The sequence below is a fragment of the Hyperoodon ampullatus genome (genome assembly GCF_949752795.1).
Source record: "Hyperoodon ampullatus genome assembly, chromosome: 10".
NCBI classification, from domain to species: domain Eukaryota; kingdom Metazoa; phylum Chordata; class Mammalia; order Artiodactyla; family Ziphiidae; genus Hyperoodon; species Hyperoodon ampullatus.
The window spans coordinates 98,157,406-98,228,523 of NC_136923.1; the positions used below are offsets into that span (position 1 = coordinate 98,157,406).

The 71,118-nt window shown below is 48.9% G+C and overlaps 1 protein-coding gene and 1 long non-coding RNA gene across 3 annotated transcripts; one reads left to right on the forward strand and one right to left on the reverse strand.

Moving 5' to 3' along the window:
• Positions 1 to 10,891: 10,891 nt before the first annotated feature.
• Positions 10,892 to 11,838, reverse strand: LOC307059690. The gene is made up of 2 exons (XR_013811137.1): positions 11,729 to 11,838; positions 10,892 to 11,554 (listed from the first exon to the last, which is right to left on the reverse strand). It is a non-coding gene; the product is annotated as an uncharacterized lncRNA (long non-coding RNA).
• Positions 11,790 to 30,366, forward strand: TFAP2A (transcription factor AP-2 alpha; the record flags this gene model as incomplete). 2 transcript variants are annotated; one of them, XM_079713857.1, is made up of 7 exons in its annotated part: positions 11,790 to 11,840; positions 16,458 to 16,892; positions 19,977 to 20,028; positions 22,144 to 22,375; positions 24,174 to 24,292; positions 26,220 to 26,361; positions 28,268 to 30,366. In XM_079713857.1, 7 exons carry the CDS (start codon positions 11,790 to 11,792, stop codon positions 28,554 to 28,556), a joined length of 1,320 nt encoding a protein of 439 aa, XP_079569983.1. In that variant the 3' UTR covers positions 28,557 to 30,366. The 2 variants fall into 2 exon arrangements, with proteins under 2 accessions (XP_079569983.1, XP_079569982.1); XM_079713856.1 differs by lacking the exon at positions 11,790 to 11,840 and adding an exon at positions 14,014 to 14,193.
• Positions 30,367 to 71,118: the final 40,752 nt, after the last annotated feature.

A 71,118-nucleotide genomic window follows, 5' to 3' on the forward strand; every position in this document is an offset into this window, starting at 1 on the left:
TGAAAGTAAACGGAGCCTCGTCTGAGTCGATCCAAGACCCGGCACCGCTCCGGGCAGCGGGCGATGGGGCGAACTTGAAGGACCTGCACGAAGGGAACCGGGACTGAGCCCTCGCCGCTGCTCGGCTCTGCACGGCAGAAAGTTCGAGGCTCCGTTCCCAGACTTGTAGGAGACTTGCATCAGCTGAGGAGACTCTCTGTCTCCACCAGCCGCTAAATTCTGAGCGGGGATGAGCCCCATCGGCTCCCTGCCCCCGGCCCGCCCGGGTTTGGCGCCAGAGTGCCCTCCCGACCGAGGGCCGCGCGTCGCGGGGACTGTCCTGCCGGCCGGGCGCCCCTCGTCCCCGGACCTGGGAGCTCACCCGGGCGGCCGCGCGGAGGGGCGGCGGCGGCGGCGGCGGCGGCGTTGCGATCCTGAGCGCGCGGCTCGCCAGCGGCCACCGCGCGTCCCCTCGCGCCGCCCACCTGTTTGCCCAGATGTGTTTCCAAGAAAGGCCACTTGTATGTAGCCGGAAGGGTGACCAGGCCCCACCCGGGCACACACCCTCCTTGAGATGTCATGGCCCGAGGGACAGCTGCGGGTGAAGCCCCGAGGGCCGGGCGCGCTCGCCGGGATGCGAGCCTGCAGCCAGTACCGTCCGAAAGCCGCTCCCAGCCAGCTCGGCGCACTTTGGGTCCAACTACCGCGAACTTGCCCTCGGGGCAGCCGGGGGAGGCCCAAGGGCGCTGCGACGGAGTGCGCACGTGCTCGGTAAACTTAACCCGAAGAGTCTGGGGGTAGGAGGGAGCGAAGGGCGGAGATGTCCCTCCGCAGACGCAGGAAGAAGTCGGCGGCGACTGCAGGATTCGCGGTTTTCGGACTTGAGATTCACAGGACTCGCACGTGGCCTGAGCGAGTGAGACTGACACGCCAAGTAGGGTCCGAGGAGTTGGAAGCGGGGAGAGAAGGGCTGGACGAGGGAAGACTCGGGAAGAAGAGGAAGCCCAGAGCTCGGAGTCCCATCTGACCCCGAGAAACACCCAGGTGTGGTTCTAAACCTGTAACCCGCGGAAACAGCACACGCCAGCCGAGAGAGGCGGGGGAACGCTGTCTCGCAGGCTCTTGTGTAGCGGCGATGTTGAACTTGTTCTCAAGTTGGTGAATTCTGATGCAAGTTGCTTGAGAGATTTACCCCTCACCATACCTAGGACTGAGACACGCCCTGTTTTCCCGAAAACCGGACAGCTAAAGGTGGGGTCTCGAGTCCTTCACAAGGCCGAAGATGAAGGATGGCTGCAGATTGGAAAGTCAGCCCCCGAACTCTGCCTCTGATAGAGGCACACATTTCCCTAGGCCCGTAGTTCTCAAGTTTGAGCGTGCACGAGCATCGTTGGAAGCTACTGTGCTCCTGGCTGGGCCCCAACCCTCAGAGTTTTCAGTAGAGCTAAAGTGACGCCTGAGAATTTGCCTTTCTAGTAAGTTCCTAGGTGATGCTGATCTTGCTGGTCCCTGGACGGCACTTTGAGAGGCACTGCCTAAGCCATTGGCTCTCAAATTTGACTGCACAGTGCAATCACCTGGAATACTTTAAAAAATATTTATGCTTGGGTCCTACCCTCAAAAGTTCTGATTCAACTGATTTGGTTGCCACTTGGGCATCAGGATTTTAAAACTCTTCAGGTGATTCTAACATACAGCAAAGTTCGAACACTACTGCCTTAAATCATCCATCGCCCCATACAACTTTTGTGGGAGGAGAGGGGACAGGGACCTTCTCCCAGCCTGCTCTTGGTGACTTTGCTGGCTTTGGAGCTAGCTTCCCAGTCTTTGGAAAGGAAAAGCCTTTGCCTTACAGATGTTCTGCCACTGACACAAGCACGATGTTGACTGTCCGCTTTTATCAACCATACAGGAATTATAAAGCATGAAACAATTCTCCCCAAGGCCTTAAGGACACAATGATAGTGTAATATTGATAATTCTGCCTGCACTGTACGGAAGCTCCTTCAGCCACCGGGGCTCAGGATCTTCCATGAGAAGCCAGACAGGTCTCTCAGGGTTAGTGATGACAGACTTTTCAGTCTGGACCTATGGAGAATGAGAGTCTCAAATCCAGGCTGGATCATAGGCACTGCATCCAAACTGGCCAAACGTTTCCCTTGCCCCGTTGGCTGTGGGGAAATCTCACTGGCCTCTGGCTGGAAGAGTGGGAGTGAGTGGGCGTGGTATTGGGTGTCCAGGATCGCTCGTGCGCGAACCCAAACTCCGGCCATACTGTGTTGAGTTACTGATACCAGGACTGAAGGGTGGGGATGAGGGTGGGAAAGCGCGTTCTCTTCACCTTTCAGAAGGGCCACGCGAGAGACAGAGGCACGCGCACCCCAGAGGATCCCCCCAGAGGCACCCCGCTGTGAATGGGTTTGGCTGCCTGGAGGGTTTCTCACCTCATTCTAGACCAGCCAGGACAGGGATGGAGATAATAACCCAAGACACCGGGTCCACACAGAGATGATAACTTCCCAAGACTTCTGCCTTTCCTGGCCACTTGGCGGGTACTTAACCCTTCCCCCATCCAGAAGCAAGTGCACGGGGGGCACATGGGGGGTAAGGGGAGCAGAATCCTCCCCCGCTAGTCAGGAACTCGGGGAGACTATCCTTTGGGCCGTGCAGTCCCCTGTGGGAGAAAGAGATCAAAAGGGACCCTGGAGTTTCCCAGAACGCACTCTTTTCCCTTCCTGCCCGTCTGTGGCGGTGCTGGGGGCCGTTGCTTTGGAGCGTCTCGGAAGACACCAGGAAAGTAGACACTGGAGTGGAGGAGCTGCAGATGGGCGGATTCCACAGAGTCCAGAGGGCGATTCGGCGCTGGGCCGGGCGCAGTCCCAGCCTGGGCTCCCCTCACACCGCCGCGCCAGCGTGCGGACTACCCTCTGCGTCCCTGGCCTGGAGGGTCACGGCGTGTCCAAGCGATTTTCCCTGGAAAAGAGTTGGGAGAGCTCCCCTTTCCTTTGCGCACTCCCACCCCCGCTTTCCGCCCCCCTCCCCCGCGCGAACACACACACACACACACACACACACACACACACACGCACAAACTTCGCGCGCTTCTTCGCTGGGGTTTCCCTGCGGGCCAGATTACTTTATGACAGGGTGTGATAAGTGGTGATTTTGTTCCTCTTTTGATGGCAGGATTGCTTTGTAAACAGAAGCGCAAACTCGTTCCGATAGTGGTTCCGCACCAGTGCGCGGCGGCAGCCCTGGCGCAGCGGGCGGCGGGGGCCGCGGCTGCACCTGTCGCCTGGGTCCGGGAGGGACCCGGGCCGCGCTGGGCGGGGGAGCGCCGCGCGATCCTCTGGCCTCCAGGCCGTCTCGGTTTTCGGCCTCTGGGCCGCCGGGCTTGCAGTACATCCCAGGCCTGCTGTACCGACTGCTCCAGGAACTCCCAGCTGCAAGTGCGTGCCTGGAGGGGCCGCGGTGGGCGCACGGCAGCTCGCGGGACCGCCCTCTGCCCTCTCCCTGGCGCCTATGGTAAGAGGTTTGGCTTCTTTCTTCTGTGGTTACTGGTAACCTTATTCCTTTGCCCTAGTCCAACTGGAGGTTTGAGGGGGCTTTTGTGAGCTGGAGGGAGGAATCGCTCAAGGTGAAGGCCTCATGTCTTGGCGCGGCAGGACGCAGCTCAATTCCCCTCAAACTTTTCCCCTGAGTGGTCCAGCCCTCTCCTTCCCTGTTCAGCCTGGGTGCCAGTTTACCCTCGGAGGGTCCCAGGAAAGACCCCACGTTGACTCTTAGGCTCTCTCAGGCCCAACCGGCGTGCAAGGTGAGCCTCTGCAGGAGGAGAGGCGCTAGGCACAGCAGGTGGTCACTCATTCTTTCCCAGTAATCCCGACTCCTCTAAGGGGAAGGCGAAGCCGGCCACCGAAGGCCTGAACTTCCGAGTTAACCCATTGCTCAGGTCTAGATTTCCAAATCCCTTAAGGAGCCTCCAGTGGGGCCCTGGGGGTTTGGCGCTTGAATGAAAAGATGGGGAGATTCCTGGAGGTTCTGGGGTGGAGTGAATGCACCTCCAGCAGAGCTTTTGCCCTGAGGGAAAGATTGTTCCCGGTGCAACTTTGGGGGTGATGGAGCTGGGAGGGGGCTTTACGGGTACAGAACTAGATTCCAGCCAGCTATCCCGGGACACCAGGGGCCTCAGAAAACCTGAGCTCAGCATTATCTGAAGCCGGGAGCTCTCTGCAACCTGACACCAAGTCATGCCACTCCTTCCCGAAGCTCAGGGCGCCTGCACTGAGCAACGCACAAAAAGTTTTGAGATTGGGCTGAGAGAGTCCCAGGACCTGTTCGCTGCGGAACCTGCTCTGCGGTAGCAGCGCCGGGAGGGGGAAGGGCATTCCTTCTGATCTCCCTCCCCTAGCCCGGTTTAAAAAAAAAAAAAAAAAAAGGAGAGAGCGAGAGAGAGACGAAAGGCAAAGTTTTCCCTGATTTGCAAGAGGCCTGAGGCCGAAGTTCTGGAGACTGCTTGGGTGCTGCGACAGTCGCCCAGAGCAGTTAGTGGCCGTGGGCCTGCCCTGGCACTGGGCGCAGCTGGCACACTGGGGAGGCTGACTGGAGCCTGGGCGCTGGATGAATCTGTGAGGGGTCCCCTCCCTCTCCTTGCCCCCCAGGGCTCCTTCCTGGAGGCGGCAGGATCGAGGTTCGGAGCTACGGAGGAGGTCGAGGTGGAGAAAGGCCCCGCGGGGCGAAGCAGGTGTCGGTGGAGCAAGGGGGAGGGCGCACGGTCGGGAAGACGGGGGTTGCGAGGAGGCAGTCGCAGGAGGCGCCCTGAGCCACAGCGTCCGGCTGCGGTGCGAAAAGGGAAGCAGCGATGGCGTTGACACGAACTAGACGTGAACCGGTCTCGGGTGCCGGGTGCTCTGAGCGGGGCGACTGGAGCGGGGCAGCACGTCCCTGGGCAGGCTCCGCGGCCTCGGCGCACCACGCGCGGGCCGTGCTGAGCGCTTTGCGTCCATTCTCCCGGCCAAGTCTCACAACAAATTCCCCATTTTACAAGGGAGCCAACTGACGTTCAGACGACTTCAGTCACTCGCCCTAGATCACTCATCTGGTAAATGTCAACGACTCAGCTGAGTTTGGACCCCAAGTGGTCGTACTCCGGAGCCAGATTCTCGCTCCCGGCCGCTCCCGGATTCCTCGCGTCCCTCCCCGCTTCTCTCCCCTGCCGCCACCCTGGTCCCCGCGCCCGGCATCTGAGCGGACACCAGTGGCCCTCAGGCCCAAGGCCTGGGCTGCTTCGCTTCCAAGTCGTCCTGTCCACGTCCATGCAACCCTGCACAGCGGCGTGGCTTCGCACCTAAGCACACTAGCGGCTTTGCCTCCCCTCCCCCCTGAAAAAGTACCGAAGTTGGAGTTGGCACTCTTCTCGCCCCACCCCAGCCCTAGTACCAGCCCTCCGGTCCTTCCCGGGCAGGGCCTGGCCCAGCCAGCCGGGTCCCAGGTCCCTCCGGCTCTCGCACCCGTAAGAGGGAGAAGCCAGGCTGCCGGGGCCTGAAACCGCGCTCGTTTCTAAGGCAGCACAGCACCTCCCGCCGGAGTCTCGCAGAGCTACAGGCGGGTCCCACGCGTGTGTCCGGTGCTCTGGAGAACTCGGCTTCCCCCAAACTATTTCGACAGCTAGAAAAAGCCGGAGAAGTTAAATATAGGCAGGAATGGGTTAAAAACGCCATAATTTAAGGTATTTAAAATTCGCAAGGAACAAAAAAAAACAAAACAAAACACAACACCTGCAAACAAAACCCACACTTGTTGAGCAAGGTTCTAAGGCAGGTCCAAGAAAGTTTCCAATCAACCAGAAAATCGGCACGGGAACGAGAGTCCCACAGCCCAGGCACGATTAATATGCCTAGGCGACACGGGAACTCCGAGAGACACCACCACATCACCCCTGAAAAGGCCGGGAGGGTGCAAGGCCATCTGGGCCGGCCACCAGGGATAGAGGCTCTTGCACGAGATTAGACAGGGGAAGCTTTGGTGCAGGGACAAGTCTTCTCCACTCCTCAGCGTGGAGCTGGCCTTTTGCACACATTTGCCTGAGGAGTCAGAGAAGGTGATTTGAAACCGGTTCTTTGTTCCTCTCGCAGTGCCCGCGACGGCAGCCTGGCAGAGTAACTGGGCCCAACCCAGGAGTCCCTGGCCCAAGCCTGGGCTGGTGGCTGCCGGACTGGGGCTGGCGCAGTTGCAGCGCCAGCGGGGTCCGAGGCTGAGCTCCTGACCCTCGCCTCCCTCCTGGCCAGGTGTGGTTCCTACAGAGGTGAGCTCCTCGGGAGCCCCAAGTCCGGTGGCTTCTCGTAAAGCTCCCTTCCAATTAGAGCAGCGGTGAAATCATTGAGGTGATTTCATCTGTAATGGGAAAGCAACCCCCGCAGCCCAAACCTCAACTGACCATCCCAGAACCACCGATGCCCCTATCTCCCTTTAAAAAGTTTTAGTGGAAAAGATAAAGAGCCGGGAAGCCACGGAGGAATGGGGGCGGGGCGGGGAGTCGTGAAAGTGAGAAGAGAGGGCGGACCTCAAATAGAAGTGTGAGTGTATGCGTGTGCAAGTGTGTGTGCGCGTGTATGTGTGTGCGCGCGTGTTTGACTCTCTGCGGAGGGAGGAGACGAAACCTAAAAGTCAGACATGAAACAGAATCGTGAACGTCTTCACCTACTGAGAAACACTTTGATCTGAGATCCGACGCTGAAGCAGCCCTGGGGGTTGCAGACTCGAATCCGCGAGGTTGAACCTCGCAGGCCGGCGGGGAGGCCTGGACCGGGGATCTGGCTTCACCGCGTGCATCCAGGTGCGCGGCACCTATCGGTTCTGACCCAGTCTCCGGGCCTTGCCCTTCCCCCACCACCACCACCAGGGCTGGAGATTCTCCCAGCCCCAAAGTTCCGAAGGGGAAGAGAGCCAAGGGAAGAGCGTGTAGATGCCCCCATCGCTTGAGTGCGAAAACACACCAAGGCACACTCGCGTCGCTCCCAGCACACTCCAGCAGGCAGTCTGCCTGGGTTCTCCGGCCAGGGATTGACCGAGAAAGCGGGTTGGGGCTGCTGGGAAAAGCTGGAGCTGATGGCGAGATTGCCGCGGCTATAAATCCATCACTTCCCAGGTCAGCTCTGCGAGGCGCTGGGACTAGGGCTGGCGGAGTGAATTCCTGGGCTAGCGCGCATGCGTCGGCAGGTAGCAACCCAGCTCTTTATGACCAGGTGAGATGTTGGTGAGCAGGTAAAAAAGGAGGATTTGCCTAAGCGATTCCAGGGAGCGGGCCCGGCCGAGCCCTACAGCCCATGCCCGGCGGGGACCCGTCGCCAGGAGCGCCGAGCCGCGATGTCCATACTTGCCAAAATGGGCGACTGGCAGGTAAGGGGGTTTGCCTTGGCCGGGGCTGAGGTGGGCGGGGGTGGAGCGGGGGAGGGGGCCGGGCGGGGGGAGGCGGAGAGGAAGAGCTGCGGCCCAGGGCTGCAGCGTCGTAGGTGAGGCGCGCCTGGCAGCGCCCAGGAGCGTTCCCAGGAGAGAAAGAGGGCAGGAAAGCGGGCGCAGGAGGCGGCCGCGGCGCTGGGGGCCACGCGCGCCACCGGCCTGCCCGGTGCTGGGGAGAGTCCGGCGCACGCTCCACAGGTGGCCCCGGGGGTCACCGGTGCTTTGCGCTACGGACGCCACCCCCCGCCCGCCGCCAGTAGAAACTGGGGTAGATGACTAATTCAGGCGGGGGCAGGGCGCAGGCGGGCGTGCGGTGCGCCGCCAGGAAGGTTCCCTGCTCGCTACGCCTCCGATGTCGCCCTAGACCCCAGGGCGGCGCGTGTGATGGGGTTCCAGTGCACCTGTCTCTCTCCGCGTCTCTACGTTTGGGGGACCACAAGGGAGCGTGGAGAATAGAAAGGGGCCCGGCTGGACGGGTCGCGCCGGCGAGCACGTTCTTTTGGGGAACGCTCAAAAGAGTTTGCGCAAAGTTGAGCTTCTCGCTCCGTCTTCTTCCCGAAGCCACTTTTCACCGCTTGGGCTACGGGTTGGGGTGCCTGGGCGGGGGCGGTAAGTGGCGAGTGATGAGGCAGAAGGCCTAGAACTGGTCGAAACCAACGCCTCCCGAACTTGGCCCTGCTAGGCCGCGGGCACCGCAAGGCCAGCTAGGCTCCAGACCCTGCTCTCCCCTGAGCCCCGGGCCCGACCCCGGCCGAGGGAGCCTGCATCCAGCGCTCTCTCCTTTTACCTTCCAGACGTTTCCCCTAAGGGAACCAGGGCGGCTCTGGCCAGGTTGGTGAGGATAGCAGCCTCTCCCCTGTCGCCGATTTCATAATGGGAACCGCGGGGCCTTCTTTTCGCCTTAGCCAAGCGGAGGCCTGGTTAGGGCGAGAGTCTATGTGCCTAAAAGCCCGCGGGCCGATTTGAACCAAACCCCCGATCCTCTCAAAGAAAATTTGAAGCCCTGCTCTTTCCGGGGCGAGTTCTTTGGCTTGCTTCAGATTTCGGCCATCAGAAGTAAAGTTCAGAGAAGTCCCGTCTTCCCTACATTCTCTGGAGTTGGGGAAAGGAAGTCATCTTGCAGTATTTCTTTCTTTCATTGCACTTATTCTTTTAATCAGCCGTGAGCTCTTTTAGACCTCTCCTCCCAATTAAACCTAAATAAATGCAATTTCATCTCCAGAGTTAGACTTTGTGGTTTAAGGGTGCAAATCCCACACCAAACTCAAATCTGGGGCATCCACACCTTTCCCTCCCTTGCCCCTGTGGATCTCAGGGCCCTTCTTCATTCTCTTCTCTGGAAGGGAAGACTGGGGGACTCCTTGACGGAGTCAAGGTTTGGTTTTCCCCTCAAGCCGGGAGAACTTGGCTGCAGAATTCCTCAGCATGAGAAAACGCCCGCAGCACAGGCTCGGCCAGGGTCTGGGCCTCCAGTGGGTTCGACTGAGGTTCGGAAGCAGCAAGATTCCAGCCTGAAGGGGACAGGAGTGAAGCCTGGGCCTGGCTCCCGTGGGTTCACAGTTCGGCTAGCGGTGGGAAGCCGGGATCTCGGGTGGGGCACGCGAATTTGGGACCTGGAGAGGCCGGCTCCTCTGGCTTTGGCCTGTTGGGCTCCTGGGCCCACTGGGTGGCAACAGCTGGTGAAAATGGAGTCCTTCTCCTTCCCTCGTTGTCTCTTTGTCTCTCTCGGTGTCTCTGTCTCTCACACAGATACTCACTCTTCTCCCAACGCCCTCTCCACGCCCCCATATCAGGCCTGGACCCCAGACCCCTGCCCCCAGGCCTGGCGCTGCTGTCCTGGGGTCCCGCGAGGCCGGAGCATTGACATGCAATGAAGCGACTTGTCGTGGTAATGACGCTCACACAGTACCGCGGCTCCGCTGGCTCCAGGGGCGACCGGGGCGCTTGCTCGGGCCTTTCTTCAGCGCTCCTAACGCGGGCGGCGGCGCGGAGCCCGCAGGCCCCAATCTACACCTCAAAGGCGCCCTCGGCGGGAAAACAACAACAGTTTAGCAGCCCCGGCGGGTGTGGAGCCGGAGATCTGCGGGGCTCGGGTCAGCAAGGGGGGAAGGTGGAGAGGATGAAGTCCCTGAAATGCCTTCCCCGGCCCACAGATAGAAAGAAAGCGAAACCTAGATTTCCCCCAAGCACACTGTGGCGACGTCTGGGGGTGTAAGATCCCCCGCTCCCGGGCCTAGGCTTTGGCCTACAGATCGCGCTCTGCGGCTGCGGCCGCGGCTGGGAGGGTGTCGGTCTCCCGGGAGGCCCACCCCCCGACTTCCAGCCGCCACGTTGGGCGGCGGCCCCGGGCCAGCCCGCAGGGTGCGTGGCGCTGGCGCTGGCGCTGCAAGTTGACCATTTTTGCGGGCGGAGCGCGGCGCCGAGCCTGGAGCTGGGTTCAGCCAAGGACCTGTGCCGCCGTGCGCAGGCGGGGACCGGGCGTGCAGGGGAGCGCCCAGGGCGTCGGAGGGAGCCCCTCCGGCTCTCTACCCGCTTTGCGGCTCTGGTCTTCTCCCTAACTTTCGGGGGTGGGGGGCGGTTCTGGCCTACTCTGCCGGGCTTGGGGAATTGGCTGCGGTCGTCTGGAGGGAGAATTGCCCTTCGGCGGCTGGGGGCGGGGGGGAGCGGGTCCCCCTCCTCTCGCCTTCCTTCCACCTGTTAGGCAACGCTCGCATTCGCGACAGCCTCTACCCTCACGGCGAGGACGCACCGTGAGACCCGGGAGGCCGGGAGATTTGCAAGCAACAGGCCCAGATGGCATCAGAGGTCGTTCCTACAGCAACTCTGAGGCGAGACCTACTGTAGTTGGGGGATTTGCCGCATTCGAGAGGGAGAAAGGAGGTTTTGACCTAGGACAAACAAGGAAGCTCGGCCAGAGATATTAAGTACTCTGTATTTCCAAGGATCGCACCACGTCTTTTTTTGGGGTCTCTCTTTCCTTAAAAAAAAAAAACCACCTCTGTTTCACAGAAGAAAAAATTACAGAGCCCCGGTGGGGCGAGCAGGCCCCCGTGTGGACCGGGAGAGCCGAGACTGGCGGACCTGGACGACGGGGATGGCTCCCGGGCCTCCGGGTTCCGCGCCAGCCGGGCACTGAGCCGCGAAAGCGCCCGCGTTAGTAACAGCACCAAATCATGAAGGAACTCTCCCTGCTTTAATTAAAAAGGGGAATCTTGGGAAAACTGGAGCAGATTAGCACAGCGAAGGGTTGGTTCCCTGCGATTTATTTTGATGCATGCACGACACGGCGCACACATGTCGGTATTTCGGCTCAATTCCAGAAGCGACTGTGAGTGTCCACAGGAGTTCCGTATTCCTGTCCACACTGCACCCAGGAAGCCCGTAGCCCAAATACCACGCTGAATTATCAGTCGGCCCTAGCTTCATACAAATGAGAGGAAAATCATTTAACCCCTGGAGCTGTCAAGTAACCTCTTCAGGGTACACTTTTTATTTTACACGCGGCAATTAAAAGATCCCAAACCCCAGCCGAGCGACTGAAGCCGTCTGGCAAAATCTCCAACCTGGGGGGTGGGGTGGGCTGGGAAGCGCGAAGCCAGTAAAAGTCCCAAGGCGCCGCGGCCGGAGGTGTCAGCTGCCGGGGAGCGGAGGCGATCTCTTGTTGGGCAAAAATCCTGACGTGACTTCGCCGGTCTTCGTTTGGTGGTTACATCTGATAGCGAAAGGGATAGTAATTTCTAATAAGATTGGACGGGGCCGAAAGGACAGAGCCGCTGGTGGAGGCAGGGATGAGGGAGAGGTGCCGAAAGCTGGGCCCCGGCGCGGTCGCTCGGACCGGACCCTGCGCAGTGCCGGGCTTTGGCCGGGGCGTCTCCGGCGAGGAGGAGACGCAGAGCAGAGGAGAGGAGACAGGAGAAGAGTGGCGTGGGGGCGGGGGCGCCGGGGCAGGGCCGCGCGGCGGGGCTCAAGGGAGATTTCGTGGGCTCCCCGGCAGGAGCGCGCTCTAGGAGCAAGTTTGCGGCTTGGAGAGGCCTTTATACCTGGGTCGGAGCGGCCGGCGGCAGATTGTGGTGCTGGCGAGCAATTGGACTATTGTTGATATGCTAATGAGGCGATTAGGCTGTTGGTAAAGAGCAGGAAAAGGGAAAAGTTTCTACCATTAGAGGGAGATCTCCGAGCGCACACGGGAGCTCTCTCCCTTCTCGCCTCCTCCTCTTCGCCCTCCTCCTCCTCTTCCTCGCCCTCCTCCTCCTCCTCCGGCGCTCGCCGCCCGCAGCCGGCACTTTGCGCTTACCCAGAGAGTAGCTCCACTTGGGTGCGAGGCGGAGAGGGGGCAAATCCATTCACGCCGATCCATGAAAATGCTTTGGAAACTGACGGATAATATCAAGTACGAGGACTGCGAGGTAAGCGTGGCGCTAGCTCAGTCGTCCTCACGGCCGCAGGCTCGGAGCTGTACTTCCCGCGCCTCCTCCCCTCCTCGAGGCCAGCTGCGAGGTGCGGGTGAGACAAACTTTCCCCAGCGCAGCGCCCGCCTCTCCGATTCGCCCGAAGAGCGCAGGGGAGAGGCTGCAGAGGGAGGATGAGGACGTTCCCTTCTTTCATTTCCCTCCTTCGGAGCCCCTGTCCCACTTCCCCCCTTTTCCTCCTGACCGGTTTTGACTGTGCCTAAGAGTAGAGCGAAGAGAGACAAGCTGGGTTTTCGAAGCAATTGCTGGCAATTGGGCACGCGTCCGTGCACTCTGCGTGTCTCTCCAACGAGATTCTGAGGGCCCAAGTCACCAGGAAAAGAAAGGAAAGAGAAAACCCTTTCCCCTCTTTAACTTTGCCTCTGATCTTTAATATTCCTTCTTTATGTATTCATTCTTTCCTCCCTTCCTACCGTCCCCCCACTCGACTTTTCTCAAAACGCTCTTTTCTATTTGGAGAAGGCCCCCCCCCCCCGCGCACTTCGCTCCCAGCTGGGCTGCACCTCCCAGTGAGCGGGCTTAGTTTGGGAACACGCATCTCCCAGACTGCTGCGGGGCTCCTCCAGGTACACTATGTTATTCAGGAAGTTCTAGGCAGTTTCTCTCTCCGAGCTACTTGGTGGGCGCAGCCCTGGGGTGGGGATGGGAGGCGGCACCGCGCGGAGCCGGCTGGCCGCCGGCTCCCTGCACAGCCGCCGGGCACTCGGCTGCGTGACCGTGGGAATCCTGGCGGGGCTGCCGCAGCCTCCGGTGCGGGGAGCCCGCCCGGCCGGTAGAGCGCGCCGCACTGGAGCCCATTTTAAAAGCCACGATTCCCGGAGCTCGCCTTCTTGGGGCAGCCGGGGAAGCCCCAGGACTACCGGCCGGCCGGCGGGAGGCGCTGGGAAAGGGCCTGGCGGCCGCTGTCCCAACCCCCTTGCAACTCCCCGCTAAAAAGAGCCGATGAGTCACGGGAGGGGGAGGGGAGAGGGCCGCGACCGGAGAGATTACCTAAGTAAATAATAAGTGGCAGTCCCGGCTTTTGCTAGTTTTTCTTTCCCCTTTTCTTTCTTTCTTTCTTTTTGGCATGTGGAGCCATGGGAATGTCAAGCTGTCTGTGTGGGCGCAGCGGCGGGGTCTTCACTTGAAGTCAGAACCTGGGCTATGTGAACGATGTGTCACCCGTCCCCTTCCTCCTCTCCTTTCTGTAGACTATTTTAAATCTTTCCCGTTTCCCGGGTCCTCCTTTTTCCCCTCCCCCCTCCCCCGGGGCACGAGGTGACATCCCAAGGGGACGGGTGCTGCTTATCTGGGGACTCGTGTCGTGCGCGATGCGGGGCGCAGAGACTCCATGTCGGGCCAGTCGCTTTGTTTTCAGGGCTGGGGGGCCCTTTCCAAGCTGGTCGGGGTGACACTGAGCCCCTAAGCCTCCCAGGGTGGATTGTCGCATCCGGACTGTGGCCCGGGGCTCGGGCAATCACCTTCTCGGAGGCCGAAACCCGCGGCGGGCGGGGTCCGAAGCTCCGCGCGGCGCGAGCTGCCCGTGGGACCCAGGTGGGAGTCGATGCACTTGCACCCCCAGAGAGGGACCCTGTGGGGCCGCGTGTGCATGTGCGTGTGAGTGAGACAAAAACAGATGAGAAGCGAGAGGAGGGAGAGGAGGATAAATAGAGCGAAGGCTGTTTCAACAACTTTGCGGTGGGCGAGCGCCGGAGCAGGGATTTCGGGTTTCCGAGCCGGCTTGGGGCCGTCTAGTTATGTCGGGCTCTGCAGGGACACGCAGGAGGCGAGGTGCCGCTTGTTCCGACACCCCGGCGGGCAGACTGGCAGCGGCGGCTGGGGGAGAGCGAGCCGTGTCATCCGGGGGGGCGGGGGGCCTCGGGCGGGAGTGGCCCAGCCAGTCAGACGGGTTTGCGCCGGGAGCCGGGAGCCGGTGCCAGCGGCGCCCGGGCTGGGCCGCCTCGCGCCTCTGCGCGCCCCGGGCGGCGTCCCGGCTCCCCCTCCGCGAGCCCCGGCCCCCGGAGAGCCGAGGGCAGGGCGCCCGCCGCCGCGGAGTGTCCAGCCCCGGGAGTCCGCGGGAAGCTCGAGCGGCGGCCCGGGCGAGGGCCGGGCCCGGGCGGCGTGCCGGGCCATGGAGGAGCGGCGCGGGGGCGGGCGGCCGAATCCCGAGCCCCAGGCCCGGCTGCGGAGCGGAGAAGCCCGCGGCCGGAGGCGCCCGGGAAGCAGCTCGGGCGCCGAGAGCCAGACGAACGCCCGGACGCGGGCCCCGGCAGCTCCCGGCCGCGACGCGCGGCGCCCGCGGCATCCCGAGGTCTGCCCCAGCCTTTTAGGTCTGATTGTCCTCGCTCGCTTCCTCTCCCCTCCCCCTCCCCCGCGGCCTCCCCCTCCGCGCGCGCCGGCTCGGCCCCCTCCCCCTCCCCCTTCCCTTCCTCCTCTAGGGCTCTCCCTCCTTCCCGCCCTCCCCTCTCCCCACTCCGTGCTCCTCTCTCGCGCCCACACTTTCTTTCTCACACACGCACGCAGACACATTCTCCCTCTCTGCGCGCTCGCCCTCGGTCTCCCTCTCTCCCTCTTTCTCTTTCACTTTTGCTTGCCCTGCAACCTTTTAAAATGTTGCCCCTTCCCTGTGATTCGCCAGCCGCGGCGCCGCGGCCCCCCGCGCGCTCGCCCGCTCCCTCTCTCGCCCGCTTTTTGTCTCTCGCGCTCCCTCTCCCCTCCTCCGATTTGCTACACTGAGGCTCCCGTCAATGGACTGCATTGAGAGCCGGCTCCGGCGCGAGTTGCCTCTCCGCTTCACGCTCGATTTCCAGGCATTCTTCCCTTATTAAGTATTCGTGTAATATTAATAGTCATGAATATCTGCTATTAGCAGGCTCCAGGAACGCTGCCCAGCGCGGTTATTAGAAGCTCAAGCGAAGCCGCCGCTAAGAAAAGAGGGGGAGACACGGATTAAGGAACACGCGCGCGCGCGCACACACACACACACACACACACACACACACAGACACACACACACACTTGCTTTTTGCCTTTTTGGGGTTTTTCATTTTTTAAGGAACTTTGAATCCTACCCGCTCACGGCAGGATAGAGACCGTGGGTTCGACCAGCTGAAGGCGCCGCTCGAATCGGTGGTTCAAGTTCGGATGGACCAGAGCGGGGCTCCAGCGCTCGGGGGAGCGGCGGCGCCGTGACCGGAGTCCCGGGTGGCGCGGGGCTCTCGGCGCCTTTTGTGTGGGGCGCGCTCGGGCAGCGGGGCAGCCGGGCTCTCCGGGCTTGCTTGTTGTTTTCCACCCTGACTCGTTACCCCAGACTCTTCGCAGATGTTAGTTCACAGTTTTTCAGCTATGGTGAGTCCCATCCCCACCCCCATCCCTGTTTCCTTAGGAATTTTACTCTGGAAAACCTGGGGCTGCGGAGCGGCCCGTCCTCCTCGCCCGGCTTTCCTTCAGGGCACCCCTTTCCGTTTGCATTGCCCTCGCTCCTCGCATCTCTCCCTGTCTTCCATCCTTCAGCCGAATGCGGTACCCCCCATCCCCCGCTCGACCTCTCCCGGCGCGCAGCCCTACCTCGCCGCTACTTCCCAAGGCGTGTTTCTTGCCACGTTTGTCTTTATTTCCTCGCCTCTTCACGTGTTCCCGAGATGTTCGCAACATTTGATGCTTCATCCGGCTACAGGAAAAATGCCGCCCGGTGTGCGCCTTCTTCCCCTCGGGGTCCGGGGCTGAACCTCCGAGGGCTCGCATTGCCTGCAATCTACTCTGTTCGCTTGTTTTGCAAGAGAATTGCAATAGAGGAACCCAAGTCAGGCGTTTCTTCTGCCCTTTGGGGCTGGGGTGGAAGGGGCGGGGGCCTCCGCCCCGGGGTGCACCTCTCTCTTTTAAACCCAAGACAAGGCTGGATCTTTCCATTTTAAACCTTGGCTTGACGTCCCTCTCTCCCCGTCTCTATCACAAATCGACCCTGTCCAGAAAAAGGCTTCTAACTGAGGAAGCGGATAAGACAGACCCCCGTCCCGCCGTTAAGACCTTCTTTAAGCTGGTAACTTAAACGTGGGCTTTCCTTACAGCCCTCTGCGAAATATGCTTCTATTTAAATAGTCATGAAATGGTAATAGCCTTTGAATGGGTAGGACCGTTTTCCCCCACATAAATGGAACAGGGTAAACAATAACGCAGTGGCAGGCAGGTTCAAATGCAGGGACAGAGAAAAGGCCGCTTCTGCTGTTTAATATTTAGTAGGAATTTTAATTTTGCGTAAGGGAGGTTGCACTCCACAGCTTAACGGGCTGTGTTCCGGAAGGCCCTTTTTCGCCTTTTCCCCCCTTTGAAAGAAACGCCTAAGGAGAGTCTCTTATGGCCCCTCACTGGCACAGTCGAATTCCCTGCGTATGGGGAAGGGCCCTTTTCACTCCCGGAGTATTTTCTGAAAAGAACCGCCTAGGGCTCCTTTCTCGAGGCGGCCTGCGGACGGGGACGGGCCGTTTCCCACGCAGCCCTGAGCCGTGCACTCAGTGTGGCAGCTGTAACTCGACGCCCGATTTCTTGTTCTCTGCCCCTGCCCTCGCTCTCTTCCAGGACCGTCACGACGGCACCAGCAACGGGACGGCACGGTTGCCCCAGCTGGGCACTGTAGGTCAATCTCCCTACACGAGCGCCCCGCCGCTGTCCCACACCCCCAATGCCGACTTCCAGCCCCCCTACTTCCCCCCGCCCTACCAGCCTATCTACCCCCAGTCGCAAGACCCTTACTCCCACGTCAACGACCCCTACAGCCTGAACCCACTGCACGCCCAGCCGCAGCCGCAGCACCCGGGCTGGCCCGGCCAGAGGCAGAGCCAGGAGTCTGGGCTCCTGCACGCGCACCGGGGGCTGCCCCACCAGCTGTCGGGCCTGGATCCCCGCAGGGACTACCGGCGGCACGAGGACCTCCTGCACGGCCCCCATGGGCTTGGCTCAGGACTCGGAGACCTCCCGATCCACTCCTTACCTCACGCCATCGAGGACGTTCCGGTAAGAGGCCCCGCGGGCGGCGGGAGAGCAAACGCAGACCCTCCTCACCCACCCGCGAGAAAACGCCCGGAACGTGCAGCCCGGGGGGCCCGGGCTTTCCCTGCCCGGCGTTTACTTTCTCGAAATCTCCTTTTGTTTTTTCGGGTGGACACTCTAAGGACCCACCGAGACAGCCGCCTTAAAAAAATGGAAAAGAATTGTACTTGAGCGTTCTGCCCCTAGAACAATGGCTCCTGGAGCTCCTTCAAACAATGCCTGCATATTACCATTGAGAAATTAGACGAATGTCACCGTTGACGGTACCTTCCCCTCTCGACGACAGTAAACTGTTTCGACGGGGAGAGGATCTAATTCCACCGCTGAGTCTGTCGTGGGGATTTCTCCCTGTCCTGAAAAACGTGTTAGAGTCAACCAAAAGGGCTCGTTGAAATGCCCTGGCCATTTAAAAGAAAGTGTGAAAGACACACTGGGAAAATTGCTTTTCCCGGATTTTATGAGTGCTAGTGATATCTGAAAGTTATGTGTATACCCTACCCTGATTACAGAATGGCAAGTAGCAAGTCCGAGCAGGAGGACATTAAATGCAGCCTTTTTCTCTTCCTCGGGGTGCTAAGTGCTGACCTCATAAATCATTAACTGGGTTCCCAAAGCCTCTCAGAACCCGCTACACCCCCATATTAAATGAATGTTTTCAGACTATCGGGCAATGCATTCTTTGAGTTCTAATTCAGTTATCAATAAATGCAGTTTGAAATGATTTCTAAATAAGCATGGTATTAGCGCATTTACTGTTTACAATGCAAACCAGGCTACTGATAATTTGAAAATACTTTATGAAATTAAATTTAAACCGGCATCTCTTGCTTCAGTTCTACATATTTATGGTTTCCTCACAACCTTCCTGAAATGGAATTAGAGCAAGCCAATAATTTTATTAAAGCTGTAAAGGCTCTGTTAATGCTGCTTTTCTTTGGAGAGGAAATGTATCTGGATGTGATTTTTGCTAAAATGCTATTTCAAATTACTGCATCAAATATTGCAGCAATATGTTCGTTGACAGTTTAATGATTACTGCATTAGATTGCAAAGAAAATGGTCAGATGAACTTACCTGCTTGCTTGGTGAATTTAAAATATTATTTAAGTTACATAGGAAAATAGAAAATTTATTACATCTCTCATTTGGCCTAGTTAATCACTGAAATTTGTTGGTTATGTTTAGCAGCGTAGCATGGAAAGTAGGAAAGTAGGCAGTTGATCCAATGTGGGGTTTACTAAGCATTGTGTGTGTGTGTGTGTGTGTGTGTGTGTTTTCATACATGTTTTTAGAAACTGATACTAGACAGTGCATTTCTTGGAAAGTAAAATGAGACGAGCAATAGCTGAGAAAAGGGCCATTAAAAAGCAAACCTGGAAGTTGTGATCATTTTAGTTCCCCTTCCCAAAGATTCTCTGAAACCTTATCCTAGTCTGCTCCTTGGAAATATTTGAATTGCAAAATAACGTTGCGAGCTTTTGGAACAACTGTGAATTAGAATTGCTCTACTTTGCAAAAATTCCAAAGTGGCTGGTGTGAATTCTTGACACCGGTATAGTCATTCTTCGTGGTGAGATTGGCCTATAGGAGAAATTAATCAAAAGATCAAATAAAAACAAGGAAACCCAGTTGCTGCTCTTCCCCTTCCCTCCCCCACCTTTTAAGAAAAAAAATTCTTTCAAAGGAATTTGGGTCAGGAAAAGGGTTGTTTTCAATTTTCCCATTGCTGCAACAGTTAACCTTTAATAAGAACGACTGCCAAATATTTAAGAAAATCAAATCGATGGTGAAAATTATTTAATCATTAATATCTCAGTGGGGTTTTAAACTTAACAGTCTTCCCTGTATGGACAAGGTCTAGAAATAACACAAATAAAAGTATTATGCCACACTACATTTACTTTATGGGTTTAGGGTGCATGCATAAAGGGATCATATTTCCCCATATAGTTAAAACACAAGAACTGCAGCAGTAGTCATTTCTGAACATTTCTCAATTTAATTATACTTAAATCCAGAAGCACTTTAGGCAAGTTACAAATGAGAGCATTGAGTATAATAAAACCTGTAATAAAGCAACTTAGTACCATCCACCCGGAATCATTGCGATCAGGCACAATTAACAGGAGCATAAATCCAAGACAGAATGGAAAATGTTCGAATCAGTATTATTGTTGGACAAAGACTAGAGAAGGAAGTAATAGTTTTTTTAAATGGTAATGCCTGTGTTTGGTAATGATTGTGAAATCTTCTATCTCAGCAGCCCTGGTGCTAATTTGTAAACACAGGCAGACATTATATTGCCTGTCAGTTTCTGCATTAGAAAACACGATTTCATTTTACTTTCTAATCACGTTTTGACTCTAGCACACACGTATACCCATCCATCTGTAGAAAAAAAGAAACCCACACTAACAAACCCAAATCTGCTACTGGACACAGGAAAACCTCAAAGGATTTTTGTTTGTTTGTTTCTCTTTTTATCATTTTCATATCCCTATCTGATATCCAATTTAGACAGTAGTCCTTTTTAAATTTTTTTTCATTTATCCATAAGTGAAGGTGTGTATACACGTTTGCTCTTTATCACATCACCTAAAACGTTTCCAGTACTCCCCCGTTACTCCCGACTGTCATTTCTATTGTGTTTCTCTGGCTTTTGCTGCCTGAACGCCGGAATTGCTGAAGTCCGAAGCTGCTGAGGCGCCAAACTAAAGCTAGGTGTATTTTTAAAGGTTGAACTGACTGTGAGAAAGATCAAAACTCGGTTTAATTTCCAAAGAAAGTTTTATTCCCCACCCCCAGCTCCTTCAAATGTGGATTCTTTGCTGGGGAACGAGAAATTGGCCGTGGGTGTACAGTGAAACCTCTTGAGCTGCAAACCCCCCAATTCCAATGAGCCAAGATGAGACGTTTATATATAAATGTCACTAGATGGGAGGGGGGGATTTTGAGTCCACACCTTCCCCTCCCCGTATCTTGCACGAAATATTCATTTCCTTTTGTTTTGATTATACACTTACATCCATGTGTATCCTTTTGTTGCAGCATGTAGAAGACCCGGGTATTAACATCCCAGATCAAACTGTAATTAAGAAAGGTAAGCCATTTCCTTCTGCATTCCAAGCATGTCCTTACAGGCACAGTGCTATTTAAAAGAACTTGCAGAGCTGTGTTTATTTTTTTCCAAGTAGGATTTCCTAAAGGCTCAGAATTAGCGACTAGATAGGCATAGAATAGCCATGCTTAAATGATCGGCTTTCGGTATGTTAGTAATGGCAACAGGCTAGCTTTGTTCTGATTCATGACTTGAACATTTAATTTAGTTTAATGATATCTGGACAAACACATGAAATGTGTAATAGTTGAACAGATTTGGAAGTGGCATTTCAGTTTTGGAACGGTTTTAACAGTTCATTTAATCCATTGCGTGAGTGGCCATGAGTGTTAAGAAGTGTATAATGCTAAAAACAGTGCAAGTAATTTAATATTAATACAGGAGCAGATGATAAAAAGACATAGCACTCCTTAGCAGAGGGGAAACAATCTTTCATGTTCTTACATTTAATTTCTCATTAGCTGTTAAGGGTTTTTAAACTTTGTGAATTAGGGTAAAAATTTGGCTTTTGGTTAAAATTAGCTTTTTGAAGATGTCAGGTTTATTAGCGTAAATGTTTGGAGCAGAAATTGTTTTAAAAAAGTGTCAAGTGATTTGGATGGATTTGTAATTTGTGTTGCGTTTAGTGGGTAGGAATAAAGTTTACTGGATTAAATGCTATTCACAGCAGTTTTTTTTTTTTTTTTTTTTTTTGTTATGGTGGCAATGTTACATTTCGGGATTCTAGGCACCACCAGAGGACGATGCTATATAAAACTGTTCCCATTTCTAACCCCAATCAGTATACTGCTAGCGAGTTTAAAGTTTCATTTTTGCATCTGTGAAGTCTTTGTCATGTCAAATTAGATGTGCAAGGGATAAATCTTAAGAGATGCTCTTTCCAAGTCGACATGATAATTGGCTCTTTTATTAGTAATCTCTCAAGAGTTCGTTTAACTCCTATTGTCTCTATTAGCCTCCCCAGAGCTATTAATGTCACAAGTGATCTGTCCAAAACCTAGAGCCCTCCCACCTCCCTATACGTCTAAAATATCCCCATTCAAGAGGGAGGAGTACTGTATACATATATTATCATGTATTATTCTGCATACGTGTATTATTATGTATGTCTCCATGTGGAATTTTAAGATACAAATGCATACTGTACTTAAATGGTTATGAATGCATCTGAATTATATTGGTGTTAGAAATGTAACGTGTTAGTACACTTTCTGCTGGCCTTGAATTTTTTTCTAAGTATGGTGGATCCAACGATGAAGAGCTTATGATTTTAACTAACAAGAACATATCCTCCCCTTCCCCCCTTCCCAAATTAGACGCTTAAGCGTAAGACTATTAACTCTTTGCTCATCAAAAGAACACATTGCTGGTTTTCCACGGTAGGCCTGTTTATCCTTTCTCCCAGTTCAAAACGGGGCTTGGAACGGATTTCCAAAACTCGAGTCTTTTTCACAGATAAACATAGGAAAGGGCCTATTTATCAAAAGGATGGGATGTGACAACAGAAGCCACCACTTCCCGGCTTGGTGCCTTGAATGAAATGCTCATGTACAGGCCGCTTTAGCCAGCTAAACTCTCGGCTGATTTTAATTATAGGTCTGTGAAGCAGTTTCTCCCCAACGCTAAACCCCTCGCCCCACGAAAACTCCCGAGCCTACATAGCTTGCTCTCGGTTTACAAACGCCACCCCCTTCGCTGCACCCCAAGCCCGTGCGCCAGCACCCCGTCTGGGGGCCACTTCCCTCGGAGGCTGAGAGCCGGGAGGGTCACGAGTTCACCACCATCTCTAGACAGCGCCCCAGCGGTTAAATGGCAAGGGTCCAGGGAGAAGCAAAGGCCTGGCTGGCGGGGCTGGGCCGCCCCCCGGCCGCCGGTGAGACGCGCCGAGGGGCACAGGCTCCATCCCCAGTACCGGGATGGAGCAGGGACTAGGGCAGGAGATGGGGAAGGAGCCACGGAATTTTCAGGGCTGGAAGAAAAGCGGCGGTTGCGGCGCAAGCCTGGGAGCCGGCCCGGGCCGGGACGAGGGCCGGGGTCGGGCAGGGCTCGGGAGGGATCCTCGGCGCCCACACGCGGCCTCCCCGTCTGTCTCCGCAGGCCCCGTGTCCCTGTCCAAGTCCAACAGCAACGCCGTCTCCGCCATCCCCATCAACAAGGACAACCTCTTCGGCGGCGTCGTGAACCCCAACGAAGTCTTCTGTTCAGTTCCGGGTCGTCTCTCGCTCCTCAGCTCCACCTCGAAGTACAAGGTCACGGTGGCGGAAGTACAGCGGCGCCTCTCACCGCCGGAGTGTCTCAACGCTTCGCTGCTGGGCGGAGTGCTGCGGAGGTGAGGCCCGAGCGAGGCCCTGCCCGCCAAGCATTGCGCCTGCGCCGGGCCGGCGACGCGGACGGGCCTCGCGCCAGGGCCCTCCCTTCGCGGGAAAAGAAAGGGGCGGGGAGAAGAACGTAGAACCCGGTGGGTGGGAGCTGGGGGCGGGGTGAGGCGGCGGGCGCCTGCGCACTCCGCCGCGTTCCCGCGCGCTCCGTCGTTCCGGGGGCGCGCCCGGATCGGCCGGCGCAGCGCGCTCAGTGGGACCTCTGCCTCCTCCCACCCCCTCCCCGCGCGCACGCGCAGTTCGCTCCGCCGCGGGCTCAGTCCCGGCCGCTGCAGCCGCGGGGCGCCGCGCGCCCGCCTTTTCCCTCCTCGCGCACACCTTGCAAGCCTAGGAAAACTTCCTCTCAGGCGCCTCACTTTGCCTTACCTCCATGTAGGGTCTCCGATTGCAGCCCGCCGTCCCTTGAATAGGGTTTAAGCAGAAGACAATGGTTTTCTCTAGTCTCCGTGCCACGCCCCCGGGTCACCAGAAGCAGACCCTCCCGCCCGAGGTGCTCGCACTAATGGTTCCGATGTACCGCGTCCCCGTGTGTGCCAGGCAGCGTGCGAGGCACGTTTACGTGCATTATGTGTGGTCGCTACCGACGATTGCATGTTGCCTATGTGGCCAGGGATTCTCGTCTCACCCGCGCGAGGTCGGAATGATTCATTTCGTAGATGAGATTTTATAAGGGTCGGCGAGGTGAAGCACCTTCCCTCAGGGCAGGTTTGTCCCTCCTCTGGGCTTTTTGCTCCTAGGGTTCCACCCAGCGTTGTGTGTGGTGGGTCTTGCGTTGCACTTTCCCAGATAATATTTTCTCCTTTTTCTCCTTTTTAATTTTTAATGAGAAAGTGGACCCAAACTTCATTCTTTTGACATTTATTCATATATCTGTTTATAGACCCAGAGTTCTGCTGTGATGGGTGTATCCCATACAAAGGCCACAGAGTTTAACATCAGCTATTCCACTCTTTCCTTCCTCCTTCACGGTCATTTGCTGTCCCTTTGTAATCTGTCATTGACCCAGATCTGAATCCGCCCTCTGCCTTTTTCTGCCCCTTCCCCCATCCCCAATATTGGAGACTGTTTACCTAGGGGAGTATAATCTAATCCACACAATTAAAGAGCACTTGAGTAGGGAATAAAATCTGAAATTAATTAATTTGCTGTTTTATTTAAACAATTTATCTTAACCACTTTCTGATTATGGGAGTCTATTTAGACATCTATTTAGAACCACCTCCATCGTCTCTGAAATCAGGGAAATTTTTAAAGGCTGATATCAACTTTTGACTTTTCTAGTTAGGCTGGTGACATGGCATGTAAACAGTTGGTGAAATGAATTTCCCACTGGGGCTAAAGCCAGAGAAAGAAACGTAAGAGTGATGATAACTTTGGTTACTCTGAATAACCTAACAGCAGATCTTGCAAAGACAATTTAAAGACCCCATTAGGATGAACTCAGAAATACTTCACACCCTAGAGATGAGAGCTGTGTTTGTCTGTGGTTCTTCTTTAGAGAGTTGGGAAGTCAGAACCTTCCAACCTGCCACAATAGTTGCAGTAATAACTGAACACAGGGGGTGCTTTAGAGTTTAACAAGCATTTATCGCCTATGTTCTTTCTGTACCATTCCTTCCTTACATATCTCGGGGCCAGGATCCTTAATTTTTAAAAGTACATTTTAGGAAGTTTTCAAAATGACTACAGTGTGATGCAGAGCAACCAAATGTTTTCTAAACCCCTTTCTCACATGTATTTGTGAAACAGGGCGAAGTCTAAAAATGGAGGAAGATCTTTAAGAGAAAAACTGGACAAAATAGGATTAAATCTGCCAGCAGGGAGGCGTAAAGCTGCCAATGTCACCCTGCTCACATCACTAGTGGAGGGTAAGTGAGTTCCCTTGCTAAAGAGAAGGGAAGTTTCTTCTGAGAAAATGGCTAATATTCAGTTGCCAGATGTTTGGTTGTATTTTGTCAGTTGGGCAGTTTCATTTTTCCAGAAAACATAGCCAGAAGTGAACGGAATTCTTTCGTGTCAAAAAACTATTTGCATTTATTCCTGTCCTTTCCTCTTCCCCTCTGCCACAAAATTACACCTCCCTAGCCCAATTCTGACCTAAACAATGTGAAAACTTAAGAACTGCATATTCTTCAAGTTCCAGTCTCCTTTATAGAGCTCAGCAGTAAATCACCTAAGCTATTCTGACATCTGCGTTTGAGAAATGCGTGACCATTACTTCCTGAATTAATTTGGGAATCTTTGACCTGCATCCTGATTTAAGACCATCCTGAAAGCTCAGGGTTATATGCCCTTTTAGGTTTTTGTTTTCCAAACATATGCTCCCTTATCTCTCATTTAATTGTGCTTCTCTACTGGAGAGGAAGAAAAGTGATCAATTTTAGACTTTGAGTTATTTGGATAAGAAAAGAAAAAAGAAATATAAGCATTGCAGAAAGTGTCTCATGTCAGCTTTTTACACACACACACACACACACACACACACACACACACACACACACACTCGCTTCTAAACCCCTCAAAACAAAAGCTCACCCTGTCCTCACTCGCTGTTCTAGATACATCAGAATCCAGTCACAGCAGTCACATCCCTACTTCCTCTAGATCTTTGTTAAGTTTGTCCGATACTAAATTGGCTTAAGTTTGGGTGTGTTGGAATGAATGTATCGGTCTTTTGCATTTTCCTTTGTGTTCCGTTGGAAACGTCTTATGCCAACAGGAAAAAAAGAGGCACTTAAGTTATGGCGCAGATTTCAAAACTACCATTTATATTTAAAGAAGGCACTTAATCTTATGTACATCTTGTATTTGAGGAGACATAGTATAATTGAATTCAAGTTCTAGCTTTGTAAATAATTTTAAGAATATTTAAAAACATAAAATTGAGAAACCCTATGAACCATTCGTTAATGGTGCCCAAAATGATACTAATGTGACTGTTAAGCCATAAGCAATTGTTCAGTGCCAGAAACTCAGCTACAGTAGCATTATATTAAAAATAATACCAGTACATTGGGAACCCACCGTTCAGACCCCGAAACAATTTTACGCAGAGAAAATGGTAAGTAGCGGCTTTGGGTGTAGTGTGAGAGTGTGCATGGTTTTGGGGTTGAGTCCTGTAGCAGGGAAGCAGTTTCTGGAGAACTGTTATTGTTTGTGATCCGCTCCATTTTATGGAAACAAGCTCAGCGGAGAGGGCTTTGATGCTCTAATTGGCGCATGCGTTCTTCCGGAGCTGGAGCTAATGGCAGGAAGCCCTGCAGTAAAAACCAACTGGTTCAGGAAATTAAAACCAAAGATTCGAAAATCAACAACACAGGCAGACTCAGTGGAGTGACCCTCAAATCCTCTTGGTTAATCGGTTTGGATGAACAGATAATTATATGCGATAAAGTTAAAATGTAAACCCTTAGTCGTTCCCTTGCAGAAAAGCTCAAGGAGTAATTATGAATATCATTTATGAATGTGTTGATAGGTGTGAGGTTGGAATACAAGAAACATTTTGAAAGAGAAGGTGGGGGAATGTCATCTGGGTTGGGGATGAGGCTGCAGGGGAGTTGATGGGATTTTACGTTTTCCAATCCTCTCGGCCTTCTAGGCTAAGTGGCCATTTTCCCTGGGAAGTGCAGCCACCAGATCCTACAGGGAAGGAAAGAAAATGCCTGAAATGGGAAAACAAGTAGTGTGTGTTTCCTACAACATCTGGGTTAAGGAAATAAGGGAGTTGGGAGGCAGTTTTGATCCCAGCGTTTTTCATTCTCTTGCCCTCGTCCCCCTCCTCTCACCTCTTGCCAGGAGAGGCCGTCCACCTCGCCAGGGACTTTGGGTATGTGTGCGAAACTGAATTTCCTGCCAAAGCAGTAGCTGAATTTCTCAACCGACAACATTCCGATCCCAATGAGCAAGTGACAAGAAAAAACATGCTCCTGGCTACAAAGTAAGACATTACCTCTACGGGGTCTCTGTGTCTCACTGTCAAGAGAAACAAAAATCAAGATCGTTTTTGCTCCCACTTTTGGCCTCTTTTCCTTTTGTGTTGATCAGCTCTGTTGTAAATATTGAAGTTACAGCACAATCTAATAAACCATAATTGATTTTAAAGGGGCAATACAAGGAAGATTGTGAGTGCGTGTTTCCCTCTTTCCCCTCTCTTTCACCCCACCTTCTCATTTTTTTAAAAAAAATTAACGTGTATGGGGGTGGGGTATATAGTAGGGATTTGATGGAAGCTGAGTGTGGATTTGCGACTATTTCTGGTCAGAAAGACCAGAATCGGGTTCTTTTTTTTTTCTTTTTTAACCTTTTGTTTTATATTGGAGTATAGTTGGTTAATAATGTTGTGATAGTTTCAGGTGTACAGCAAAGTGATTCAGCTGTACACATACATGTATCTATTCTTTTCGAATTCTCAGAACCAAGTTCTTAAAGGAGTGACAGACTTTCCTGTATCAGTTTTTGTCTCTTATCAATATGCTCTCCAAGGGCAAGGATTAAGCAGTGGCCTGCAAAATGTTCAAGCCAGAAGCTGTCCTAGTTTCAACCCTAATCCCTTCTCCCGTTTCTTGCCTTCCTTTCTCATCCTCCTCAGAAGTGCTGTGTACACACACACACACACACACACACACACCCCACAAGTTCTAGCCTACAGGCGAGTTGTCAAATAGGTTTCAAAATGGCCCAAGTTATATTCCCATCGGTGCCTGGGCTGAATAGGCTTCTGCAGGTGGTGTGTGAAAAGAAAATGACTGTTTTGATATGTTTTCTGGAAATTAAAAGGCCTGTTTGGAAGCCCTTAATTATCAAAGTCGACGTCACAGGAGGGCATGGAAGCAGAGGGCAGAGGCAGCGGCCTCAGGCAGGGCAGTTTCTGGCCTGGGGACACCAGCTGGCCTTGGAGGAGGTAGCCTGCCAGTGCTTCCTGTTCTCCATCCCTCCTTCACATCCCCCCACCCAAAGGCTGCTGCTGCCTCAGGAAGGCCCACCTAGTCCTTGCTTCCCAGATTCAGAGACTGAGCTTCCCCTGTGCAGGCCACGTCACCCGTATTTCAACTTTTCCCTCTTCTCTTAGCTTCCTAAACACACCCATGTTCACAATTTCCCTAGACAATTTTTTTTTGGTGTGTGGGAAAAGAGGTGGAATGGGCGATTGAAATGTCTGTTTCTTCTTCCCCAAACCACTCTGAATTATCCCCAAGGAACACTTTTTTTTTTTCGGGTGACTTATTTTTAAAGGCAAAATAATCCCAAGAAAAATTTTGCCTTTCTTGTGCACATCCACCCTGATCTGAAGGCGAATGAGTGGAGAGTTCATCCCCCCAAACTGCTGCTGAGGTCTCTAGAAGATTAGGGAAGAGGGGCCTCCATAGTATTTTGAGCAGGACAGCTGATGGGTGCATGCTATTGGCTGTTGAAGAGATGCTCGCGTTTCTGACTCCTTGCCCCTCTGACTCACCTTTGTTTCTCTCCTAACGTGTGAAATGTTTTCTTGCGTCTAGGGTGCTTGGTGTGAGCGAGAGAGGAGGGGGTTAGAAGTTTGGTGCAGCTGAGAGGTGAGAGAGAGAGACACACACACACACACACACAGAGAAAGGCAAGAGAGAGGCGTGTGTGGAAGTGTTTAAAGAGAAGCAGAGTTTAGGTGGACTCTGACAGGTGGCTGGGTCTCCCAACATGTGCCCCTCCCCCCCAGTCTGTGTCTGGGGCTCTGGGTCAGGTCAGGTGTCGGCGTGATCCAGGCAGAGGTAACGGCAGGGAGCAAGGTTTTCTCTTTGCTGCTGCTGCTGCTGGCTGCCCAGCCTCATCTCTCTCTCTCTCTCTTTCTCCCTGCTCCGCTTGTGCTGCAGACAGATATGCAAGGAGTTCACCGACCTGCTGGCTCAGGACCGATCTCCCCTGGGGAACTCGAGGCCCAACCCCATCCTGGAGCCCGGCATCCAGAGCTGCTTGACCCACTTCAACCTCATCTCCCACGGCTTCGGCAGCCCGGCGGTGTGCGCCGCGGTCACGGCCCTGCAGAACTATCTCACCGAGGCCCTCAAGGCCATGGACAAAATGTACCTCAGCAACAACCCGAACAGCCACACGGACAGCAGCGCCAAAAGCGGTGACAAAGAGGAGAAACACAGAAAGTGAGGCGCTCCTCCTGCCCCGCCCCCTGCCTGCGCCGCCTCCCTGGCCCCGGCGCGCCCACCCACTCCATCTCCATCTCCATCATCTCCATCATCTCCATCATCGCCATCTCCATCTCCATCACCCCCACCACTGATCACCACCGGCAGGTGACAGCTCCGGGATCAGCAACCCCCCACTGCTGCTACTGCTGCTGCTGCTGCCGCCGCTGCCGCCACCGCCTTCGGTCCGGAGTCTCGGGGTCCCGGGGACAGCGCTCCACTGTGAGCGGGGCGACCCCGCAGTCTCAGGCCCCGGCCCCGACTTCCTCCATCAGCACCAACTCCCCTTTGCCCTCGTGTGGAGCCTAAGAGAACAGAACAGGCCGTGAAGCCAGCAAAGAAAAGTTCTGTCCGAGTTTGTGAACCTTTTTTTTTTTTTTAAACTAACAAATCAACAACGACAACAAAAAAAATTTAAAACTTTTTTTTTTAGAAAAAAGAACGTAAAAATTAAAAAAAAATTATATGAGCTTCATGGGACGGAATCACCACCTTCTCTTACATACTTCAGATTGTAGCCATACTAAGAAAAAAAAAAGAAAAAAAAAGGCAAAAAAGGCTAATGACATTTTTATCAGTATTGTGAATAAACTTGAACACAGATACTCGAAGTTCCATGTCTTGTCTTCAGTTCTAGAAGTTTTCCCTCTTCCAGGTAAAGCGACCAACTTGAACTCTCTCTGGCAACACGATTCACAGTTCTATAAGGGAATCAGTGTTCACGTCTCTGTATATATTTATTTATGTGTAATTTAATGGGAATTGTAAATATGGTGAGTCTGTTTTAAGCCTTTTTTTTTTAATTTATCTGGTGATCTCGTTTACCTCTTGTTTAGTGGGTTTTGAATCTTCCCTATTAGTTCTTCATGTGGTTCATGGTACTTATTTAGGAATCCAAGGTTTGGGGGATTTTTTTTTTCCTCTGGTATTCATGAATTTAGCCCTGTTGTAGCATGTTAAAGACGACAATGAAACAGCTGAACAAATAAAAAAAGTAAAATAAAATTTTATAAGTAATTAGTATTACATTTAGCTCTTCATTGAACTGAAAGAAAAAAGTGATATTGGACCCTGGAAAGATTTTTAACTTGAGTGGTTTGGCAACCGTTCTATGTATTGTGGAGAGAAAAAAGAAAAGTTTATTTTATTCCACTGTCCTCCCTTAAAAGCATCATTTGAGCAATAAATGAGTATTGTCTTTAAACCAAGGGTTAGGGATTCCCCCCCCCCCCCGCTTTTTGTTCAAAGAACTTCAAACATTTGGGACCACCTGGTATTCTGTATTTTCACTGGCCATTTTGGAAGCAGTTCTAGCTGTATTGTACTGAGTTGTGCTGGCAGTAGTTTCCATGCCTGTCAATGTATCATAGTCCTTTGTTGCCCAGATAAATAAATATTTGATACGCTTTATGTCGATTTTTTTTATTCAGTGGCTGTCTTTACCCAGGCGTATTTTTGTTCTTGGCAGTATTTTTTATTCAGTATGGTTACAGTAATTGAGTTTAACCCTCCCTTGGCAATTGCTCCTTGCAATAAGCAGCTGAACCCATTGTTTCCCTCAAGTATAATAAAAACTTACTTTCAACTTGGAGTTCAGAGCAGGGTATCATTTAGATATTCCACTGAGTCTGTATTCAGACAAATGACACAATAAAACCCAATGTATTCGTTTGGATAAAAGATTGTTTGTACTGCTAAAGGAATGACATACTATCTTTTCCTTACTAGAAACATTAATTTTATTATTAAAAATAAAGTTTTATTTATGTTGATCCTTTAGGTTTTCATTTGTGTTTTGAAAACCAAAATATAAGACCTTCAGAGCCAAACATTAAGGATGACAAGGAAGATGGAGAGCAGACAGAAGAACCTCTCGCTCGCCCTCCATAGCTACTTTGGAATCTGTCTCGGAGGATAACTGAAATTTAAACTGTTCGTTCATTAGCACAAAGGAAATACCCACTTCAAAGTTCACTTACTTGCTCTGGCTTCTCAGTGGCTAAGACATGCAAATGAGTGAACACCAGCTCTAGTTTTCTGGGAAGAGTGGCAGAAATGTACATGGAGCAGGGACAGAGAGGGCACATCGTCTTCCATGTATTTGAATATTTCATTTAGAGATGAGTTCATTACTGTGCTGTTCGTAGTAGCTCTTGAGGTAGCAGAGGGGACTGGGAAACTGTCGATTCCCAGAATCTTTTCTGCCTGCCCCCTAAATGCCCACCCACCCCTTTCCCTCACCACTGGGGCTCCCTCCTAGGACCTTTTAGAAATACAAAAGCTTCCCTGAGGTGGGGTGAGGAGGGAGGGGGAGGGCTGCGGATCCCGCCCCCCGCAGGCCCGTCCTAGCGCTTAGCCCTCACAGAAGGAAGGACTTCCTGTACATAAAAATGGCGAATTCAGAGCTTTTGTAAACTGATTTGGAAAGTCTTTGCTTTGGGAGTGAGGAGGATTTTTAATGGTTTAAAAGAAGAAAGTGGAGGTCGTTAACTGGAAAGTTCACAGGAAAGGTCCTAGGAAAAGTATCTAGGTATACATACCGGAGGAGATTCAACATTTGTTCTTCCGGTTTGACATTCTAAAGGACTAAAGAAGCAAAGCATGAGACAGTGTCCATTTTGCAGCCTTTTGCTTTCTAATCTCCTTATGGAAGGCAGTGTAAAAGCAATCTCGACAGACGAACGAGAGTTGGTGGACTCTAAATTCTATTTTCCGAAGCCAGAGAATTCATAACAATGGTGGGTTTAAAAAAAAAATTTCAGATGGAAAGTGTACTATCAGAACGCGGTGCGGCAATTGTTTTTTAAAGCGGTTATTTATTATTTCCTAGAGAGACTGGTTAACTGTAACGTACATGTAACAAAATAATGAGGCGAATGAACCCTAACTGTACATACTCTTGACAGAAATGAAATGCACACAGCATCGTAGCAGGTGAAGTGAAGCATTGTCTATCAAGGCTGTTTTTCTTGGCTGCATCTCAGATTGTGTGAGGATCCTAACCTCAGGCACAATAGCATTCATAAGCAGCCATACATTGCTTCTCTTTCTCCAATGACACATAAATACTCATTTTAAAACGAAAACAATCGTATTAAATACCATTCATTCATATCTGGATTTACAGATGCTTGTTATGTTGGAAAACCTGAACCCAGTATAATCCTTGCATCCTGAGAAAGATAGAAGGGAAATAGTGTGTTAGAACATTACAAGGTCACAATAAACATGGTTTCCAAATGCACAGAATTAGTTGTTTTTATTCTGTAGTAGGACATGCGGAGGATCATGATACTGTCGTTTTCTTTTTCTTTCTTTTAAGCAAAACATTTAAAGAAACTATGCATATTTTTAAGGGGTGGGGCGATTGGAGGGGGTGTTATTAAAAATGACTTTTATGGCTATACGGATTTTGGCTTTCTCTGTTGTGACCAACGTATATTCTCTAAAACACATGGTGATTACTTGACAGGTCAGGTACTTATATACTAACAATAGTGATTCTCTTTGGATTAACCCAAGTTAGGATACACAGTTGAATTATGAGGATGCTTGCTAGGCTGTGCTAATTACCACGCCCAGTTTTTATGGAAACACACTGTTCCTTCCAGTTTGGGAGTCATCATTACCCCTTCTATTCTCCAACACCCTTTAAAAATCACAATCCAATCCATTCCTCCCCAAAATCGAATATTAATATAATTTGAGTTCTTGATGGAACTACCATCAGGACTGCAATGCCCCGCAGCTGAAATAATATTTAAAATAGAAGGGATTTGACATTTGAGAAGTCAGTGGCTTGAAATACCCAGTTGTACTTAGCTAATTCAGTCCTTAACCTCTGGTTTCAAATAAATCAATTACAGTCGATTCCACTTCAGTTCAGAAGTGCACAGGGTTTTAGTTAATTGAATACATTTTATTCACTTGCTAGGAATATTCATTTATCAAAATTTCAAATTTAATGTACATTTCTTTATAACTCAGGTTATGTTGGATTGCACAATCAGATCAAATTTGCCCTGGTTTCCCCAAATGCTGCTTAAAATCTAAATTTCACCACTCTTTACAAAACAGCGTCTCCCCATTCCTTTCTCAATCAAAAGTAAATTCATAATAATTCCAGGTCAGGTAGGAGAGCTGTTTTCTCCCCACAAAGAAAAAAAATCTTATATGTGGTCATCAGCCTTGTGTTAAGTTTAAATAGGTTAAGAACAGAACTGGATTAATTAAGTTTTTAAAAAAGTATTGACCTGAAATTAAAAAAAAAATTACGCATGGTTTCCATTAGAGCTTAACTTTGCTGCAGCTGACAGGTATGACAGCATTTTGTGGTCTTAAAGCCGCAGGCCCCTTTTCTTAACCCTCTCTCTTCCTCTGCTTCCCCCCTCTGGCTTTTGGAGAAGTGCTTGAATAAATAGCAAATTGTTAACTGAGAGCAGTGCGGTTAAACGTGCCCAAATGAAGTTGTGCTTTAAACAGATATTGATGTATGCAGTGTTTTATATTTATTGTTTGTAGCATCCTGCTGGCAGCAGTTTACTGTTTGGAAAGGAAAGGGGTTAATTAGCGTCATTATCAATCACTAATGCTTGCCTAACGTGTCCAAAGAATAATCAAGTTAGAGGACGGCATGAAGCCAACAGCTGCTTCATCCCAGTTACAGATCTGCTCCTAAGCCACTCAGTTCTAAGGTCGGGGGGCGGGGTGGGGGGACGGGGAGGTGAAGTGAGGGGAAGAATCCTCATTACTTGGGTAAAAGGGCTATAAAAACAAGAGATCCAAGAGGCGGAAAGTACACGTAAATAACCAGCACTTTCATTCTCTGAGTTACAGGTGCAGAGATGGCAGTGGTCCTGCGGCAAGACTACAGAAATGTGTTCTTTAATTTGTTTGATTATCCAAGTGGGGCATTTGAAGAAACACATCTATGTTTCCCTATGGCTTAGCGCTATGTGGTAAAGAGACATCTGAAATGCGAGGAGAGAAGAAGAAATAACCCATACACGCCACAGACAAACCCAAGTCAGCTCCCAGCATCACCCAACCCGTCCATGTCAGAAGAATGAAACCACAGAACACACCAGGTAACCGTAGTTCTCACACCTCTTAGGATGCTTAGGGGTATTTTTCCTTGTGAATTTCAACGAACAACTCTTTTTCATATTAAACTAGGTTGCTGCACAGGTATGCCATGTCAGCTTTCCATTGTTATTGCTACGATGATACTGTCCTTGTGACACACCGTGGGAGAGAAACTGAAAAATTTGACCCTGTGATGGGTTTCTCCTAGAAGCTCGTCTTTAAAAACATTATTTGCCAAGTTAACCATGAGTTAAGAACTAAAGACTCCATTAACGATCAGAGTTTACTCAACTGTTTTTCTGAAGGCAGGAATGAATTAGTCCAAGGTGGAGTATATATTAACAGAGAGCAATTGTATGATTGAAGAAAACTATGATTTCTGTCCACAAAAGCAGTAGCCCAAACTCATCTTTGCCCCTATGGACATAGATGAGAAGCATTCTCAAACAAATCATGAACGTAAGTCCTTCCCTGAAGAAGTCATTGCTGTTTCCCATGGAAGACAGCAGGGTGGCCATCAGAGTGGGGAGAGAAAAGGATGTTGGAATGGAAAACTGTGTAATTCACGTGTCAGGGAAGGTCTTGTGCTTAAAAAATGCTCTGCTCCTTAGGATCATGGCTGAGAAAAAGAAAGGAGGGAATAAAAGAGATTTGGGGCTGGACCTGGGAGCCCTCTAAGTGTTAAGTGTTATTCATGTGTAAAACTGTATTTTTTCATCTTTGATGCCCAAAAGGGCAGTGTTGAACCAACTTTGCTTTCACAGAGAGATTTATTTTTTAACAAAAGAGCAATGCAGCATACTGCTAGAGAAATCTATGTTAGAGAAGAAGGAAGCTCAGGGGAAGATGACCTTTCCACAGTAGATACTTACGGATACATACATTTCTCTCCACGCTCCCTCCCTCCCTCCCTTTCTCTCTTTCCACCCCCCCCCTTTCTTCTTTTTCTCTCTGTCCCTGTCTGTCTGTCTGTCTCTTTCTAACCCAAGAATAAGTTTAATGTCTTTGGGGAAGCTTGGTAGAATTAGTTTGATTCTCTACGCTAACATCCATTTAGAAGTGGGAATATTTTCAACAGCAAGGCAGGGATTTTTCTCAGAGTGGCCCAATTCCATGCTATGCTTTTTTTGCACGTGATTTTTCTGTGGAAACAAAGATTATATCCGTCAAATTTCAATAACAATCTTAAGCATAACCCTTCAGACTGAAGTTGGAGTCTCGTGGTCCACCCTCTGTTCACTTGTGGCCCGCTGTTGGGTGTCCATCACAGCTCTCAACTTTGGCAAGTTGAAAGGCCCGGGGCCCTTGATTTCTTCTGGACCCACACCTCTCCAATCTCTCTCTTGAGTTGTTCTGGCTCATCACCCTTCTAAAATCCAGCCCATCTTCGGGAAATGTACACACGTATGTATAAACATTTATTTATATTTATGTCTGAGGTGTTTGGTCAAACTAAATTTAACTAACATAGCTTGAAAGAATTTTTCCTGAGGCACTGAATTAATGCTAGGATCAAATTTCCGTTTGCCTTGTCAGCTACCAAATCCTATTTCAGGATCCCCCCCACCCCCGTCTTTTCTGCAGCCCCCGGGTCTGGCCTGCGCCTTTGTCCCCAGCATGGAGTCTGCCTCCAGCGCCAGATCCTGGGCTCCGGGCCCCAGGACCCCGCCCGGGAGGGGACAGCACAGTCCGTACCCCCACGGCGCCGGCCCGGGAGCCTTCCTGGCTCAGTTTCCCTGAAACATCCCGCCGCGCGCCCCTTTGGATTGGAAGCAACTTGCAGCTTGATTTTGAGGGTCTGCAGTAGAGCCCAGCCTGGGGTGGGACGGCGGCGGGGGTGGGCGCGGGCGGCCCGGGAGGCGGCCGGCCGCACCCCTGCGGGTTAGACCCAATTAAGCTGCAATAAAAGCCTGAGGTCGAGGTTTGGGACTTGCCTCCTCCTTCCCTTGGCGCGCTCGCCGGTGCAGGGGGCGAGGCCTGGGAGGCTCCAGGTCAGGGTTTCCCGGGCTCTTTCCACGGGAACGGCGCTCTAATCAATGAGTGGAGGCGGTAGCGGGGAGACTTTCTTGCTCCCTGACACCCAGGGGGGCGCCAAGTTTCAGCATCCCTGGGCAGGGTCTCCAAGCAGGTAGAGCTGCGTGGGGCTTCGACTCCGGGCACCCGCATCCTTACTCTCCGACCAGGCCTCCTCGAGCTTTTCACTCTCAGCCCATTTCACCAGATATCGAACTGTCCGATGTCTCCCCCGAGGCTTCCCTTCACCGGGACCCAAGGCACGGCCTGGACCCACGCCGCCCGCCCAGCGCCTCGTGCCCACCGCAGGACAATGACCATTAGCCACTTGAATCTTTACAAACTCATTAAGACCTGGTTTTAGTGCAACAATTCGATTGACCTTCCAGTACCCGTTTGGGCGAGCATCCCAGACAGAACTACCCTAGCAGTGGGAGATTCTGTGGAGGACCGTTTATGTGACCCACTCTGGGTCTCCACACCCAACATGGGTCTCCACACCCAACATGGGTCTCGCGTTCGGATGACCCGAGATGAAGGCCTTGGGAGGTGTTGCTCGCCAATCCCAGGCCCATTTGCACCTCTGGGTTTTCCCTCTCCCCCCCCTCCCCGCCTCCCCTCCTCCCCGCTCCCTCCTCCCCCCATCCTTCTCCTCCCCCCGCCTCCCCCCACTCCTCTCTTTGTAAAAATGCGCTCTGACTTTTGGGGCGGGGCCGCCTGGGCTGGGCTGGGAAGGGGGGGCTTCGCAGATAGTTGATATTCCGGGTCCAGCCGCTCTCCGCGCTCCCATTCTCTAAGCTCAGCCGGGGGGAAGTGTCGCCCCGGGCCAAACATATGCTTCTTTCCAGCGCGCTAATCCACCTTCAGCGTGGAGGCATAATTGCTCGAGTGTCCATGGATTCGCGGCGCTTTGTCCCTCGCTGGCTCCCATCAGCCCTGGCACACGCCATTTCAATCAAATCTTTTCAGAAAACTGTCTCCTTTTATCAAGTCCCAGCCCCTGCGAACGACCGGGGCATTTAACAAAACACCCTCGGTGTTCCGCCCGCCTCCTTCGGCTCTGGCGGAGCAGGGAGCTGAGATTATTGCAACAACTTTTCATTGAGTTCAGCCTCTGAGAAGGCAGAGCGACACACACACACACACACACACAGACACACCACACACACACACACACACACACACAGAGGGGGAGAGGGAGGGAGAGAGAGAGAGAGAGAGAGAGAGAGAGAGAGAGAGAAGAGAACAACAAAAAAGCAATATCAGCATCCTAGATCCAAGTGGGTCTTTTTCTAAAGCCCTTGGTGTCAGGTGTATTGGAAAGGAAAGGTCAGAGGTCACCCTCAAAGTGAAAACATGTTTCATCTCAGTTATTTTTTTCTTTGAAATTACAGAAATCAAGTGCCTCTGTGGAGTACTTGGGCAGTCCAGTGGGTTAAAAAGACAGGCAGAAACAAGCTTAGGAAAATGGGCAGAGAAGAGGGAAGAACCATGTCTGAAGGATGTTGTTGGTAGTCTCTTTCTCAAAAAAGCTCTCACAAAAAATCCCCAGCGCTGAGTCCTCTGTAGTATCCAGTTTCTTTCTTTTGTGGCCAGTGACAGGGATAAATGAAAGTTGAATCCGAAGATCTCTGTCTTATGATAATACCCTCTTGGTAAATATGGAAGTCTTACACACTCCTGATTTAATATTTTGACTGGATTCCCAGCTTCAGGAGAAAAAGCTTTCACTGATTAGGAGAAAAAAGAAAGGGAGAACAAGAGATTGAATTTTGGACAAGACCTTAGAAGCAGATCTTAATATTTTTGACGCTGTAGAAAAAAGTAATGAAGCCAAATGCAAAAGACAAAACATGAGGTTTGCTTTTGTGTAGCAATTATTATGCAAATACACACAAACAGAAGAGATTGTAGTTCTATTATAGGAACACAGCTTTGCTGCTTGTTTATAAAATGAGAACGTCAGAATAATGAACAGTTTTCTTCAAATCCCAAATCACCCCATATTGAGACTGATTTCAGGGACTTGGGTAGTTTTCCTTCTGCAACAATTTATTTCCTGATGATCGAGGAGGAGAAAGGCAATGTGAATGGACAGGACCACTTGTTCTACAGTCTTGGAATGCAGTTGGTCTTTATGGTATGAAAGTTCATGGGGCTTTTTGGTGACTCCCCTCACTCCTCACATGTCCAAGTGAAGGAAGAGTCTGAAAGGCTTGAAAGTGAGAAGTTCTTCCCTGCTCGCATAGACCCTACAGTGCCAACCCCAGGAGCCATGGTCCACCTCCAAAGTCAGATGAAATCCTTGAAGTCCCTTCCATTAACCAAGTGGATGAGCCAAGTTTGCTGTGGATGCCAAGGTCCGGGTGTTTAAGTCAGAGCCCCATGACTGCAGTTTAAATAGGTGATTGGAAATGTAATGCCTGAAGTCCTCTAAAAATGTTCAGGCCAGCGTGGGATGAGAAGGGATAAGACTTTTGGGGGAAGGCTGTCCCAATTCATCCTGGAAACCGGAAAATAAGACACATTTCTTAGCTAAGTAGCTTCATATCTTGAGAACTAGAAATTACTTTGTTATGATTATGAAACACAACCAAAGAATGGTTAAAATCGTTCAAAATTTAAACCATGAGGATCATCAGAGGGAAAAGGAGAGTGATTTTTAAGTTTTTATTCATTTGCTGATATTACGATCCTTTTGTAATTATTGAACAAAAGAAAGACATAGTAACGCGAAGACCTCCTCCAACCCTCTTTTCATCCCTGCAGTCAGGCGGGGAGGGGAAGGGGGACAGGAGGGGAATTTAGAAGGAAGCAGTAATCTTGGGAAGGAGAAAGAAGTTAAAGATCAGGATGGCAAGGACTGTAAGGACCCTCTAGCGGGGGAGACCATGCTCAGTAAACATAGTTGTTACATATTCCCTCAAGTTCTCATCACACTCTCCATGGTCAGTTGAATGGAAGGACCCGGGAAAATGAGTTCCAAGAAAGGAATCTGTTTTCTGGAATATCGGGGAGCACAGAAGTGATGAGTTCTAACCTTGAGGATATTTCTCCAAGTCAAAATGGTCTTGAAGATTCCCATTAAGTCCGGAGGTTAGGAACTGGGTGGGTGTCTCCTCTCGCATCATGAGACATAAGCGGGTGGCTCCTGAAACAAGGTGGGATGAGGGAGACATTGTGAGGAGGTGATGAATAGCAGGGGGCTTCTAACCATCCCTGGGACTGTGCCTGTAGAAGTTGCAGGAACAAGAGAATAGAGGAAAGCTCTGATGAGGTATATCTAAAATTAAACCAGACCCTTCATAAGGAGATCCTACTTAGAGGGGTTTTTCTTTTTCAAACACTGAAAGAGATATTGATCTCTCCAAATACCACTGATACCATTGTTATCTAACTCTGTTACAACGCTGAGAAGCATCTTGCTGGGTTGGTTCAGGAAAGCCACGGAGAGTGCTGACAGGGATGCCTGGACTGGCACTGCCCCTTTAGGCTCTAGAGAAACCACGTGTTCCTCAGTGACGTGGCTTGGAAGGGGGAGAATCCACCTGCTTGTTTCTGAAGGGGCCTTTTGCTACTAACTCCATCAAGAGGTCTGAGGGGAAGCATGGAGCAGGGAGGTGCCTCAGAGAACTGTGGGGCTGGAAAATTCCTCGCTATACCCTCTAATATAACTCCCAGCCCTTAGAAGTTCGTGGCACTTTAAGAGAATCAAGTCACCGGTCTGTGACTGTGCAAAGCCAGAACTACTTAGGGAAACCATCTCAGTGGGTGTAGGTAAGTACGGAGAAAGTCCTAAGGAAAGGAAGCAAGAAGGAAACAAGAAGAAGAGTTCCTTCAAGAAGGAAACAAGAGTTCAGAGAATCCTCTTGAATCCCCATCCCTCCCTATCTTTCCCTCTCTCCCTGCTGAATATTTTGGCTGAACTTAGTGTTTCTTTGTATTTCCCTCCTTTGCTGAGAAAACCTTAAGGACCTTCTACTAGGCTTAGATTTAACCACAACCCTTACTGAATCTGGCTTATGAAAACCAGACTTCTCTAAGAGACGGGTCTTCTGGCAGCAATTAGTCTGACTTTTCTTAACAAAATTCTTTGTAATGCCATTCAGAAAACAGGTCGGTAGGAGCTTGTGGCAGGGAGTGTGCGTGTGGGTGGGAGTGGGATGGTGTTACAGAGGCCAATTTGTATGATTTGGTGGAAAAAGAATCCCAATGTTAGCACATTAACTTTGGGAGCTGTGAAATATTTAATTAGTGCACCGGTTGGGATCCTATTAAAACTGGCTCTATTTCTGAAGACTGCCCTGAAAATCTGCTTGTTCCTTTCCTGGGTGCAGAGTGGAAAATGGCATTGCCATCTTTCCTTGGCACTGAATTATTTCACAGTTTACCAAAGCAATTTATCTTTAAAAGCAGGACTGCTTGGAACAAATGAAAGAAAAGATCCAATTAGTGAATAATCGAATGTAGAAGATTCTATGGGTGGCTATGAGAAGAGAGTGCTAGGATCAAGGAAACAATGGTCTGTCACCATCCTAGCAGCAACTTCTCTGTTTCTGACTGATGGGGCAGTTCCACAGTCCTAGAAATGCCCTCCTATTGGCCTCCTCCCCTACATGAATTTAAGAATCCAACCCTACAACACACACACACACACACACACACACACACACACACACACACACACAACACACAACAAACAAGAGACCTATTCATTGAGTCTGCAAAGCCACCTCTCCTCTCCTGGTTATGCAAATACTAAATTGAATCAACGGGCTATAGCGTTCAGCCCATTGCTGAAATACGATAGAAAAAAAAAAAAGTTGGGTATTCCAAGGAAATTGATTCCAACAGTTCATTTTCAGTCTGGGTGGATGTCTGTGTGTCTGAAGGTGGAGACACAAATCCATGTTGTTGAAGTTGTGGCTGCCACTGCTGCAGCTCACAGGTTTTGATCTCCGCCCCCTCCCCGCTCCTGGGGAGATAAGAATTTGAGCCATTTAAGATGCAATTCAGAAAACTCTGGGTAGCCCGTCGCGGGGGGTGGGTGTGAGGTGGGGAAGGACTCTTCTCTGAACTCCTTCACGTCACGGTTTCCTCGCTGCTGGCAGGACCCGAGGTCCAAAGGGCCACTTCAGTTGCGAGTCCACTCCAGACGGGAAGGCGGTCAGCTCCTGCCTGCAGTCTGCCGGGAGGAGGGAAGGACTGTGGGGACGGCCCGACAGGCCTCGGAGAGCAAACACGCGTTCTCTGTCCCCTGCAGACCTGGGGCGCAAGGACTTTCTTTAGACCATCGCGAGGACTGGGTCTTGTTCCCGAAAACCAGGGGACGCCCTGGGCGTCGCTTCCCCTCTCTAGGCCTCCGGAGCCGTTGACTCCGCTCACTTACGGGCAGCCAGGCTGCGTGCGAGACCTCAGTTTCCCTAATGCGCGGACCAAGCCAGGAAGTTTCCGAGGGGACCGGGGACGCTTGTTCTTCGGGAAATCAAAGTGGGGACCGGTAGGAGGAAGGGGGTCAGTCTTTCTCCCGTAGTCCAAGGTGGGGTTTCCGGCGCGGGACCCAGGGCAGGGCCCCAGTAATCCAACTCCAGCCCAGAACAATAAGGGCAGGACGCGGCTATGGTTCTCCTCCACCATCTCCATCTTAAGCATCGTTAAAAAAAAAAAAAAAAATTCCCGTCTTTTTGCACACCCAATACATCATTTCAATAAGAATGACTTCACTTTAATAAAGATTTAATACGTTAAATCTTGTCGCTGATTGATGCTTCTTTGTCTTGAGAACGATTTGGGTTTTCCTGATCGAGAATTCTGGGGGAAAGGCTGTAATTCGGGGTCGGGGTGGTTATTATTGTTTGATAACACTTCCCGAGGAGGAGAAACCCCGCGTGCGCACTGACACACACACGCGCTCTCACACTCAGAGGCCCGCCTGCGTTTTCTCCTTGGGCTCTCCGGCGTGGAAACCTAGAAAGCTTTCTCCAACTGCCCGGGACCTGGGGGAAGGGGAGCCGCGAGGGGAGGGGGCGGGACGCGGAGCCGAGCGTCTGTCGGAGAATCATTTGCCCTGAATCACAAATTTCCACGGCCTAAAAAGAAAAGGTAAAGCTAATGTCTGGCTCAATTAATAAACATGGTAATTTCACACCCGGAGAAGGACATAATTTCATCCGAGCGCTATCGGCGCCATCACAAAGGGTCAGGGCGCAGCTGCGGCGAACCCGGGTCATTACGGAGTCGCCGAGCGGCTCCCGCGCCCCGGCCCAGCGCGCGCCTCGAGGCGGAGGATGGCTGCGGGCGAGGCCGGGCCGTCCCCCGATAAAGGACTTACCCGCCGTGCGGGAAATGGAGCCGCTTTCAGACGAGGAGTAATCAGCTCGCAGACGCAGAGCCCGCCCGGCCCACCCTCGCCCACACGTTTACTTTTCAAAAATAAAAGATAAAACAAGCATACAGCCGCTTCCCATCATCTCAATCTTCTTCTCTGCCCCTATCCTTTTTATAACAAAACCACGACCAATACCACATAGAGACACACACATACATATTTTTATTTTTTAGAGGTTGTCTTTGATTCGTTGTCAATAGAAACCTATTGTATCTGTAAATTTCAGGACAGTTGCAGTTGACAAATTTCTCGTGTCAAGAGTTGGGGCCAGGAGCTGGGAGACAAGATATTAGCTTCAATCTCATAATCTCTTAATCACATTACACTTTAAGTGAGCATGTGTAATTTCACCCATCAATGATTTATTTCAGCATTTGGAGCACAATTACTTGTCTCATACACAAATACTGACTGGAGCATTGTTTGCTAGGAAGAAACCCTGAGATTTAGGAGAAAAGAACATATCTTTTCCGTTCCATTACGAGTCCCACCTCGGAATCAAAATTCATCTGAGGGCCCGCCTCCTCAAAGGAAGGGGCCCCGGAGGCAAATCCACCCGAACCACAAGGGGGGGTGCCCCTCCCCCCTTCTGTGGGTTTAGATTTTTAAGCAGATCTTCAAAGCTAAAATTAATGCCCATTAAATAGCCACATGCAAATAGGATGGAGCCGGGCAGCTAAACACACAAAGCCTATCTCACATAAAACAAAAGCATGATTGATTGCAACCCGGATGCTCGTATGTTTGGAAAAAAAATTATACTTGTCCATCTCCCAGGTGTCTAAATTATTGAAGAGCGATGTGCATATTTCAACGGGAGAAGGTGGCCGAGGTTAGGGACCGGCGGTCGCCGCGGCGAATGCCACTGTGTGGTATATTCGGGTCTGGGGAGACTCCCGTGCAAAGAATTTTAACACATTCTTCTCTGGGCGGCCGAGGAGGCAGCGCTAACCTGACAGCTCTCGGGCAAATAGTTAGAGAAAATGGATCGCTCTCCTCGGCCGGGGACCCCGTTTCCCGGCCTCGGGCAGTCGGTCCCTCTGCAAGGCTGATGGCTGCGCTCCGCGTGCCAAGCAGGCCTCAGAGAGCGGCGGGCAGGGCCGGGCCGGGCGGGTCCGCGGTGCCCAGTCCAGCCGTGAGCTTCTGTCCGCGAAGTGGTCCGGGGCCTCCGCGGCAGAGCTTAGCCCGGAGGTGGGACTCTGCGGGCGGAGCCCAGGGAGGCGCTCGCGGCGTCAGTTCTTTGTTCTGGTACTTTCAGGGCCTCGGATTGAAGCACCTCTGGGGACGCGCGAGGGGTCGCCCGGTCCGATGGAGGGACCTGACCGTGGGGGCCTGGCTCTGAGCGGGAGGCAAGGTGGGGCGGACCCGGCGAGCCACTGGTGGTGGGGCTCCTAAAGCAGGGAGTGGTAAATAAGTGGGCAGTGCAGAGAACTTTCCAGAATTTCATCTGAAGTCCAAGAAGGAAACATCTGAAAAATAAGCAAGCATCTCTGTGTATCTCCTACCTTCCCCGCTTCCTCTCTACTCTGTGTCTTATCTCTCTAAATCAACCCCCCGTCCTGTCCTCAACTCTCCAGTCTCTCTCTCTCTCTCTCTCTCTTTCTATCTTCCTTTTCTCTCCCCCTTTTCTTCTTCCCTGCCTCTATCTTCCTCTTTATAAATATGCCAGAGAGAAAAAGAGGCCTCGGCAATTCCTGTTCAGAGAGAGGGAGCTGCCGTTTGGGGGTCGCCTTCGCGGCCTCGGGCCAGCGAGGGAACCCCAGGCGCCCTCTTCCTTGCTGGGCTGCTGGGGAGGAGAGGCGTGGGCCGAATGTCCTCTGCGTGGGGAGAAGCCAGTATTTCCCACGCATCGAATCCTAGCCCCAAACTTGAATCCATCTTGCTGCTCGAGTCCGGCTCGGCGGATTCATAATAGCGACGACAAAGAGTAATTACATATTAGAAAACAAAACAATAATTACACCACCAAGCCGACCCACCAGTCAGCGAAGAACAGTCGCCTGGGTTGGAAACAGCCGAGCCCGCGGCGCCGGCAGCTGACTCAGCAAATCGGATAAGCTCTGGGACCCGGTCCACACCGGCCCAGGCGAACAACCTCTCCCGAGGCTGGACGGCGGGCCCTCCCTTGCCCGGGTCACCTGCTGACGGCTCTTAGAGGCCTCCTTTTACAAGATCTGATTTGGGAACTGTCTGGCAAAAAAAACGTCTCATGGACCAAATAACCAGTTTCTTGGAGAGCTGAGTGTTGTTTCTTAATCGAGGTAGACGCACAGATTCTTGAGTTGTAACTGTTACTGTACATTTTTACATCTAGCATAGAGTAAGGCGGTCCTCACGTGTTAATTTCCCCCAACACCTGTCACCTGGCCCCTAAAGGTTGCTTTACTGCGCCTTCAGGCCGCGGCGTCTTCGGGTTTCCTCTTTATTCCCCCGAGCGTCAAGGCCGCCGAGACCTTTTTACTTCTCTCCCCGGGGCCCGGAGGCGGGTTATTGGGCCCAGCTTGGGGCAGAGCGCGGCCCTAACCAAGGCCCCTCGCAATCGCTGCCAACCTCCCCAGTTCCCGGGCCCAGCCGTGGGGGGAGTCTCCTCTTGCGGTTGTGGCTCCCCCCTCCGCACCCCCCGACCCGCCCTCTTCAGTGGCTCCACCGCGCCCGCTGGCTCGTCTCGGGGCCCAGGCCCGGAGGGTGGATACGGGATCTGGGGTGGGGGTGGGGCGGCTGGGGAGTGGAGTCGTCGCCTGCGGCCGGACGGAGCTCTGCTGCCGGACTCCCCGCAGCCCGGGGCGCACCGAGGCGGGCTCCGCCTGCAGTCTCGGGGGTGGCGGGGTCGGGGAGAAACGCAGTCTCTTTGGGCCGGGAGACCGTGGCTAGAAGATGCAAGTAGGCTTGAAACACCGCGAAGGGGTTTAAAAAGACCGAGCCGGGGCCCCCGGTCGGGTCTCTCCTCCCACTTTCCCAGGCCTGTGTTCCCGGGGTTGGAGCTGCGTTCAAAGGCGAGGGGATGGGGGAAGCCAGTGCACTCGTGCCAAGGGGGGCGTCGAAGGGCGAGAGCCGAGCTGGGGACTGTCCTCCGGCGCCGGGATGCTGAGCACCTCGGCCCCGGAGAAAGCCCGGAGCATCCTCTTAGGCCCCAGGCATGAGCAGCATTTGGGTCCAGAGACCAGCCGCACGCTGTCCTTAGCCGGGCGACACCATCCGGCTCCTCTGTAGCGCAGGCGACAGAGGTGGCAGACCTGGCCAAGGAGGGACAAGGCCACAGCGACCCAGAGTGGCTACCAGGGACCTGGGGCGTATGAGCGGCCTGCGGGGAAAGCCGGGCGGAAGCCAGCGAGGAGCCCGTGCTCGGTCTAGCGCCCTCTATAGGTCCCACCAACCCTGCCGAGCGTGGACCACTCTCCTTTCATCCCCGCCCCCACCCTCCCCCACCCCGGGCTCAGGGAAGGACAAAGGACCTATAAAAAAAATCCAACAACAACAACAGCAAAATATCAGCTTGACCCCCAAAAGAACACTGTTTAATGAGGTGGAAAATTTTTCCACACAAATTGCTTTTTCTACTACTTTGTGAGACTTCATAAATGTTAATGAAATCCAGTTACCAAAAAGTAACATACATCATGGCAGCTGAAGGGAGGCAGAGGAAGGAAGGTGGGGTTAACGTACAATCATCATAAAAGTAACAGCAGCAGCGGCAGCCACAGTACGGCCTATGGCTAATGTGGCTGGAGCCCCGTCCTGCGTCGCACCTTTAGATCCGATCTGGGTTGGCCACTGGTGTTTCCCCGGAAAGGAGCGCCAACTACAGCGTGACGGCCGCGGCAACGGCAGCCAAAAACGTAGAGGTGCAGCAGCTGGTGGATCAGAGTGAAAAGAACAATGAAATGCTCCTCTGTCTCTTTTCTTTTGCAACAGAGTGCTTATTATGGACTAAAACGTCCTCAAAGTTCATGCTGTAAAAGGAGCCCCACGGAGACACCGGAAGAAGAGGAGGAGGAGAGACTGACACGTTCATTGGCTTCCACCCCTTGCGGGACATCATTGCTTTCCCCTTCCTCTTTGCGCGTCAGACTGTAAGCTCCTAGAGCAAGCCATCTTATTCTGCTCTTTCTATCCTCAGCACCCAGCCCAGTGTTTGGTACACAGTAGGTGTTGACTAGGTGTGTGCTGAGTAAGTGAATGACTGAATGGACCAATAACAGAAAGTTAAATAACTCAGTGGACAATCTACTTGATGACATCTAACTGAGATGCTCAAGCACTCCATACCTTCAAGATTCAACACATTTTTTTTTTTTTTTTTTTGGATAACTTACTGTGTGTGGGAAGTGTTCTTGGCCCCGGGGACACAGCAAACAAACAAAACAGACAAAAATCCCTCACCTCATGAAGCTTACCTGTTTGATTTGGGATGTTTTTGTAGAGGTATTGTTTTACACGACTGGGCAAATGGCCTCCTAACTAACTTTGGAAAAATACTTCAATTTCCACCTTCCGGATTCCGCTTTATTAAATGGAGTTTTGGAGATGTGAGCTCAACTGCTGAAATTCATTATATAAAGAATGTGCTTCCTCCCCCACCCCCTGCTTTATGGACATGTAATTGACAAATAGGAATGGTACATATTTAAGGTGTACAACTTGATGTTTTTATATACATGTTCATTGTGAAATGATAACAACACTCAAGCTAATTAACATATCCATCACCTCACATAGTTATCTTTTTATTTTTCTTTTTTGGCGACAATACTTAAGACCTACCCTCTTAGCAAATTTCAAGTATATAATTCAGTATGGTTAACTGTAGTCACCATGCTGTACATTAGATCTCTAGAGTTTGCTCATCTTGCAAAATTGAAACTTTGTATCCTTTGACTATCTTCTCCCCATCCCCTCCCCCCCAGCCCCTGGCAACCAGCATTCTAGCCTCTGCTTCTATGAGTTCAACTAATTTCGATTCCACATGTAAGTGAGCTCATGCAGTATTTGTCTTTCTGTGTCTGACATATCTCGTTTAGCATCATGTCCTCCAGTTTCATCCATGTTGTCACAAATGGCAAGACTGCCTTCTTTTAATGCTGAATAATATTCACAACATTTTAAAAGATATTTTTTGAAGGAAGATGCTTTATATTCCTTTAATGGGATTGTTTTGTCTTCTGGCTTTATTTCTGAAGGAGAAAAAAGATTTATTTATTTATTTTTGTAAATACTTAGGACAATTTGAATATTTTCCTCTTGCCTTTGAGAGCTGCTGAAATCAAGGCATTTTGGCTTTGCACGCATTGCTTAACATTTCATGTCATCTAAATATGAGTACCAATACTAATAACTCTCATTTTTTTTAGCCCTTATCTTTTGCTAGTTACTGTGCTCAGTGCCTTATAGGCGTTACCTCATTCAAACCCCCAACAACCCTTTGAAATAAGTGCTACTGTTGGTATCTTTATTTATTTATTTATTTATTTATTTTTTTGCGGTACGCGGGCCTCTCACTGTTGTGGCCTCTCCCATCGCGGAGCACAGGCTCCGGATGTGCAGGCTCAGCGGCCATGGCTCACGGGCCCAGCCGCTCCGCGGCATGTGGGATCCTCCCGGACCGGGGCACGAACCCGTGTCCCCTGCATCGGCAGGCGGACTCTCAACCACTGCACCACCAGGGAGGCCCGGTATCTTTATTTTTTAAATGGGGAACCAAGGCTGAGAGAGTCTAAGTAATGAATCTTAGGCCACCAGTGAGTAACTGACAATGCCCGATCTTGAACCCCTGGCACTAGAATGGAGAATGCACCATAGGGCTTTCAGCCATTGTGATCTAGGGCAGGTCATTTGCCCTCAGCTTTCTTATCTATAAAATGCAACTAATACCTGTCTAGTCTCTATTGTTCACCGTGTGGTGAAGATAAAACTCAGAAACATTATGAAAATGTTAAGATGCTGCATGAGTGTGCAACCGGTTTTTGTTATTACTGCTGCATGCTGTTCCTTATTCATAATTGCTAGTACCTTCAATAACCTCCTCTGCAGCGGCAATCACCGGAATTGACTGAACTTTGGCTCAGTGGCTGTTTTGGGATGCGGGTGGTGATGGATCTGGTGGGAATGAGGTAGCACATTTAATGTGCTGGTTAAATGGAGAAAACGCTACTGAAGACGACTTGGCCCTTCCTGATGAGTCTCCCTGCCTCCTGTGGGATCTCAGGGTCTGGAGGGGGTGGATCTGAGGCCCCCTGCCCACCCTCCACAGTCTTCCCTAGGGTAGCCTCCCTCTCAGTTGCAGGGTGCTCTCTTCTGCCTTGCCTGGGCCGTCAGCCCTGCTGTTGGCCGCCACTCTTAGCAGCCAGTCCGGGCACAGCGATGAGAAAGGTTAAGTGTTCATTTTGGTAAGTAGGTTTGCAATGCTGCCTTGAGACAACATAATTACTACTTCCCACACCTTATTGTGTCTGGTAGAGAAGTGGTCACAAAGACATCAAACAAGCATCAAGTCTCTGTCACCGCCTACTGCACCTGTCATTCTCCCAAAAGTGGGCAAGACCTTGTGGGTGTTTGAAAACCTTTAGTGCCTTTTCCTATGAGTCACTGTGTGGGGCAACACCTGGAGATGTCTTTAATGTTTGAAACTTGGGTCAGTTAGTCCAGGCATAAAGAAGCAGAGCTATTAAGGACATACTGGCTTCTTAATTGTTGTAGTAACCAGTCTTTATACTTCATTTGCTCATGTGTGCATTCATTTATTCAACACTTCTGAGCTCTTTGCTAGAAATTCAAAAATTCCATTGAGAAGATTCCAGGCTGGTGGGGAGGCAGAAGAGGGAAAATATAATTACAGAACAGTGAGGTAAGTTTTTTTTTTTTTTTTTTTTTTTTTTTGCTGTACGCGGGCCTCTCACTGTTGTGGTCTCTCCCGTTGTGGAGCACAGGCTCCGGACACGCAGGCTCAGCAGCCATGGCTCACAGGCCCAGCCGCTCTATGGCATGTGGAATCTTCCCGGACCGGGGCACGAACCCATGTCCCCTGGATCGGCAGGCGGACTCTCAACCACTGCTCCACCAGGGAAGCCCGTGAGGTAAGTTTTAATAGAGATTTATATGCACAGTATCGGGAGACCAGTCGATCATTTTGATATATGGAATTAGGCTAGAGCATGCATTCTCAGTTGGAGTGATGTTGGCCTCAAAAAGGCAAAAGTTGTTTCTTGGCGGGGCAAAAAATTCTTAGCTATTACAATGGTTTGTGATCCTCCAAGATCAGTGATACTCGACAAAATCTTATTCCTTTGTATTTAACTTCTCTTGTTAGATAGACTTTAAGTCAAACTTATTTTTTTCTTCTTGGAGGGAATGATAATGAGAAAAAGATGGATAATCACTGGGCTAGATAGGTGAGTTTCCCTTACTAACTGTCTAAGACTACCAGGTTGGTTATTCAGTTAGTTAAAAAGCAGCAGTTGGTTTGGCTAACTTGTCCAAAACTTTCTCATTATTTTACTGATACAAATTTTCCTGATTCGTGTCTTGATATAGAGAGATGCCTGCACTGCTCCCCTCCAGGTCTCAGAATAAAAAGGTGAATTCTCCAATATTCCTCTTGTTCCCTCAGAAATTAGTTAACTCTGGAGAAGCATGGAAGACCAACTTTTGGTGTCAGTTTCCCTGCTGCAAGAGGAAGCTGCTAGATAAGATGTGGACACCCCGAGAAGGGAGAAGTTTTGCACAGATGATATGCTATGTTATTAGTTACAAATAGATGGTTGTTGAATTTGCAAACTTGATTCCTTTCATTCATGCAGAGGTTAAGATATCAGATTTTAATACGCAGAGAAAGCAATACAATCCCTTCACAAGGTTGTAAGTAATTTATTCTTTTGGTTTGCAGTTCTTATCCTTTGGGTAACTGTAATTACCACTTCTATATCTTGCCCAAAGCTTAACCTAAGGGGCTTCCCTGGTGGCGCAGTGGTTGAGAGTTCGCCTGCCGATGCAGGGGACACGGGTTCGTGCCCCGGTCCGGGAGGATCCCACATGCCGTGGAGCGGCTGTTCCCATGAGTCATGGACGTTGAGTCTGCACGTCTGGAGCCTGTGCTCTGCAACGGGAGAGGCCACAACAGTGAGAGGCCCACGTATAGCAAAAAAAAAAAAAAGCTTAACCTAAGAAATTGTTGGGCCCAATGTCTGAGATTTTTGGAGACAGCTTTGGAAGGAATTTTTCACTGTATAAAGACATTTCAGTAGTAGAACATAAGAAGAACATAAGACTATTGGAAAATGTACTAATAGTTGGACTCTAACAATCAAGAGAGAAGAAACGATGATAATTACTGACCCACTTGAGTGAAAGTATGGTGGCCCGAGGAGGGGAGGGGGATGAAAATGGTCACAAAAATAGCTTTACCTGAAATGGCTTCATTTAAAGGGAATACGGTAAGTCCCCTACATATGAACTAGTTCTGTTCTGAGAGCGCATTCATAAGTCCCATTTGTTCCTAAGTCCAGCCTAGGTACCCAACTAACACAACCAGTTACATAGTACTGTACTGGAATAGGTTTATAATACTTTTCACGCAAATAATACATAAAAACAAACAAACACAAAAAATAAAGACAACATCTTTAACCTTACAGTACAGTACCTTGAAAAGCACCGTAGTACAGTACAACAGCTGGTGCTTCTTAGCAGTACCAGCTACATCACCTCTGCTTTTACACTTCTTCCAGTCATCCTGGGCTTGAAATAAATATACTGTACTACTGTACTCTATACAGTACTGTACAGTAAAGTACACGAAAGCACAACCACTTGTAAAGGATGCACGCATGTGACAAAGTATGCCAGACATGTGAACTAACTTACGTGATTGGACTTGTGAACACATGTTCACATCTTTCAGAGTTCGCAACTTGAAGGTTCGTACGTAGGGGACTTACTGTAATAAAACTTCCTGTTCCCCCGTCCATGAAAGTTAAAAAAAATAAAAAGCCCCTACCACCCACAATAACGTCCTGGGTAGTCCTAAGGACACGTTAGGGGGGGCTGGCAGAAAACCTGGTTTAGGACTCATTGCCAGCAAAGGACAGAGCTGGTCAGCTGGTCAGTGACCTCCCCAGACAGAGCTGAGCAGGGAGGGGGCTGGGACTGCACAGTGCTTCTCAAATAGCGTTTCAGTCCATCTGGGTCAGATGTGGCTACTGCAGATACAAGCCTTTCTATATAAACCCTTCTCGTGTGAAGTCGCTGCTGGTCCAGTCACATACCATAGTCACACAGACAGGGACACAAAAGCCATTTGTTAATGCTTCAGACAAGGCTGAGGGGGAGCCATGAGAAGGTTGACCCACATTCCTAAGGGAATGTAACAAACAATTCTTCTCATTCACACCATATTAGTATTGACTGCTTTATTGCAGCCTTGTTATTGTGGCTGTTATTCCTTTAATGACACCATTTTCAAAAGTTTAAAAGTTGACTGCTAACATTTGCTTCACTTTAAATCTTGGTGTTAAAGTGTTTTGGGTGTGTGTCTCACACACAACAATGACCCAAGAGGCAATTTCATCGAAAGGAAACTAGTTTTTATTTTTTTATTTTAAATAAATTTATTTGTTTATTTATTTTTGGGCTGCGTTGGGTCTTCGTTGCTGCACGCGGGCTTCCTCTAGTTGCAGCCAGCGGGGCTACTCTTCGTTGCGGTGCGCAGGCTTCTCATTGCGGTGGCTTCTCTTGTTGTGGAGCTCGGGCTCTAGGCGCACGGGCTTCAGTAGTTGTGGTTCACGGGCTCAGTAGTTGTGGCGCATTGGCTTAGCTGTTCCGCGGCATGTGGGATCTTCCTGCACCAGGGCTTGACCCGTGCCCCCTGTATTGGCAGGCGGATTCTTTTTTTTTTTTTTTAACATCTTTATGGGAGTATAATTGCTTTACAATGTTGTGTTAGTTTCTGCTTTATAACAAAGTGAATCAGCTATACATATACATATATCCCCATATCTCCTCCCTCTTGCGTCTCCCTCCCACCCTCCCTATCCCACCCCTCTAGGTGGTCACAAAGCACAGAACTGGCAGGCAGATTCTTAACCAGTGCGCCACCAGGGAAGTCTGGAAACTAGTTTTTAAACTCCCAGATATTTCCATCTTTTTACCTACAACACTAGGTACCTTTGAATCAATAACCTTCATTGTAAAATATAGATGGACGTGTTTGGAATCTGCTGTGGTTTAGTGGGGAAAGGAGTGGATTCGGAGGCCGAGGAACTGACAGTTTTTAGCTGTGGGCAAACTATTTAATATGCATGAGCTTTCATTTCCTCACCTGTAAAATGGGCATGATACTGTATATCTCGTAGGAATGCTGGGTGGATTAGATAAGATAATGGATACTGTAAAATTGTAGTGTTTGAAGATGTAAGGTGGCTTTATAATTAGGCTGAGAATGAGCTAGCGCTAAGACTTCCCCTCTGAGATCCTCATGGGCAGTTTTTCTTCACCCCAGTTCATCTGCCCAACTGGATTGATGCTGAGTATTTCATTGTAGCCTAGAGTTATATTCCTAAATGTAGGTCTAATTATATCAATCTCCTCTCCACAGAACTACAACAGTTCCCCTTTTGTAAAGATTAACTTCTAAAACGCTTAGCCTGGCAGGTAAGGTCTTCCTCGATCCAACCTCAAACTGCTTTTCCAGACTTTTGTTCATTAAATGCTTCCCGTGCTTTGGCTGCTCTAATCTTCTTGCCTTGCCTTCAATATGTCAGGACCTTACAGGACTCCTCCTGACCTTTGCTCAGCCTTGAATGCCATTCCTCCCACTCAGAGCACGAGAAATAATTCTCATCCTTTAAATCCCAGCTTACAAATTCATCTCACAAAGCATCTCTAATCTCTCTAGTCAGAAACAATTGTCTCATAAAATAAAAGGTGTGAAGAGTAGAAAAAAAAACAAGTGTCTCTTCTCCTGACTTCTTTTAGCATAATTTTATTTAACCCTGCTTTAATTCTGTTTAACCCCCTTTGCTGATCATCATTATTTGTTGAACATCCTGTATCTTTATAATAAAGTGAATTAATGTAATGCTGTGCATGCTTCAGGTACAACGATGCCTGTTTAATAAAGCACGAGGAATATTCTCACTCCACTTTGTGTTTACTTAGTTATTTATGTCTCTCTCCTTCACCAATGACAAGTAGATTGAGGGCAGGGCCTATGCTTTCTTTGTATCTGTGTTCTTTATAGCATTTGGCAAAGAGCCTTGCATATATTAGTAACAAAAATATATTAGGTTAAGAAGATACATTTTATGAAGGTTTAGCTCCTTCGGTGTGAAAAATGTTAAACAAAGGGCAATAATCAAAAGTGATTTGGAAGTGGGTATATAGTTGACCCCTGAACAACTCGGGTCCACTTATACATGTCTTTCTCAATAAGTATGTACCACGTGATCTGTGGTTGGTTGAATCCAAGCATGTGGAACCACGGATAAGGAGAGTTGACCGTAAAGTTATGCAGCGATTTTCAACTCCGTGTGTGTGGGCTCCCCTAACTCCCTCACTGTTCAAGGATCAACTGTACTTTGAGAAAAGATGTGCTCCTGAAAGTATATGACTTAATTAGATTTCTTTACATTTGAAAATTGGTCCTGAGTTTTCAATTTAATAGGAGATCTTTTTAAGGAAACCCCCGTGTTTCCATGTTGGGTTTAAAGTGAGCAGAGAATACTCACAGCCTTGCCATCTCCCTGAAACCTCCTACAAGTTTTAATTGTTGCCAGTAAACAATTTAACTCCTTTTTCATTTTGACAACCAAACTCCTCCAGGATATCGCAGTTGAAATGTCCGCTGCTGCGTGGCCCATTGCCTTTTTTTTTTTTTTTTTTTTTTGGTGCGGTACGCGGGCCTCTCACTCTTGTGGCCTCTCCAGTTGCGGAGCACAGGCTCTGGATGTGCAGGCTCAGCGGCCATGGCTCACGGGCCCAACCGCTCCGCGGCATGTGGGATCTTCCCGGACCGGGGCACGAACCCGTGTCCCCTGCATCGGCAGGCAGACTCGCAACCACTGCGCCACCAGGGAAGCCCCCATTGCCTTTTTGCTGCTGAAATTTCCTATGGCTTTCTAGGTGAATGAGCATCATCTGAATTAATGATGAAGCCATTTGATTTTATTGGGTAATTAATAAGTGCTGGGGAGGGGATCCTGGGTGATACATATGTGCATCTTTTTGTATTTACAGGAGAGGAATATAAACCAGAAATAAAGGATGCTTTGGGCCAGCTGTACTAAAACGACTCTGGGCCAGTGGGGTCCCCCTCTGACTGCACTGAGGTCATGAAAAGATCAGGGCTTCTGAGGACTTGTGTAAACATGCATACATTTCCCTAGCATGTATTTTTTACTTTTCTTTTAGCATGCTGGGAAAAACAACCCAATCCCCAAGCAAGCACAAGTGCATGCAGAATTCTCATACAGCAAGGTTTCAGAATACAGCCCGAATGGAGAATACCCCTTTTCCAAGAGTGCACTGGTTTGTTTGTGATGGTAGTCTTTACAAATTTTAAATGTTGTGCATTTCTCTTTTGCACATGGCATGAAAAAACAGAAAGGAGATAGCTAAGAAAACATTTCCCATTCCATCTGTTATGTGTTGTATGATGTCCCCGCTAAAGATATGTTGAAGTCCTAACTCCAGGACCACAGAATGTGACCTTACTTGGAAATAGGGTCATTGCAGATGTGATTAGTTAAGTTGAGGTCATATTGGAGTAGGGTGAGCCCTTAATGCAATATGATCCATGTCCTTATAGAAGGAGGGAAATTTGGACATAGACACTGACTGGGAGAATGCCATGTGTTGACAGAGGCAGAGATTTGAGTGATGCAGCTGCAAACCAAGGGAACACCAAGGATTGCCAACCACCACTAGAAGTTAGGAAGAGGCAAGGAAGTATCTACTCAGAGTTTTAGAGGGAACAAGGCCTTGCTGATACCTTGGTTTTGGACTTCTAGCCTCCAGAACTGTAGGAGAATAAATTTCTGTTGTTTTAAACCATCCAGTTTGTGGTACTTTGTTACAGCAGCCCTAGAAAACTAATATATACCACCTTCTTGCCTTTTGGTTTCTCTGTCCAGAGGCAATCAATGTTAACATGTCTGGTGGTAATACTTTATTTTAATTTGAAAATCAATGTGATTGATTTTTGAATAGATAGTGCATTCAAATGGGTTAAAAATTACTCAAAATAGTCAGCCCTATAAAAGATGAAATCTTGGGGCTTCCCTGGTGGTGCAGTGGTCCCCCGATGCAGGGGACACGGGTTCATGCCCCGGTCCGGGAGGATCCCACATGCCGCGGAGCGGCTGGGCCCGTGAGCCATGGCCGCTGAGCCTGCCCGTCCGGAGCCTGTGCTCCGCAACGGGAGAGGCCCCCGTACCGCAAAAAAAAAAAAAAAAAAAAAAAAAAGAATGATAGCTATATAAGGAAAAATCTATTAGGAGGTCTGAGAAACAGAATATGTATATTTATATAATACAACATTAAAAAGAGCATACTTGTATATATATATATTTTAACATCTTTATTGGAGTGTAATTGCTTTACAATGGTGTGTTAGTTTCTGCTGTATAACAAAGTGAATCAGCTATATGAATACATATATCCCCCTATCCCCTCCCTCTTGCATCTCCCTCCCACCCTCACTATCCCACCCCTCTAGGTGGTCACAGAGCACCGAGTGAGCATACTTGTATATCAATCAACATTTCACACTGTCAATATAATATGCTTCTGTCCCATTACAGGGTCATAATTTTCAACACCTTAGGTCCTCAGGCATTTTAATGTCAAGTTTGCCTCATGAGGATGGGGTAGGAGAGACAACCTGGACAAGAGTTGAGCCGAGAAGCCTCCTCTTGGACCATAATATTGAGCCCAGAAGAACTTGAGGCTTGGCAACAACCCCAGCCTCATGCACGTCCAAGGACAACTCACCCACAGGAAGCAAGTGTTCTTGCGTAAAGTTGTCTAAGTTTGATTCACCTAGAATTATATTATCATCCAGATTACATTTCTCCATCAACACCACAGGGGTAAGAGGTTTTATCAAAAATTTAAAAAGTTGAGGTATTGCCATTGAAAATATTCTTTAGGTTGATAACCTTACATGAAAAGGAAATGAACTCTCCTGGGTATTCTCAGTGAATTCTTACTGATTTGCTGTGATCTTATCTTATTTTTCCTGTGTTCACAAGATTTCCCTCCCCTGTGTTTACTTTTTCAGAATTTTGCCAGTGAAAGATGCCAGATTCACTGATCTAAAAATTTCAGAGTATCATCTTTTGTAGAAACCTATATTTTGATCTGATCTTCCAGAATCTCATCTGATTTCTAACACTCTTCAAAGGCTACCACCGATCTTTTCTCATGGAAATGTGCAACCTTATTGTTTCAGTCCCTGAAGTTGAATTTCTTTGATTTATATGACAAAACAGGTCTCCTTAACATTTTCCTTATAATGAATACTTCTGATCACAAATGTTATTCTCTAGGGTATGATAGCAATAACTGCTTTGAAAAACCATCAGATAAGAAGGTTTCAAGATCTTCCAATGAATTATTATCTTTAGGGTCAACAGCCTTGATCTAAAAATCTCTAGAAAGATGGGATCAAGGAACCAGTAAAATGGACCAGATTCTTTCAGTGTGGATATGAGCTACTGAAATATTAGACATTTTCTGGCATTGTACCTTTATGTTGTAAAAGATGTAAAGTCTTGAACATGCAGAAAGGTAAAATAAAACACTGAACAATAAGCCTTGAAGTAGCCTCGTGCTTGAAATGACAAATCACTACAATCGATGAAAACATTTATGCTGCACTTGAACCTTCACTGGTGGAATGTGTCGTTGTCTTCTAGGCTCGAAAGAAGAAAGTTTTTCAGGTGTGTTGTTATGGGGTTAAATACCAAAGAAGAAATGGAACTGATAGACATCATCCCTGGGAGAGTCAGAAATGACATGAATCATATGCCCCAAGACCTGTTGGAGGAGTTTAGGATCTTGACAGATGAACTACTCAGAGCCTTGGGAAGCATAGATAGACAGTGAACCCAATTTCCCCACCTCAGGCAGAGGCCGACTGGGTTGTTTCAGGTTGTGCTGACAACGGGGAAACGTCTCCCCTCCTCATTTCCCTGGTTCCTGGGTACACCCATGGCTGCTGTATAACATGGAGGGGGGCTGTTATACATCGTTATTCATGAAGCATTCCCAGGTGGGAACTCTGCAGGGACCACTGCTGGGTCTGCCTTTTCCTTTTCTCTTTGCCTGTGCAAACTGTGCTCATTTCTAAAGCTTCCTCCAGTTCCATAATCTTTTCCCTGAATATTCCAATATCCATTGATCTTCCCCTAGTTGGATCTTTTTTTTTTTTTTTTTTTTTGCGGTACGCGGGCCTCTCACTGTTGTGGCCTCTCCTGTTGCGGAGCACAGGCTCCGGACGCACAGGCTCAGCGGCCATGGCTCACGGGCCCAGCTGCTCCGCGGCACGTGGGATCTTCCCAGACCGGGGCACGAACCCGTGTCCCCTGCATCGGCAGGCGGACTCTCAACCACTATGCCACCAAGGAAGCCCCTCTAGTTGGATCTTGGCTATTTATCTATTTTATTGTCTCTCTCTGTGCCTCATCTTCCCCAGCCAGTGCACTGACAGTATCTAGTGGTAGGGACTATATTTTAATTTAATTTTTGCTTGTTTGTTTTCCTTTTAGTGCCTTTCATGTAGTATGAATGAATTAATAAATACTTGATTTTTCTATATATCATCCTTGGAAATTCTAGGTTCTTGATAAACTGAGACAGTCTCAACTTTCTCCCATGAATGCTTAGGACAGGAGTGTCAGTGTTTGACCCAGAAAATATGATCAGTGTACCTCACTATAGAAATTTCTCTGATATATCAATCTTTATTGACGGGTTGATCACTGAACAATTTCCAAGTCAGTTGTAACAGCCGATACCCTCCTCCCACGGGAGAAACAAGCACAGTGGTCCACACTGGTCCCTTCTCTCCTAGTCAGCAAATCACATTCTCATCATCATCTATCAAGGTAAGTTTCCATGAAGAAAAGCCTCAGGTCACCTCCCTTAAAAGAATGTGCTATTGCATTGGTTTTACTGATGCCTTGTCAGCAGGACATGTATTTTCAGTTGTTCCCAGGAATGTTGTTGGTTCTTTTGCTGATCTGGTTTCACTTATGATCAATAGCCCAGTGTCAAGGGTGCAGCCAGAGTCTGGGGCCTGAAGCTTTGGGTGAGAACCTGAGGCCCCTATTACCAAGCTGTAAATTTGACCTAATTTGCACCAGCCTCAGTGCAAATGGAGATGCTGGCTACACAAGTCAATGGAGGAATAGGCCAGGAATGCTTTTCTTCTTGCTTCAGGAGTCTTAAATTCACCTGGTTGTGAAGGTAGACAGGTGGGTAAAGCTCTATATGGTGGTTTTCAATCTTGTACAAACAAAAATCCTTTCGAGAGTGACAGGACATACCAAAAACAATTTAAAAATTAATTGAGGGCTTCCCTGGTGGCGCAGTGGTTGAGAGTCCGCCTGCTGATGCAGGGGACACGGGTTCGTGCCCCGGTCTGGGAGGATCCCACATGCTGCGGAGCGGCTGGGCCCCTGAGCCATGGCCGCTGAGCCTGTGCGTCCAGAGCCTGTGCTCCGCAACGGGAGAGGCCACAACAGTGAGAGGCCCGCGTACCGCAAAAAAAAAAAAAAAAAAAAAAATTAATTGAACTACAATAGGAACAAATTGTGACTGTACCAGGAAGTATGAAAATGGAAAGATCTGAACATTCTCTAAATAATTTACATAGGAACAGGCTCACAATATTGTGCGTATATGTTTTGGGGTTTCATGGAGATACCCTGAAGCCAATCCAGAAACCCAGTTAAATTCCAGGGAGGGACTTAAGGTCAAAAAAATCTCTGATTTGGAGATTCTGTAATTTACTTTATGCCAGAAATCCTGCTACTTTTTTGGGCTTTTATTTGTTCTTTCAGTGACTTGGCATGTATTTATTTATCACCTAGTACTTCAAGTATTTTGCTGGATCATGGAGAGACAAAATCGCTAGAGTCCTTTTCTCTTGAAGTATTAGCCTTCTGCTTTGGGAGACAGATCATTGCAGTGCTTCAGTAAGAGTATTTAATAGTAAGGTAAAGAACATCCTTCTTTAATTTAATTTCTGGATTCTCTTTTTGAACTTATCTTATTATTGGGGCTACCGAAGGACGAGGTGACATGTGGACTGGGTTTTGAAAGTTTGGGGACAGTTTGCCAATGATAGAAGACTGGTTAAAATACCCAACTTGCGTGAAAAGACTGATCCTTTGCATTTTTCCAGATGCAGAAATGACAGTAAATTTCATCAGCTTGAAGACCAGTACCATTGCTGGGCAGCATAGTACAGGGGATAAGAATGCAGCTTATTAATCAAATGACCAGTTGTGATGCTTCGTTTATGTGTCACCTTGGCTAGGCCATGTTACCCAGTTGTGTAATCAAACACATGAGTCTCGATGTTGCTGTGAAAGTGTTTTGTAGGTGTAATTAACTTCTACTATCAGTTGACTCTAAGCAAAAGAGACTACCCTTGGTAATGTGGGTGGACCTCGTCCAATAATTTGAAGGTCTTAAGAGCAAGACCTGGGGCTCCCCAGGGAAGAAGAAATTCTGCCTCAAGACTGTAGTATCAACATCTGCCTGAGTTTCTAGTCTGCCGGACTGCCCTACAGATTCCAAACTTGTCAGCCCACACAATTGCTTTAAAATAAATCTCTATGATCTATCTGTCTATCTATCTATATCTATCTATCTATCTATCTATCTATCTATCTATCTAATCATCTACCTTTCCATTTATCATCATCTAATTGGTTCTGTTTCTCTGGAGAACCCAGCTGATACACCAGGGTTGAGGCTTGCGTTTGAATTCTGGCTCTGAATTCAGATTCCCATACTTCCTAGCTGTATGACTTTAGACAAATTACTTGATTGGCCAATATATCAATGTGTTCACATATAAAATGAGATAATAATAGTAATTCCCTCATAGGGTTTTTGGGAGGATTAAGTGAGTGAACACATTTAAGCTCTGAGCAAGGTGTCTAGCATGGGTGAAGGGCTTGGAAACATTAGCTCCTATTCTACTTTCAGGTAAACATTTTTTGGCCTCGATTTGTTTGAGGCATGGAGGTAATACAAAATTGTACATCATGGTAACCTGAGTTTTTCTGGAGCATGTTTGTTTTTAGAAGTTCTTCTGACCCAGCACTTTCCATCGGCCATATGAACAGCCACAGGATTGTTCTGCAGCTGCTACTTAACCAGCAAAGTTGGTCACCCCCAAAATGGGCTGAGGAAGTGATTCTGGGAAGCACGGTCTGGACAGGGGAACTGGTTACTGGGGAGCAACAACCGTAGAGATCACTGCGGTGACTCAGGACTCAGGATACACACTGAGGTTCTGTTTGAACCAAAACGCTCTACCCCAGGAAGCAAGATGAGGTGCTCAGCTACATTAAGGTTACTCACCATTGGCCCATCCCTCAGCTAAAATGAACTGCTTTATGGAGGTACCCACCTAATATTATGTGCTGTGTTGAGACATTCAATATTTTAGCTGGTAATCTTGCTGCATTTGTTTGTGTATATGCCTGGAGTGTACAGAAGGGTCTGTATGGTGTAAATTAGCTGAATGAAAAAGCCCAGTGTCCAGCCTATAATATCCAGTGCTGTCCCATTCCCGATGGAGGCCATCGGAGAGGTCTGTGCCCCGCAGGGCAGGCCCCAGGAGTGCATTTGTACAGAGTACAGTGATTTGGTTGGAATGGAGCCTTCCTCAGAGAGGACTTTTAAGGAAGCAGCTCAGGGCTGCCCCTGAATATGTGCTGGATGAGTAACATAACCCTGGAAGGGCTTGTTGGTTTTTTCTGATGGTGGTGATATTTGTTTAATGTTGCTTGAACATAGATCAGTGAGGCTGTTGATCCCTGGGAAAGAAACTTGTGAAACCACAGGTTCTGGTTTTAGGAGGATGGTTTTATATAATAGGGATTAACTTGGCAAAAATGGGAAGCATAGACACAAATCACTCGTTTCCTTTCCCAAATGTCTTAAAAAGCATGAAAGCCCAGTAAATAAAAAACTGAATGAGATTAGTGGGAAATCCTTTTTTCAATGGAAAAAGGTGAAATAAGGTGACTAGCTATTTGTTTTGTACTCCAGCTTCCCACCTGCCTCTGGCCTGGAGCCTGGCCTGGTACTGCTCAAGTATCTGATTGTGATTTAAGAGGTTCCTTCCAGTCTGCATGGACCTGGGAGCCATGAATCATCCTGGGACACACTTATGGAAACTGGGTAAATTTAGAATCACTCTTGGGACAAGTGGTGGTCATAGACATGTATGTCAAACATTTCCAGCTCTTCACTTTCTGGGCACATGGTAGGATTGCATTTGGCCCTCTTGCAGTTGGGTAGGGCCACATGACCAATTCTGGCCAGTGAGACAGAGTGAAAGTGTCTTGAGCCACTTTTGAGCGGAACCATATAATTACCTATGTGAGACCTCCTAGTATTGCTTTTTCTCTGGAATAGCAACTGGCAATTTTTGAGAAGGTGACCTCTCTCCATTAGCCTGAATTCTTGAGTGATTACCAAAAATTCCCCCTCCTAATGACTAGAAATGAACATATATCGTGATCAAGAAATAAATATTTTTTTGAGGCATTCATAGAGATTTTGGGGTTGTTTTACAACATAACCCAGTCTTCCCTGATTGATACAGAAGCCCGATCATTGAATCACAGAATGTCATGTAACCAAACTTTCTTGCACTTCTCAGGTACATTTGTATTCCTAAAAGTTAATCTAATATCCCTCCCCAAATTCCAGGAGTCCTTTCATCTGGAGCTGACTCAGAATATAACAGATGCAGAACTCTAAACAAGAGCAGACCTCTTCCTTTTGTTCTAGAAATGAATACTTGAAGGCTTTTCTAGAATTTGGTCAGGATCTAGAAGTGAGAAGAAGTTATTAGTTATCAGAGCTGAAAGAGATCCTTGGGATCAATTGTCCAAAACTTTAATTTTATCAAGAAGGAAATCAAAGCTCATGGAAATGAGGAGAGTAATTTAGCCAAGGTCACCTAGCTTGCTAGTTGGTTAGTGGTCAGTGCAGGATAAGAGCTCAAGACCCTTGGTTACATTTTTATTTTTTCTGTGTAAACAGGGACTATTTGTAAAGGTCAAAAAGGAGTCCACTGAACTCTAAGAAGTATAACGCAAGCTACAAATATGCTATTATTATTTTTTAAATTACTGGGCTGCTGTTCTTTTTTTTTTTTTAATTTATTTTATTTTTGGCTGAGTTGGGTCTTCGTTGCTGTGCGCGGGCTTTCTCTAGTTGCGGCGAGCGGGGGCTACTCTTCGTTGTGGTGCGTGGGCTTCTCATTGCAGTGGCTTCTCTTGTTGTGGAGCACGGGCTCCAGGCGCGTGGGCTTCAGTAGTTGTGCCATTTGGGCTCAGTAGTTGTGGCGCATGGGCTTATTTGCTCCGCAGCATGTGGGATCTTCCCGGACCAGGGCTTGAACACGTGTCCCCGGCACTGGCAGGTGGATTCTTAACCACCGCGCCACCAGAGAAGCCCAAATGTGCTATTTTTAATAGCTTCATTAAAAGGTTAAGAGAAAGGGATGAACTTAGGTTTAATTGTTTTATTTAAACCAATATATCAAAAATAGCATTATATTTTGGCATTTAATCAACAAAATTATTAATGAGATATTTTACTTTTTCACACTGAGTCTTTGAAATCTGATGTGTGTTGTACACTTACAGCACATCTCATTTGGACTGGGCACATTTCAAGTGCTCGACAGCTGCCCGTGACCGGTGACTACCATACACAACAGCACAGTATCCTCTAAATTCTTGGAGGGCAGGGGATTTCAACTCAGTTCCCTTTGTAAAACACCTACTTTCATGTCCCCCATAATGACATGTTTCACAATTTCTTTATCCGGATACTAGACATCACAGTATTCGGCCTCTACTCACTTCATAGGGATGTAAAGGCAATTAATGAGATAATGTCTGAGTTCAGTGGGAGGTTCTATCTGTCTAAATTCAAGGTGCTATTCTCTTTTATGTGTCTGCAGGGAAGTCCCATTAGCACCCTTTGGAACTATGCATGTTACTGTAATGGAAAAACAAACATTTCTCATCAGGCAAGGAATAATACTAGGTTACTAGCAGGGGTTGGTTTTCCCATTGTAGGTGGGGACTTTCTGCTGAGAACTGGCAGAGTTACGAAGTCTCGTCCTGCTACCTTATGGTGAAGGCCATGGTGGATGGCAGGCTGTAGGGGAGGGGAGGTGGAGAAAGGTAGACCCTGGGGGTTAAAGGTTATTGTTTTCAGAGCTGACCTGTGACCAATGTCCTTCCTTGGGGCAGGGGACTAAAGGAGGGACAGGTAGAATGTTGCTCTTTTAGGGTCCAGAATGGCTAGTTCAGGTTTTCTTGTTTGACTGAGTTTAGACAAGTTCCTGTTAATCAAGCTATGGACAGAATTTCCAGGGACAGCAAACTTTGTTATTTTCTCTCCTGTACCAACTCTGCAAAAAGGACAGGTTACCCCACAATAGCCTGGAACTCATATCTGTTGCCTTCTTGTTCAAATTGTCTAGAGAGCCAATACTTTTGAACCCTTTAAAACAGTGCTGTGCACTGTGGGCGGGTATAGCCTGCATTTTGAGGCCAGACTATATATTTATGTAAATGAATTTAGCCACTTCTCACACCCTTTGCTCCCAACCAACTTTTGAAAGTTAAGACACACACACACACACACACACACACGTTCTTTTTAGCCTCAGAGTACAAGTAGATTGTTTGTGGCAGGTCGGAGAAGAAAGATTTAGGGAAATCTAATAGTGTATGGTTACTCCTCCTAACAGCTACTTTTAATTTAGCACCTACTCTGTGCCAGACACTTTACATATACTGCTTCTCCTCCATACAACTGCCCTTAAAGGTGGGTGTTATTATCTCTATTTTATGGATGAAGACACTGAACTCCAGGAATTTAGCTTACTTGTTCAAGGTGGTAAGAAAAAATAATCTGAAACTTGGAAAAAAGCAGAAGGATGATTGCCTGCATGTGTTTTCAGTATTATGGGAAAAGCACTAACAGACTCACCCAAAGATTATGTTACTCTTTAGGGAAAGGTACATTTGATCGAATATTTCTTTTTTTTTTTTTTTTTTTTGCGGTACGCGAGCCTCTCACCCCTCTAAAGCTCAGCTCTTCAGTCAATAATTCATCATTTGCTTCTGAATGTGAAAGGTGACTTCAGAAAAATCTTCCTTGGGACTTTCCTGGTGGCACAGTGGTTAAGAATCCGCCTGCCAATGCAGGGGACACGGGTTCGATCCCTGGTCTGGAAAGATCCCACATGTCACGGAGCAACTAAGCCCGTGCACCACAACTACTGAGCCTGCGCTCTACAGCCTGTGAGCCACAAATACTGAGCCCATGTGCCACAACTACTGAAGCCCGCACACCTAGAGCCCATGCTCTGCAACAACAGAAGCCACCTCAATGAGAAGCCCGCGCACCGCAACGAAGAGTAGCCCCCGCTCACTACAACTAGAGAAAGCCCGTGCACAGCAATGAAGACCCAACGCAGCTAAAATAAATAAATAAATAAATAAATAAATAAATAAACTTATTAAAAAAAGAAAAAGAAAAAAAGAAAAGAAAATTCTTCCTCATCCCCTATTAATTGAGCGTAGATCTCTAATCCCTGGTTTTCCTTTGGGGCAGGAGATTGACTCTCAGTGCCCTTCAAAGCTTGGCCTTTTGTCAACTTCCTCTAGGCCCCTGTGAAAGCTCAGTGGCTGTGTTCCCATTTTCCTCTCCCACCATATGGGCTGCACTCACCTGAGGAGAGAGAGGGCATTTGGTCAGAGAGCGACAGAGTGTCTCGGGAGTGGAGGCCCGGGTGGCAGCCTAAACAGTCAGCTTCTGCAGCCAGGGGACAGCAGCTGGGAAGACCGTCCAGAAACACCGGCCATCCTTTCATGGTTATGCCCATCAGAACGTTGCCGCTTCACACTCCTGGGTGTGTGTGCAGAGGTGAGGGTGTGGAGAATGAGCAAGCAGAGACAGGACTGAAAACTCAGGAAATGACAAATAAAAAAGAAAGCGTGGGCCAAGTCTTTTCACACTAAAGGAGATAAACGTATGGAATAAGTTATCAGAACAAGCAGCTAAATCAAAAGGCATAAATGAGTTCAACAGATACCTGCTTTGTTTGCTTGAAGATGAAAGAACCAAAAGAAATTGGGTAAGAAAGGGTAGGAGTGTTTCTCCTTCCTATAGTTCATTAATTCAACAAAAATTTTGTTGAGCACCTACTAGATATCAGACACTGAGCTAGTTCCCAAGGATAAAAAGATGGATAAAACATGGTCCCTGCTCTTAAATTTCTCACAGACTAGTGTTTTAACTCCGTAAAGTTTTTATGGTTTCAGAGTCCTACTAAAATTTCATCAGAATAAGTGTTTTAGGCATCTCAAGACATGTAGGCTTTGGTAATAAAATTAAATTCCTTCTCTTTGGATCCATGCTTTGATGCATCATTTTCAAACCAAGACCACTCCCACTCTAGGATGGAAGAGACCCAAAAGGCTCATAGTAGTGGGAGTTCTTTAGTTGGTCGCATGTGGTAGGACTTAGAGATTTTCACGCTAAGTGGAAATAGCCCAGGCTTTGCAGCCAGGAAGAATCCAGACTCAGCCATTAACTGGCCATGAAACCTTAGTCAAAGTATAATTTTCAAAATTTAAAAATTTGACTGTTGGGAGACAATTCTCCATGGACCTCTTGAGTTTCTGCACATCTTATAAGCAAGGCACTAACTATCTTTTGTTCCTAACTGTCTTTGCAAGGACATTTCCATAGCAAACAGCCTTGGAAAATAGAGATAATGTCTCCCTCTGGAGAAAAGGGAAGCAGACTTACCGGAAATTATAAAAGGTTTGGGTGCCCTTAGTATAATACATGTCACTTTTATAGGACTTGGGGGCAAGGGTAACGGGCACAAATACACAGATGCATGCTGCTTGCTGTACGATGATCATGAAGTCCTTTGTTTCTGACCCAGGAATCTTGTGTCTTCTACCAGCATCCTTGTGGCAGACTAACCCGTTAGCTTGCAATTAGGGTAAAACCTTAGGTCTTCCATACGTTCTACATCAACTCTCATACAAACATACAGTGAGCACACATCAAAGACTGAGTTGACTCACTAATGAAGGAAGATAGTAAAGGTAGTTCTAAGAGCATTTGAAAATAGACATTTATTTACCCCTTCAGGGAAGAAAAGCTGCAGAAAGTTAGTTAAATTAGATACAAAACTGGGTAGTGTCCTACTGGTAAATAGAGCTACAACTTCTGGGATTATCTTTTATAATAGGAAGAATTCATTTACATATTTACTGGACAAAAATAAGTTGTAAAGAGTGGGTATAAGTATATGTATAACTGATTCACTTTGCTGTACACCTGAAACTAACACAACATTGTAAATCAACTATACTCCAATAAAATATTTTTTTAAATAAGTTGTAATTTAACAATCTACGAATTAACAAATTGGACTCTGAAATTTCACAGAGTCTGGGCTCTAATCTTAAGAAATATTCAATCAAATATTTATTTTTGTGTCCATTTCTGAAGCTAAACAAATGTTGAACTACATACACTTTCGGATTTGACATTAGCACGCCACAAGGGTCAGGCATAAGTGTCCTCCTCGCGGTGGTTTAAGGTGGTTTAAGTCTAAGGCAAATGCTCTTAGGCTTCAGAGACCCAGCCTACCTGAGAGCCACAGTCCCCTCCCCCATTTCCTGCTGAGGCCACATATAAAGCACCATAGCCTAGGGACTTCCCTGGCGGTCCAGTGGGTAGGACTTGGCACTTCCACTGCCGACAGCCTGGGTTCAATCCCTGGTCGAGGAACTAAGACCCCACAAGCTGCATGGCATGGCCAAAAAATGTAAAATAAAATAAAGCACCATAGCCTAAGTTTCTGTCTGTCTCTTTTTTTCTATTGAGCTTAGGAAATGGTCCTTCTCTGGCTTGTCCAGGGGTGAGTAATGACTTGCATAGGCCAGGAGTGTTGGGAGGCTCAATATCTTTTAGCTCCATTCTCTCTGGGCTTCCCAAGAGAGGGAGGTCCAGTGATAGGATTTTGGCAGGATTTGTTCCAGTGAGAGCCGTGCAGCAGTGGAACAGGCTGCCTGTCGAGTCTGGAATTGTCTGAGCTGCAGAAGTGTTCCCACTTGATATGGAAGATTGGAATAGGTGATTTCTAAGGTCTTTTCTAAAAGTAAGTCTAAGGTTTTCCTACATTTAGCTCTCTGACAGGAAGGCAGTGGGGTGCATGGATCAAAAGCAGAGGCTGAAGCCAGGCTGCCTGGATTTGAATTCTGTTACTTACAACTTATGCTGTGTGACCTTAGGCAAAACTCTGTGTCTCAGTTTTCTCATCTGTAAAATAGGTATGGTAATAGTAGTATCTATTTTATGGGGCTATGCTGCCTCATCTCACGAGGTTATTATAAGAAGTAAGTGGGTTAATACATGCAGAGTGTGTAGACCAGGGTTTGTGATTGGTAACTGTTAGCTATTATTAGTAACTGTTCAACAGCCCCAGCAAAACCTCCAGTACTCTCAGTTCCCTTCTTTTTTTAAATTTTTAAAATTTATTTATTTATTTATTAAAAAAAACCCCATCTTTATTGGAGTATAATTGCTTTAAAATGGTGTTGTCAGTTTCTGTTTATAACAAAGTGAATCAGTTATACATATACATATGTTCCCATATCTCTTCCCTCTTGCGTCTCCCTCCCACCCTCCCTATCCCACCCCTCTAGGTGGTCACAGAGCACCGAGCTGATCTCCCTGTGCTATGCGGCTGCTTCCCACTAGCTATCTATTTTACCTTTTGAGTTCCCTTCTTTCTCCTGATAACTTGTGGGGCACTTTCAGCCTTTTCTCTTGGTAATCACACCCCAAATTGATGGGAACTAGGTGGGGCCGAGGGTAGAGGAGGAAGAAGCAAAGATCAGCGTGACAGCAGGAAGGTGTGAAAGAATTCGCTCTACCCTCCTACCCAGAGCACATCACAGCTGCAGTCAGCATCCTTGTTTGCAGCAGCAAATGCAGAAGAAGCAAGGAGGGGTGATCATCAATCATCATTGTCACTGTCACCATCATCTGCTGCTCCTTTCCCAAGGACCTCAAAGATGATTAGTGATGAAGCAATAAAACACCAAGAAGTTTAACAGTGTTTTCAAGCTCATTAAGATCTCCAGCCTTTCCATGGGTGCAGCGACTCCTGCAGATCTGTTAGCATCCTGCCCCGCACAGATGACGTGCTTCATAAATGTGGTCCTTACTCCTGAGCTGATACATCCCCCATCTTCACTTCCCAGTTGGCTTCCTTTCACCTCTTCCAGGATTGCTATTCTAAAATCTCTCCAATTCCCCCAAATCTGATACCCTCACCTACCCCTGCCATCTCTCTTTGTAGAGTTTATCATCTCCCTCTTAAAGAGAACATAGAGACCATCAGGATAACCATCCAGTGCCCTACTCTGAAACCTGGCTTCCCATGCTATTACTTATTAATCCGTCTTTCCCTGTTGTCTGAGAGGAATGGCATGTCCCCTCCTGTCTGAGGCTAAACCCTCTGCTGCCTGGGCTCTGCACCTCAGACCTTTCTGCCTCATCTGTTACCTTCACTCTCTACATGTCCTTAAAGTTCTAGCCCTCTTTTCTGAATATTCTATTGCTCCCTTTCCTTTAGCTCCTTCCACTTAGCCAATGGAAGTGTCCATGGCTTTTTTGTTGTTGTTGCGGTATGCGGGCCTTTCACCGCTGTGGCCTCTCCCGTTACGGAGCACAGGCTCTGGACGGGCAGGCTCAGCGGCCATGGCTCACGGGCCCAGCCGCCCTGCAGCATGTGGGATCTTCCTGGACCCATGTCCCCTGCATCGGCAGGCGGACTCTCAACCACTGTGCCACCAGGGAAGCCCCTCACCTTTCTTTTTTAAAAAAATTTATTTATTTATGGCTGCATTGGGTCTTCGTTGCTGCGCGCGGGCTTTCTCTAGTTGTGGTGAGCGGGGGCTACTCTTCGTTGCGGTGCGTGGGCTTCTCATTGCGGTGGCTTTGCTTGTTGCAGAGCACAGGCTCTAGGTGTGCGGGCTCAGTAGTTGTGGCACGTGGGCTCCGTAGTTGTGGCGCACGGGCTTAGTTGCTCTGCGGCATGTGGGATCTTCCCGGAGCAGGGCTCGAACTTGTGTCCCCTGCATTGGCAGGTGGATTCTTAACCATTGTGCCACCAGGGAAGCCCGCTTCTCACCTTTCGCCTCAACTATTTTACCCATCCATTGGACTTTCCTGGTGGTCCAGTGGGTAAGACTCCATGCTCCCAATGCCAGGGGCCCGGGTTGGGGAACTAGATCCCTCATGCCTCGTGGCACGGAGGGTGAAAACAACCCCCAAAAACTATTGAACCCATCCAGCCAAGTCCATTCTCCAATCTGTTGTCAACATAATTTGTTTAAAACTGAAGTCCTTAAACCCTCCATGGGTTCTTTGATGCTTTCCAAAGTCAGGTTCAAACTCCCTACATCCTTAATATGACCCATAGAGTTATGACACTCCCCCAACCCAAGTCTTGCCCTGACAGGCTTCTGCAGCTTTGCTGGTGGGAGGTCTGGAACAGGTGCCCACACTCCAGGCAAGTTGTATTTCCAACCCTTTCCCACGCCACCACCTCTCACAATCCAAGTCTTTTAATTTCTGCCAAGGTCTCTTTTCTCTCAACTCTCTTCCTGACAGATTCTTATTCCCTCTTCAAAACTTAACTCAAGAATCTTGCCTTCTGTGAAGCTTCTTCCCATTGTCCCGGGCTGCTTATTTACCCTTGTGCTCCAGCTGGAGCGTCTCCAGGACTTTGGAGATGCTCAATCCAGTTTCTTTTTCTTTTTTTTTTTTTTTTGCAGTATGCGGGCCTCTCACTGTTGTGGCCTCTCCCATGGCGGAGCACAGGATCCGGACGCGCAGGCTCAGCGGCCATGGCTCACGGGCCCAGCCGCTCCGCGGCATGTGGGATCTTCCCTGACCGGGACACGAACCCGTGTCCCCTGCATCAGCAGGCGGACTCTCAACCACTGCACCACCAGGGAAGCCCTCAATCCAGTTTCTTGAAAGTGTGAGCGTGCACAGGCAGAGCAAGGCTGATAGAGCAACTTTATAGGCGTCATGGCTGAGCCTTGAGTGAAAGTTCTGTGCGTATGTTTGCAGAAAGATGTCGCTATTGGAAGATGATTTCTTCCACTCAGGCCAATTTCTAAATGACAATTTTCATTTGATTAGCATTAGCTCTAGGTAGATAGATGTAGGCCACACAGATCAGTGCCATCTCTCCTGAAAATTGTAAATGTTTGGTTATACTATGTCTAAGTGAAATTTTTATCAATAATGAGGACTTCGATGATCACTTCAAATTTCTCTTTGGTAAAATAAATGAGTCAATGAAAAGATTTAGAGAAAATCTACCCTAAGTGTGGTCTTTTGGGGGACACCTAAAGAGCTGGTCATTTTCCACTTGCTCACAGATGCACTGGAAGATCAGCAGGAGGGAATGGTGTCGGTAACGATGCCAGGCTGGCCATGGTTACTTGTGAGATGGTGGGTACAGGCAACAGGTATTGTGGGAGGCTGGAGACAGATGAGGTCAATTCAGGCCCAAGCAGAGGGAGAACAGATTGGACTCACCGGAGGGGCAGCAGTTGTTAAAAATTATAAAAATGGGGCTTCCCTGGTGGCACAGTGGTTGAGAGTCCGCCTGCCGATGCAGGGGACACGGGTTCGTGCCCCGGTCCGGGAAGATCCCACATGCCGCAGA